At 35.8% G+C, this 71,392-nt stretch overlaps 6 protein-coding genes across 10 annotated transcripts in view; 4 read left to right on the top strand and 2 right to left on the bottom strand.

Moving 5' to 3' along the window:
• Positions 1–2,013, top strand: part of LOC110696127 (E3 ubiquitin-protein ligase SINAT3-like) — a 4,834-nt gene extending 2,821 nt beyond the window's left edge. Inside the window, exons 2-3 of the mRNA XM_021873415.1 lie at positions 626–1,012; positions 1,422–2,013. Of these exons, the coding sequence (XP_021729107.1) occupies positions 626–1,012; positions 1,422–1,784 (750 nt within the window). The 3' untranslated portion in view covers positions 1,785–2,013. The remainder of the gene's footprint in view (positions 1–625; positions 1,013–1,421) is intronic.
• A 9,164-nt stretch (positions 2,014–11,177) lies between these two features.
• On the top strand, positions 11,178–16,067 carry LOC110696126 (calcineurin B-like protein 4). Of its 2 annotated transcripts, none has more exons than XM_021873413.1 (9): positions 11,178–11,772; positions 14,081–14,241; positions 14,585–14,667; positions 14,786–14,845; positions 15,001–15,109; positions 15,202–15,254; positions 15,362–15,442; positions 15,523–15,635; positions 15,744–16,067. In XM_021873413.1, the coding sequence occupies exons 2-9, from the start codon at positions 14,163–14,165 to the stop codon at positions 15,808–15,810; spliced, it is 645 nt and encodes a 214-aa protein (XP_021729105.1). In that variant the 5' UTR covers positions 11,178–11,772; positions 14,081–14,162; the 3' UTR covers positions 15,811–16,067. The 2 variants fall into 2 exon arrangements, with proteins under 2 accessions (XP_021729105.1, XP_021729106.1); XM_021873414.1 differs by lacking the exon at positions 11,178–11,772 and adding an exon at positions 13,337–13,805.
• Positions 16,068–17,030: 963 nt separating this feature from the next.
• Positions 17,031–25,045, top strand: LOC110696125 (dipeptidyl aminopeptidase 4-like). 2 transcript variants are annotated; one of them, XM_021873412.1, is made up of 6 exons: positions 18,221–18,314; positions 20,528–20,580; positions 21,111–21,305; positions 21,496–21,525; positions 22,468–23,565; positions 24,131–25,045. In XM_021873412.1, exons 2-6 carry the CDS (start codon positions 20,542–20,544, stop codon positions 24,680–24,682), a joined length of 1,914 nt encoding a protein of 637 aa, XP_021729104.1. In that variant the 5' UTR covers positions 18,221–18,314; positions 20,528–20,541; the 3' UTR covers positions 24,683–25,045. The 2 variants fall into 2 exon arrangements, with proteins under 2 accessions (XP_021729103.1, XP_021729104.1); XM_021873411.1 differs by lacking the exon at positions 20,528–20,580 and having other exon boundaries at positions 17,031–18,314.
• A 3,659-nt stretch (positions 25,046–28,704) lies between these two features.
• LOC110696124 (phosphatidylinositol 4-kinase gamma 3-like) lies at positions 28,705–32,595 on the top strand. Its single transcript, XM_021873410.1, has 3 exons — positions 28,705–29,181; positions 29,915–31,337; positions 31,883–32,595. The coding sequence occupies exons 2-3, from the start codon at positions 29,955–29,957 to the stop codon at positions 32,258–32,260; spliced, it is 1,761 nt and encodes a 586-aa protein (XP_021729102.1). The 5' UTR covers positions 28,705–29,181; positions 29,915–29,954; the 3' UTR covers positions 32,261–32,595.
• Positions 32,596–32,777: 182 nt separating this feature from the next.
• Positions 32,778–36,090, bottom strand: LOC110696210 (MADS-box protein FBP24-like). Of its 3 annotated transcripts, none has more exons than XM_021873494.1 (8): positions 35,788–36,090; positions 35,140–35,344; positions 34,138–34,204; positions 33,844–34,008; positions 33,619–33,660; positions 33,434–33,475; positions 33,146–33,332; positions 32,778–33,024 (listed from the first exon to the last, which is right to left on the bottom strand). In XM_021873494.1, the coding sequence occupies exons 2-8, from the start codon at positions 35,325–35,327 to the stop codon at positions 33,020–33,022; spliced, it is 696 nt and encodes a 231-aa protein (XP_021729186.1). In that variant the 5' UTR covers positions 35,328–35,344; positions 35,788–36,090; the 3' UTR covers positions 32,778–33,019. The 3 variants fall into 3 exon arrangements, with proteins under 3 accessions (XP_021729186.1, XP_021729185.1, XP_021729187.1); XM_021873493.1 differs by having other exon boundaries at positions 35,140–35,347; positions 35,788–36,088; XM_021873495.1 differs by lacking the exon at positions 33,619–33,660 and having other exon boundaries at positions 35,140–35,347; positions 35,788–36,086.
• An 8,049-nt stretch (positions 36,091–44,139) lies between these two features.
• On the bottom strand, positions 44,140–50,919 carry LOC110696123 (probable pectinesterase/pectinesterase inhibitor 61). The gene is made up of 4 exons (XM_021873409.1): positions 50,282–50,919; positions 48,028–48,467; positions 46,261–46,400; positions 44,140–45,160 (listed from the first exon to the last, which is right to left on the bottom strand). Exons 1-4 carry the CDS (start codon positions 50,858–50,860, stop codon positions 44,463–44,465), a joined length of 1,857 nt encoding a protein of 618 aa, XP_021729101.1. The 5' UTR covers positions 50,861–50,919; the 3' UTR covers positions 44,140–44,462.
• Between the last annotated feature and the right edge of the window lie 20,473 nt (positions 50,920–71,392).

The following is a 71,392-nucleotide window of genomic DNA, read 5'->3' as shown; positions in this document are numbered from 1 at the left end:
AAATGCAAATTCCTTATTGTAGCGCTAGATAGTTAACCAAAATAACGAAAGATCCAAGTAATAAATAATCTATTAAATTCTAGAACATGCAACATTAATGACTCAAGAAGTGTAAATTTTCACATATCAACTTAATACCTTTCATGCCTTTATATGCAGATTATTATAATTGGCTAATGTGTACTGAGTTAATCAGTATAGAAGTGGGATCATATTACGACTTGCAGGCTGGTCTCGCATCTATTTATAAGTTCATCTTTTTGTTTTAATGTGATAGATAGGACAAGAGGGCGATTTTTTTGCAATGTGTGTGCCTCTCTATCCTCACCTTGTACTGTCTAATGCCTTTAATGTTTAGATAAATACATATGTGGCTTCTCTCCAATTGAGGTCCTGGCTATAGTTTTCATAGAACTATCCTTATTTTTTGAGAGGGCTCGTTACAAAGTGGTGCGGGGCTGGAATTCTGATTTGTTTTATGAATTTTGATTAGTAGAGCTCTTAAATACTTTGAATCACATCTGGGGTGATTATTGTTCGCAATTGAGTGAAACATGTCAAACCTTCCATTTTACGATTTTAAGCTTGCATAGTTGATTGATATGGGTTTTGGTTGTAAATGCAGTGCCATAATGGGCATACATTGTGCTCCACTTGTAAAGGAAGAGTGCACAACCGATGCCCAACTTGTAGACAGGAACTCGGTGATATTAGGTGCTTAGCTCTGGAGAAGGTGGCAGAGTCACTTGAACTTCCTTGTAGATATTACAGTTTGGGGTGTCCAGAAATATTTCCTTATTATAGCAAGCTCAAACATGAGACAGTGTGCAATTTTAGACCATACAACTGTCCTTATGCAGGATCCGAGTGCTCTATTGTTGGTGATATCCCCCGCTTGGTGACCCATCTTAGGGATGATCACAAGGTGGACATGCACTCTGGTAATACATTCAATCATCGCTATGTTAAATCCAATCCCCGGGAAGTGGAGAATGCTACGTGGATGTTGACGGTTAGTTAAAGTCTCTCTTGTATATTTTGAGTGTAGTCTAATATATATCTTGAATGATTATGTGATTTATCTATGACATATTCGATCATATTGTCCGTGTTAGTTCCAACCTCATGGCCTCTTAGCCTTCTTTTTTCTTGTTTGCTCGTGTTTTTCCTGCCTCCCTTTTATGATTATTATTTACGTGTATATTTTATTTCATTTGTTTGTGTTGAAAAGTACTTGGCATCAGAGAAACGTATAGCTTCATTTGATCATAGCACCAATTAGGGCGTACGTTGAATTTTGTATTCTTGTCTGTCATTTTGTCAGGTTTTCAATTACTTGGGTCAATACTATAGCTTCATTTGATCATAGCACCAATTAGGGCGTACGTTGAATTTTGTATTATTGTCTGTCATTTTGTCAGGTTTTCAATTATTTGGGGCAATACTTCTGCCTCCATTTTGAGGCTTTCCAACTACACAATGCTCCAGTGTACATGGCATTCCTACGTTTCATGGGCGATGAAACTGAGGCTCAAAACTACAGTTACAGCCTCGAGGTTGGGGGACATGGGAGGAAACTTACGTGGGAAGGAACCCCTCGTAGTATCCGAGACAGTCACCGTAAGGTTAGAGATAGCCATGATGGTCTTATCATCCAACGGAATATGGCACTTTTCTTTTCCGGTGGGGACAAAAAGGAGTTGAAGCTGAGGGTTACTGGGAGGATATGGAAGGAGCAGGAAAAATCTGATGCTGCTCCCTGCATACCAAATATGAGTAGCTAAACGATTCGATCTTGTGTTTATAGAGGGATGTTTTGGGGGGGATTACTTTGGTGGGTTTTCATTTTTATTTATTTATTTTTTTTTTTTTTTTTTTTGCACTTTCATGCTATCTCATTTTTCTCTGTGTTGGTGTAATTGGATGGAGACATTTTGGGATGGCTTTGAATTGAAGTTTTCTGCTTCTGTGCTATTTCTAACCTCAGTTTCATACTTACTTTTGCCTTGGAAATACCAGTTTATCTCCGTGATAAACAAAACTTGTTTATGGGGATTAAAGTGTAATTATTGCGGTGAAAATGGGTAAAACTGATACTTGAAGTAGCGGTTTTACTCCATGATAACTGAAATTTGTTTATCACAGAGATTAACTAGGATAGCCTTAAATGGTATTAGTTACGGAGTATATACTGATATTCCGACTAAATACTACTCCCGTACTCTGTAGTACTCCGTATATATTAGGTAACCCTCCTCTCGAGAGAATAAATTATTTTACAGCGAAGATATACGGACTGAGGTCTGAGGTATCTACTGTTGAGATTGCAAAATGATGCAAGGTTGTTGGAAAAGTGGCACATCCCCTTGATTCTCATGATTTGGTTTCTTTTTGAAAATTCAACAATAATTCACGGACCCTGTTTTGAATTTGGGCTTAATCTTGTTTGCTGACTTTACTAGAAGAAGACATCAAAAATAAATTGACTTTTGGAAACTCACTTAACTTGTTTAATTTATCAAAAATAAAAATTTTACAGAGTAAAAATTATACTTGTAGACTTGTAGTTCAATACTTCAATGTCACTTGGTGTTTTTGTACCAATGTAACAATAAATACTTAAACTCGCAATCTTAAGCATATTATTATTATCCATAAAATTATACAAATCCAAACATCAAAGTTAATGACTTAGCAAAAAATATAACACATCAAATACCAAACCTTATTATAATATTTGTTCCAAGATAATTATATTTGTATCCCCTCAAAAAAAGATAATTATGTTTGTGAATGAAGTCTATCAATTTTCTAATTTAATTCATTGTTTATTTTATTCAAATTTCAACAAGCTTTTGCATATTATATACTACAGGCATGTTCATATTTACTTATTTTCAGTTCAGTTCAGTTCAGCTCAGCTCCAATCAGTTCAGTTCAGTTCAGCTCTTAGGGCCTGTTCATATTTACTGAACTGAACTGATTGGAGCTGAACTGAACTGAACTGATTGGAGCTGAATTAAACTGAATTGAACTGAACTGAACTGAACTGATTGGAACTGAACTGAACTGAACTGAACTAAGCTGAAATGAATATTTTATGAGAGAGGGAAATTAAGAGCTAAACTGAACTGAACTGATTGGAACTGAACTGAGCTGAGCTGAACTGAACTGAAAATAAGTAAATATGAACATGCCCTTAATTTTCCCCTCTCATAAAATATTCATTTCAGCTTAGTTCAGTTCAGTTCAGTTCCAATCAGCTCAGTTCAGTTCAGCTCCAATCAGTTCAGTTCAGTTCAGTTCAGTTCAGCTCAGTTAAGTAAATATGATCAGGCCCGTTTGTATTGAATATGAGTGAAATAATATATCCAAATTACAAATAATAATGGAGGAATTTGATTTGGCAACCTATTGTATATAGACTCTTAAATTCTCATTTTTGAGTCTTGACCAATAAATCAATACTTTATTTTTTAGGCATAAAGATGTAGATGCACATAATCAAGATGTTGAAAAAAATGCTCTATACTCACTTTCCCTCGCCACATGATTTAAAACAAAATAAATTAATAAATAATATACTAATCCTTTTTTTAATCCACCTTTAATGAACAAAGCCGGACTAAATTTCTCTTTCTATAAACTTTTTTTTTTTGAAAGACTCTTTCAACTTTTGTCCAAATTAAGGGTCTGTTCTCATTGACTGAATTCAGCTGAACTGAACTGACCTGAAATGAAATAAATAATTTATAAGAGAAGGAAATTAGGAGCTGAACTGAACTGAATTTCAACGTATGAGAACAGGCCCTAAACTACTTGTATTGCTTTTCTATAGAAAAAATAATAAAGTAATATTTACTATATTAGGAGACAAGAAATTAACAAGTTTTGGGAAAAAAAAAAAAACATAAACAAAAAAAAAACATGTTTGTACCATGTACGTACCTAGTCATGACTCATGAACTCATGAATCATGATCGTATTTAAAAAAAAAAAAAAAATTTACATTTTTATTATGTCGAACTAAATCAACCTTACCTTGCAGACTTGAAACACCCATTGTTCTTACTTTTATATTTGATAATCAACACATTTAGATTATTAGTCCACTACGACACATAATTAAGCTATATAACTTTTTGTTTGATTCATTGTTTATAGAAATAATCTAGAATAATATTTTCAAAAAAAAAAAAAAATTCTAGAATAATACCGTATTGTTGTTTAAATAAATCACTCATAACGTCACTTTCTGCAATCCTTGATATGATTTGCAAAATTGCTTGGAAATAGAATTTATTAATTATTTAAACTATTTAAACAAATTGGGGCAATTAGATGTTTATATATTTGGTAACCAGTTACATCATGCACGCATAATTAATATGATAGTATGACATAGACTCTTGGGACAAGGGAGAATAACAAAGATGTATGTATATCTTACTTAAGATATCTCACAGTTATATGCAACTTTTAATATTGATTCAAAGTGTAAGATGAATTTGGGTTGACTTAAGCCGTGGTAACACAAAAAGAACAATACAACACAAGGTTATTAGAGAACGAACCATATATGCCTTCACTATTACAAAAATATAGCGATTGAAGAGCTACTCCTAAGCTACTTCAATTCGCATATAATGAAAGTCATTATTTATTGTTCGACGATAAGGCACATCCTTCTATATCGTGTCGTATTATGGGATGGGTTTGGATAAAAAGCGCGAGAAGACACAACACAAAACATACTACTTATGTCAAATTCGACTTACCTAAGCAAACAAACACGGCACAACATAATTACGAGTACATGACATAACACGGTTACATGTAGGATTGGACACAAAACATTATTATGTTTAAGTCACGTAAGTACGACTTGAAGCATAGTTTCCGGGAAATAGACACGATGCAATACTATCAGAATATTAGATCGGCCAAAAATCTTGGAATAATTTCTAGTTTATAGTGCCATTAACTTATTGAGAAGTGTGAAATTTTTGGTAGGAAGTAGTTGGATTCTTCAATGATTGTTGACCTTGGATCTAGGCCATTTTTATTCTGTCTTCTCAAAATGCAACATTGTAACAGTTACTAAACATTTCAATTTCAAAAGAGTAATAAATAAAAACTTTTGTATACATTCGGTTTACACTAATATTAGTGTACATCGAGCAGGGTAACTTTTAGCTAATTCTAGGGTAATTTTTTGTCTTTTTTTGGGTAACTTTAAATATAATACAATTTTTATATAAATCAACAACAAGAAAAGTTTTATAAAGGTAATTTAATTACATTCAATCACTAATAATTGATTTTTAGTCATTTAAAAGTGATTCTTTACTAATAAAGCGTAGATAATTTTTATTTGAATTGAGTTACTTTAACGCATATTGGGGTAACTTTTATTCATTTCAGGAGTAACTTTTGGTCACTTTAGGCTATCTTTATAATGGATGTACAATAATTATTGTACATCCATTATAAAGATAGTCTAAAGTGATTAAAAGTTACCCCTGAAATGAATAAAAGTTACCCCAATAGGCATAAAAGTAACCCAATACAAATAAAAACTATCTACGCTTTATTAGCGGTTGAATGACTAAAAATCAAATATTAGTGATTGAATGTAATTAAATTACCTTTATAAAACTTTTCTTGTTGTGTATTTATATAAAAAAGTGTATTAATGTTTAAAGTTACCTAAAAAAATTGCTCTAAATTTAGCTAAAAGTTACCCTTATACTGTTTGATGTACACTAATATTATTGTAAACCGGGTGTATACAAAAGTTGACAAAGCATAGTAAATTAGTAATCAATCAGATTGTTTTAGCAATAATTTCTTGATTTGCATGCATGGCCCAACTTGAATAAATGATTAAGAATAATAAACCAATTCCTTTACACCCATTTGAATAATTTAGTCTGTGTTTTGCGACAAAATTTTATTTTCATCGTGATGAGCTGGTTTTTGACAAAAAAAAAAAGGAAATTAGATTACTTAGGCCCTTTTTAATTAGGAGAAAATGAAAGGAAAAGAAAAGAAAGGAAAGGAAAGTTATAGGTTCTTTATGTTTGATTTTAAAAATTAAACGGAATTTGATAAGAAATGAAAAGAAAGCTCCTTTTACAAATTCTTTTCTTTCTTTTCCTCACAAAAAAATTAAATCTATCAAGCTTAAAATTAGTCTCCCTTCCATTTTACTTCCTATAACAAGTACTCATAATAGATTCTTCCTCTTGATCTCATTTCCCTTCATTTACTTATAATCTATATGATATACGGAGTACTACGTAGAGTAGTTTTTTTCATTTACTTTCTCTTCCTTTCTTTCCTTTTTCCCCCTTTCTTTCTTTTACTAAACAAACAAAGCCTTGATAAGATTGGGGTTATATTGTTACGTTGTAGCCGGTGATTCGGGCAAATGGTTTAGGTAATAACTTTAAATTTATTCAAATCTCGAGTTGATATTATATTATTGTTACACTCTGTCTTCAACTGTATATTGTTACAAACAATTCCCAAACACACAAATTTGATCATTAATGTTTATAGACTATCTATCAATAAAAATTACAATTGCAATACTTGGTATTTCTATGAATAACAGACAAAGTCAAAGCAATGTGTATATATATTTATTTTTGTAAGAAACAAATAGCTTACAAATATATATACGAGTAATGTACATGAAGTATAGTCAATTTCAATATTTCTTACCGTAATTGATATGAGCTAGCTTAGGTTAAGTTTCATATCAAATAGTTATAGTGAAGATATTACAATCATAATACGAAATATGATCAACTCAATTTGAATCGGATATAATTTTTCTTATCTTATAAAATTTCAGATCAAGTTTGAATCGGATCATACTTAAGATGACACATTACATACAAGTATGCACACCACAATGGTGGGACAATAAACATAGTAGTTTGACATTTGTACCAAGATGGTAAGGTCCATGAGCCGTGGCAAGTGTTGAGAGCTTGACCCTTACTCAAGCTCATAAGGTTCGTTGCCTCGTTGGTGTAGGATATCTTATACTCTTATAGTATTCATGTTACACTTATTTAATACAAGTAAATCACTTTCACCAAACTACAAGATTACGATAGCTGCTAAGTGCTAACTAAGAGGCTAAGCTAGAACCTAAAGAACGGCAATTTGTTAATATTTGAGGGTTGAATATTCCAAAATTTCTCAACTAACAATTAATGTTTGTGGAAATTTTGTATAATTAGTATGCTTTCTTTCTATTTTTGACATGTACATATACTCAATAATTCATCTACGAATATTGTGTATAAGTAGTAGCTTGTGAGTTTGTTTTGTATTTTTATTTGGTGTTAATGAGGTGATAGAATTTGAAACACAAAATAAATATGGCAAATGCTATATATAGCCCTTATAAGCATTAATTACATATTTGATTCTCTTATAGTTTCTAGAAAATACTTAATATAACTGATCAATTGATTTACCCAATTACATAATAAATGCTATTCACAACAATACTAATAATTACAATGAAAATACATGTTCCCAATAAAAAAAACTCAATCATCCTGCCTCAGTTTAGCTTCCCAGAACAGTTATATTATGTACAAAACAATACCGCATAATATTTTATCTATGGTGTTTCGACAACTGCTCGTGTTTCCCCTTCAATTCAAGGTATTACTTTTGCCAAAAGTCTAATTTTTTTTATTTTTTTTAATCTTCTTTTGCATAATTGTATAACTCAAGGTTATAGAATTTGTTTGAATTTGTTTCTCCATAATCCCAATTCAATGAAACCCATATGATGAGGTTTGGATGAGAGGTGATTGATTTGAGAGTTGAATTTTAATGAAAATACACATTGAATTAACTTCTGCCATATTGAATAATACCCATGTGATAACATGAAATTTGCCCTAATTTTTTTGACGAATTTTATAAGGTTTATCAATTTGGGTAGTACTGTAAAATTTTGGGTAGTAATATATACTTTCCTATATACTATGTATGCTATTGTGATGATTTTTAAGAAGATTCTATAGCTTTTGTTTGAGATTTTTCTAATTATTATGCAATAAGCTTTTTTTTAATAAAAGACAACTTATTTTCATGTTTACAGAATTTACAATGCTTGATGTTGATTTGAATGAACCTTTGATTGAAGAGGAAAATAATGATGATGAATCTTTTATTGGCCAAACCTTTGAGAGTCAAGAAGAGGCATACGTCTTTTATAACAAGTATGCTAAACAACATGGTTTTGTTGTTCGTAAAGATCGTTCGGACACTAGGCATGGTAGGACTATCAGACGTGATTTTTACTGTCATTGCGGAGGGAAAAAAACTTTGAAGATAGTTGATTTTTCTAAACCTCAAAGAAATAAGGAATCATCAAAATGTGATTGCAAAGCTCATATGCGAATTACATTGAAAAAATGCTTTGATATATTTCCAGAAGAATGGCATGTCACTAAGTATTCCAAGCAACACAATCATGTAATGTTGCCACCCTAAGCGATGCGTTTTCTCCCGTCAAACAGGAACATTAGTGGTGAAGATGAGAAGAAAATTTTGTTATTAAAAGAGGCAGGACTAACAGTTAGACAGATAATACGAGTCTTGGAGCTAGAAAAAAATGTTGGACATGGTGAACTACCATTTATTCAGAAAGATGTTCGCAATTTGTTTGGTCGAGTTAAGAGGTTGCTTCGAGCTAATGATTCCAAGAGTCTTTTAGAGTATATGAAATCTGCCAATGAGGAAAATAATAAGTTTCAATATGCTTATACAGTTGATGGAGAAAGGAGGTTAGAAAACATATTTTGGTGTTCGGCTGAAAGTTTTGATTGGTATCAAAAATATGGTGATGTAGTCGTGTTTGACACCACTTACAAAGTTAATGCATATGACATGCCTTGTGGAATTTTTGTTGGAGTGGACAATCATGGAAGGACTATTTTATTTGGGTGTGCACTCCTCCGCAATGAAACAACTTCTACTTTTTCATGGTTAATGAAGGTATAAACTTAATATATGTAGTTTTAATTAGCTTACAATCTTAATTATTATTGTTAAGCTGGTATAATAACTTGGATTTATCTGTATATATTATTTGCATGTATAATTGCTTAAAGATAATAATGTCTATCTATGTATTATTTTGCCAATGTCTATCTTATACTCTGTAGTTCATATTGACAAATAGTATTACTTATTTGACTTCAATTATATTTTTATCATGTGTAAAATAGACTTTTGTTCGTATAATGAAGAGTGCCCCAAAGACTATCATCACTGATCAAGATCCTTGGATGTCTAAAGCAATTGAAAATGAAATGCCAACCACAAAACATAGTTATTGTATATGACATATCACATCGAAATTCAGTTGTTGGTTTGCAACACTTTTACGAGAGAATTATCAAAAATGGTGTGCTGATTTTTACAATCTTTATAAGATGACTATCACAGAAGAATTTGAGCGTAGTTGGACTTTGATGATTGCGAAGTATAATTTGCAAGAGAATAAACATGTTCAAGGCTTGTATAATGTGAGATATTTTTGGGCCCCGGCTTATCTCAGAGATTATTTTTTTGGAGGCATGATAACCACCGGAAGATCAGAGAGCATAAACGCTTTTATTAAGAGATTTGTTTCCTCTCATGTATCTTTGACAGACTTTGTGAAACAGGTTCATATTCTTCTTCTTTAAATTATATTTCAATACTATTTTAACTATTTCTAATGTTCATGTTACAACTTGTCATTTTTAGGTAGCCCTTGTTGTTCAAGAAATTTGCCAAGGACAATCACATAGCAATATGGTTGCTACTCTCAGACCCATTAGCATGAAAACAAAGTCACCATTGGAAGGTCAGGCTTTTGAAGTCTTCACTTCATTTGCTTTCAAAAAGTTTCAAGATGAATTAATAAAAGCAAGTCAATATTCTATAATCCAAATAGAAGGTAATGTATGTACCGTAAGATATTATGAAGGGGAAAAGGGTATAAATCGTAGAGTTTTTTTGGATGGAATAACAATGTCATGCAGTTGCAAAAATTTCGAATTTTGGGGTATAATTTGTCGTCATATATTTCGAGTGTTGTTGCATAATGATTGTTTCAAGATCCCTTCCTCCTACCTACCTCTACGATGGCATTGTGATAGGTTGCAACCTACAGTTGAAAATCAAGAAATAATAAGTGAAGCCATGATATTGGAGGAAGAATCCGAAACTGTACACAATGACATTGGAGTCGGTGGAGATGATGTACTGTGTCCCCCTAAATCCAAAACAAAGGGACGTCCACCAAAGAAGCGTGAGAGGGGTGGAAAAGAGTCCGGAAAGAAGAAAACTAAATGTTGTTCTATATGCAAGCAACCCGGCCATACTAAACCAACCTGTCCTAATAAGGAAAATATATTTTCTTTGAATGATACGAATGAAGGTACTTCTTCTGCAACACAAAAAAAACAAAAGAAGATGGCAGCTGATTTAGGATTAAATCCTATTTTTACTTTGAAGTTTTAGGTATGCCATATTTCTTTACTTTTAAAAAATTTTCAAATTGTTTTTTACCTAATATTCTTCTTTTATAATGTAGAGATTTCTCTTTTGTACTTTGACAGGTGGTCTCATTGAAAAATTATGACAAAAGACGTCTACAAAAATTTTGGACATCAAGATGTGTCATGAAGACGAAACTTTGTTTTTTATATTTTTTTTGGACGGTTGTAACCGGTAGATTAAACCAGAAATGTTTTTTTTTTAAGAAAGTGGAAAACAAATTATGTGGAGTTTATAATCAGTTTTACAATATTATGTTAGTGGTTTTTTAATGTCTTCCAAAAATACTTAGTTTCAATGCATTATTAAATGTAGTGTCATGACAATTTATTCTATCAACAACACTACATTAAATGATTATTTTTTTTAATTCAATAATAATGTTAGATTCCATTGGAATAAGAAAACAAACATTAAATCTATGAAATTGCTGTTTTTTATGCATAGCCCTTAGGGCTATGTATAGCAAAACCCAATAAATATTACCGGAGAATAATACTAGTGTACCTCCGTTAAATGTTATGTGCAACTTTGGAATAATTTGTACATCACAAATATTACCTCAAATTGCACATAACAATTAACGGAGGTAGTATATAGCTAGCCTACATCACTAATTACATATTTACATGTCTATAAAAATAAAGATATACAACTTATGAGAATGAACATGTATTGTACATAAAAAAATAATTGTCGTCACTTTAAATAAGTTTTAGTTCTCATAAAAAAAATAAAAATAAACACCAAGCATGACTCGAACATTCTCTAGATAACTAATCTCGAGACTAACTACAAATACAAATCAGTAATTTTTTTTAGTTAAAGAGAAAATCTGACCATAAATCAACCTCACAATTTTTTGGATCCCCTACCGGACTACCGGACAAATACTTTGAAAGAGGGCAGCCCCTAAACTTAGGAGAGGAACCAAAAGCAAAGGTACGGAGTACTTTATACTCAAAGTCCATAGAATTTTGAATTTTCTATAAAAGGGGACGAGAACTTGTCACCAACAGCTAGATTAAAAAACCCATCACGCAATTTGCACAAAATTTTAAAATAAAAATAAAAATAACCCATTCTTTTTATCAGACTCACTTCTCCATTTCTGCTACAAATTACAACAACTACTACCCAAAAATACATAATTTTTTCCGCATTTTAATTTCTTTTCATTTTTCCCAGGTTAGTACTTTTAGATTATGTGATTATTATTATTTTTTTTAATTTCAATGTCTTAGAAAATTATAAAGCTTTAATCTTTGTTGTTGTTTGTTTTTTTTTGCCGATTTGATGAATCAATGTTGTTCAAGAAACTAATTTGTTTTGCATGGGTGAAAATAAAGTTGCATTATTTTCTTTCTAAAAATGTAGTTGCACTCTAATTATGAAAAGTATATAGTGTATAAATTATGAAATGTTGATCAATTCTTGTTTGTTATTAATCGTATGATTACTAATTTGATTAATAACAATGTTGGCAAAAGAAGTTATTGAAAACCTTAAATATTTGGGTTTAACTTGTTCAACTTTCTTTTATTGGAAATGAAATGCAAATGATATTTTTAATTAATTATTTTTTTTTCTTCTTCTGGGTTTTATTTGTCTATTTAATATCATGTTATAAACCCTTTTGTACAAATTCTTGATTCACATAGTCGACCCTGTATTTCCTTTAAAATTATTGACAATTTTGTTGATATTGCCTGAAATAAGTACTTTCAATTATCAAAATTGTAGGGTTATTCAAGAAATCTTCAAAGCCTTTGACTTTTTTTAATTAATTAAAACGTGCAACTTGTTTCCCTATTGAGATCATTGTTTTTGGCTACATCAATGTGTTTGGTGAATTGATTATGTAAGCTTTAATAAATTAAGTTTAAAGGGTTAACAATGGTATTGTTGCTTATGCTAGTTAACTGCCCTTTCACTATCAATTGTATATATTTCTATGATATGAAAGTAACTTGTTAAAATTTTAATGTAGTTCAATTTCGTCCATTGTTGCATTAAATCTCAACCACCATTACTTGGTTTTTCAACTTTTTCCCTGTATCTTTTGAGATCAGGGCAGTTGGGATAATGAGTAGAGTTAGCTATGTTACATCGATAATTAATATCGACTTTTTCTTTGAATTGTTGCATAAGTTGTCATTTTCTCGTTTTGTGAACTTTGTGTTGGTGTTTATATAGGTGGTTTGATTGTAATATGTAGACTTCAATCGGAGTCCTAACAAAGATTTAGTGAATGGCATAATAAGAAGGTATAAAATCTTGCTTGCTAAAGAATTAGCTTAGTTAGGCTGCCTTGATAATCTTGTGGCATAGAAGTATAAGATCCTTGACTTGTCACTTTTGTACTAGACTAGATATGAGAAATCGTTCTTTTTACAGTGCTCAAATGTTCACCTCTTAAAATTTGATGGTTTTATGATTCTTGGCCAAGTATATTCACTGATTTCAGATGTTTAGTTCAGGCATATTTCAGATCAAGTTGGTGTAACCGGCACAATCTTAAGGCTGTATAGAAAGTTAAATCAGTGGTCTGAATGTTGTTATTATAAGTCTTCTATTTGGGTGATAATTGTATGGAGTAGAGAGTATACACACAGTGAAGAGATTTTCTAAGGCTTTCTTTGTTTCACTGTAAATCTGTTTTAGGCAATACAAATTCATGTGAACAATATGGTCTAATACAGGATACAATAATAGCAACATTGTGGTGTAAATCTTCCTGTAGGCAGGTGCTTTGTGCATAGACGGATTTGGAAATGACCTCTTCTATTATGACCTTTAGATTTTTCTTTACTTTTCTGTAAGTCACAATTTATTACCCCACATAAAGACTTTGCTCTAATGCGAACAAGAAGTAAAAGTTGATAAATAATAGCTGGGCATCTGTTTTCATTTACTTAAGCAGACTCTCCTCCAACACAAGCATATTTTACTGTGTTTAGGCCCATCGAAGATAAATCAGAGATATTTGGAAGTTAATTGTGGCTACAAATTTGCTGAGCTGATAGATAATAATGTGTAGTTCTTAGAACACATGTTATTAATGATTCATCACCCTGAATCCCATACCCTTGGTTGTGGAAAGCCTTCACTCATCTGAAATCAGCTTTTATGTTGTGCGTGTATGTGTGTGCACTCCTATTTGTCTTGAAGCATGCACAAGTACTGTGAGATCATGATCGCTGCCTAGGCATCTGCTACACGTACTAAATATTCACTGATAGTTCTCATTTCCTGATAATATTTTCCATGCTGTGTTTTTGTAGATGCACAATTACATTTGTTTAGCTTGATGTTTGCATTGTCTGTCATGTTTCCTGACTTCCTGTAACCCTGTTAGTTATGGGTTGTCTTTAACGATAGCTAGTATTCCTATGTGCAGAAAGCTTTGATGTATTCTGTATGCACTAATTGCCTGTCAGCAGCTCCTTAATCCTTGTGAGACTTATGTTAAGAATCTTGTTAAATAATATTGCAGATTTTATTTGGATTATCCCAAGTGGTATAAGCCTGCTAAACTGAAAAAATAGCTAGTCGGTGAAGTATTCTTGCTACTATATATGGGCTGCTGCTATTCGAAGAAAGTTGGTCGTGTTCCTGGATACGAGGATCCTGCCGTCCTTGCCTCTGTAACACCCTGTGAGTGTTCATCATTTATCAAAGTACTGCATACCCTATAAATACTTGTTTTGCTTCTATATCAGTGATGGCATCGTTGTTTATAGCTTTATACTAACTAGTCTTATGACCCCATGTACATTTGTTCAATAAAAGGTTGAGAGAAAGATGTTTAATTCAGGAAGGGAAGGGGAGGGGAAGGTGATGAAATATGAGAGATAAAACCAAATGAACAAATATTTATAGTCTTTGTCCCTATGGGCTTGTGTTCTTAAAACTCCGTAATAGGTATAGATACTATAGAGTAATAACTAATACAGAGTACCTTGTACTTATACATTCCTTGATTATTTACCGTCTGCAGTCACTGAGAGTGAAGTAGAGGCCTTGTATGAGTTATTCAAGAAATTGAGCAGCTCCATAATTGATGACGGCCTAATTCATAAGGTAAGTAATTTATGGACCTTGACAGGAGTTTTTTTTTTTTTATGTCATATTATTTCTGTTTATTTCATAATCCATGTCAGCCGTATTCATTCATTTTTTCATGTATGTATATTGACAGGAAGAGTTCCAACTTGCGCTCTTTAGGAACAGTAAAAAGGAGAATCTTTTTGCAGATAGGGTGAGCAGGCAGATTCAGTTTTTCTTTCTGGGTCGTTCTTGTTGCCAAATTCTACTATATAACCTATAGCACTATCAAAACAAAATATACTCGGAAGGTTTTCTTGTGTAGCCTGAAGTCGGCCTGAACAATGTCTTACATTCGGTCTTTTGCAGATCTTTGACTTATTTGATTTGAAGCGCAATGGTGTCATTGACTTTGGAGAATTTGTTCGGTCACTGGCAGTATTTCACCCCAATTCACCAGTAAAGGATAAGATGGAATGTATGTACCTCTATGATTTGTAAGTAAGCGCGTTTAACAATCTTTATCTGAAAAAAATCTTTTGTATTAATGGAAATACTTTCTGCCTGCAGTTGCTTTCAAATTGTATGATCTGAGACAAACTGGGTTTATTGAGCGTGAAGAGGTGAGTACTTGTAGCTTTTTATTAGTGAGAACCTGAATAACCAATTGTTAGCCATTCCCTAGTTTTTTTCATATGCCATTAGCTCATTATCGTTTACTTGAACACAGTTGAAGGAAATGGTTCTGGCTTTGTTGCATGAATCGGAGTTGTTCCTCTCAGATGATGCTGTCGAGGCAATTGTGGATAAGGTATATAACAAAATTCCTTTTCATGCTTTTTTTCCCCTCGGTGGTTTATACACTGTCATATTGGTGTATTGTTTCCACAGACATTTACTGAAGCAGATTTAAAAGGTGATGGGAAGATAGATCGAGAAGAATGGTGTGAATTAGTAAAGACTTATCCTTCATTGCTTAAGAATATGACACTCCCATATTTGAAGTAAGTTTTTCTTACCTCAAAAACTTTGTTGTGAATTTTCTGAAGTACTTATCCCAAAGGGTCCATTAGTCTTTGCAGAAAAATTTATCGTTACAATGTTTTTTTCAGGGATATCACATTAGCATTTCCAAGCTTCATTTTAACCTCAGAAGTTGAAGACATAGAAGTGCCTTAGAAAGAAAAAAGAGTAAGGGTGAGCTGATATGAAGAACCCGAATAGATGAGATGGTTTTCAGGGTTCAGATCACACAGTGAAGCAACACCAATGCTTCACCAATTCACTCCTTGTGTAGTGGGTAAAAAAAAAAGTGCAAGCAGAACATATATCAATATGTAACATCTTGTATTTGTTCTTGTATGTGTAGTATCATACGACATTTACAATAGTGAACATCTTTTTGAAATGCTCATATGTTTACATTCATGGGTAAATACTAGTTGCAAAGACTAAAATCAACCGCCTTTCTAAAACTGTAACCTACTGAATTAATTGTCAATAAAGCTCAAAGTTTTATTCTCAATTACAATTTATTGGACAAACAACATATTCAAATATGACATTAAATTATACGTTTGGGTAAGGTTAGGAACTTAGGGTGCAAAGAGAAACTCTTATGAGTTAATAAAAAAATCAAGTACATATCAAATTAGTTATTTTCATAGATTTATGAGTGTTAAAACACCTAATTGTCCACGTGACTAGTCTTTCATCAAAGAAAGATGAAAAAAATATCTTACAAAGTCAGAGGAGTTACTCCTACCATAAATTTACAATGAAATCTCATTCAAAGCTTGCAAGCAAAATTGACTCTCCTTTTTATTTAGGCACCATATTCATCTCTACTAAAAATTTTACAATGAGACTCTAGTCTACTAAAATCATGATATGAATCAAGCTAGTGGTTGGTTTGGGCCATGTCTGTATCATGTGTTTTGGGGTTAGCTAGGCTAAGCTCATGATCTGATCCACAAGCTATGTGTCATGCTAAAATTTGCAAAAGGTGGCCCACATGACCAAATGTGACACTGTGTTGGGCATAAGCTAAATTTAACTGATTTTAGCGTGTTTTGTTGTGTTGTATTGTATTTCTACCAAGTAAAGACAGTCCATGCTTAGCCCATGGATTGACATACATGGTAATGTGTCATGTTTGTGCCTACATTATGATTGTGCCATACTTTTTTATTTATTTATTTAATTTAAATTTTTTTTTTATGTTGGGTTGTTTAGTGTTTTGAGCCACTCAAAAGTCAAACCTAATGCCATCTATAGAGGTAACACTTTAGTTTGAAGATGAAAAGAACCAAGCAAGTGGTTGAAACAAACCAATTAAACATCACTAGATTCACTAATCACTATCCCTCCACAAGAAGCAAGTTGAAGAGTGAAGTATTAGGGTGAGTGGGTGACCTCTAGAAACTAGATCATCTTGTTCATTGAGGACCTTGACCTTTCTTTCTCCAACAAGAAGTTGACAACTCTTTCATGAACCCTTTTTCTATTATCACATACCCTTTTCACTTTTTTCCTTTTCACTTCTCAATTCTTAGATAATCGCATATTTCTTCTATTGTCCATATCAACTCCACATATCTATTCCTCAACCTAGGAAATTGGATTTTTTTTTTTTTTTTTTTTTTTTTAAGAAAAAACATCAAAATCATAAATTACAAACAAATGTCCTACCTTGTTGAAATCCTTTATGTTTCTCTCTCCAAATTTTAGCCCCAATTAATCAATTATCCATTTTAATTTTAATATGTTTATATTTTTTTAATTTGATTTTTAATACTGTACTGAAAAGTGAAAAAGCAAACAATAAATCTTCAATCTTTCTTGCACAACACATACTCTCTCTCTTCTCTTTGAACTGATTCCTGAATCTGAGTTTTTTTACAGAAGCTATTACAACACTTTTGAAATCGTTCCCAAAATTCGATTCTTTCACCCGGATTTCTTCAAATTCATATCAATTCGATTCCATCTTCCAATCAAATCCAAAAAAATCCAATAAAAATCCAATCTTTTTGCATTCGATTCTTTTTTGCATTGTTTTTGGATTTCAATCGATACCCATCACAAATTAACCCCAAATTCTTTCAATTTCTATCGATTCTGTAAAAACCCATTTGCTTAATCACTCAAACAATTCATCTTTTTTTTTTGGAGGGGTTAATTTTTGTTCAAATGTGTCTGTAATGCACCCAGTTGGAACTAATACTGGGACAAAGAATACCCTAAAACGTTCTAGATCATTCTCATTGGATATGCCTGCAACTGTTACTGATAATTCCATGGTTTCCCAGAAATTTTCTGTTGATGATGATGGTGGTGGTGATTACCCTTTATTCTCTGTTGATGAAATTGTGCAATACCCTTTGCCTGGTTATGTTGCACCCACTTCACTTAGTTTTAGTCCAGATGATAATTTGATTACTTATTTATATAGCCCTGATCATAGTTTGAGCAGGAAGGTTTTCAGCTTTAATCTGGAAAATGGTAAGCATGAATTGGTGTTTAGCCCTGTTGATGGTGGGCTTGATGAGAGTAATATCTCTGAAGAGGAGAAGTTGAGGAGAGAGAGAGCTAGAGAGAGGGGATTGGGTGTGACGCGGTACGAATGGGTTAAGATGTTATCATCAAAGAAGAAGATGATCATGGTGCCTTTGCCTGATGGGGTTTGTTTTCTGATTGCTTTCTGTCAAGTATTACTTGTTTGTGTGTTTTTTTCTTTGTATGTTTTGATGAACTTGTATGTGGTAATACGGTGTTGTCTCTTGAATACTGTGTTAATTGGGTTGTTGTTTGTTTGATTTTTATGGCATATTGTAATTTTGGTGTAAGGACTGTGATGTAGACGAGGTTTGATCCCCATGCCAAGATTCAGCTAAACATGCTAGCATCCACATTTTGATGCATGCATATTGTGAATTTATCAGCAATGAGTTTCTATGTGTCCTAACATAAAAAATTATTGCATTAAACTTGATTAGCGTGGCTTCTTTTGGAGTGTCTATATTGAATGCTAAACTTTTCTGTAACTCCTGAAGGTTGGCGTTTAGTATCTTTTGAAATCCAGCATTTTATGTAGGTAACTTGTCACAATCAGGCAATTTACAAAAAGTGTCAAAGCAGTTAATAGGGCTCCTACTTTCAAGTGGACTAATGCTTTTTAGTCTTCTTTTATAATGATAATATGCTTTGCCATATCAATGACACTCTTTATGACCCTTGGATGATGCCTTTTCTAGGGTCGAGGTTATTGCTAGAATCTAGAGGAGACTTTGTCTTAAAATAGGATTTCCCCCTTTCTTATATTGAATCCATGTTGGTTATGAGAATTCTGTTCTTACTTTGTAAGTCTTTCACACTTTCAGTTTAAAGATGAGTGCTATGTTCATGCATGGCGCCTAGTTGTCTGTAAAATAAAGAAATCAATGGCTGGAATTCTTCTATTGGTTTCATCTTTAAAAGAAGGGCAGGGGAAATTGAGTAAGGATGGGTCTAATAGAACAATTTGTGACAAGTCTGCATCCTGTATTCGAAGGGTTTCTTTTTATTTTTTCAAAGTGTCATAGGAATTATTGTCTTTAGAATTTTTGCATCATGCGATATTACCTCATGGATGGAATACTTTTGTTAGTTTCATCGTTAAAGGAAAGGGCAGGGGAAATTGAGGAAGGATTGATCAAATAGAACAATGTGTGACATGTCTGCATCACTGTATTTGAAGGGTTTCTCTTTATTTTTTCAAAGTGTATTGGAATTACTGTCTTTAGAAATTTTGCATCATGTGATACTACCTTAGGCTTTGGTGGGGTTTGGCGTGGTCGTTTATGATGATGGTAGGGTGGTTCAAGATCACAATTGCAGATTGTTTGAATTATTTGTGAGTTGTGAGTTTATGATGATGGTAGCGTGGTTCAAGTTACAACTGATGACTGCAATATACTCTTCCATGGTTTCTTGCTAGAACAAGAAAAGTAGCTAGTAGTTGTTTACCTCTTTGGCTATTGCCTTTCAGGCTCTTATGTTAAGCTGGTGGAAAACTCAATTGCTTAGAATCTCCCCTTCTTTTTCTTGTTTTGTGGAATGGAGCTTATTGATAGATGGTTGTCATTGGGTGTCTTAGACCTTGACCCTCTTATTTTTCCCTTTATTAGATACTGATTTTTCTCTCTTACTACTTTACTGTCTATATAAGTATATAGTGTCATAGGAGTATAGGACATAATATTTTTCAAATTGAAATTTGTTTAAAACGTGGACTTTAAGGATTAAGTTTCCAGGACACACCATACTAACTCAAGCTCTAGGCTCTTGTTTTTCTTCTGTAATTACTTATTCAGAAATTACGTTCCTTGTTCTGAACCGTAAATCAAGCTGCTGTTCAGCAGTGGCATATGTATTCATGACATGAATAAGGTCTGTATTTCCTGTTGTAAGCTATGTCATAGTTTAGCATACCATTCAATTTACATTGTTGCACATTTCACTTGTCCACGCGTAGTTGAGCTCATCTCTATTTGCTTCTTACTACTGTTTAGTTGTGCATGATCTATGCCCTATGATGGATTTTTGGTGGGAAAAAAAACAGTAGAGCTTAAAATTGGTCTGTAATGGGTATGTTCACTGGGGATTGGGATTCCCCTACTGTAACATAAATTCTTTATTAATAGAATATTAAGAATTTTATGGTCGCATTGGCTATCGTAAAGGTCAAAATGCTTGTTTGTAAAACGGATGTAGTATGGAATAGAGAACCCTTGTAGACCTTTTCAAATGTATTAGATATTGTTGATATAGTTTAAATAGCCGTTCTGTTAGATTCGTTATGCTTATGGAAAGCCTTTCATATGTTTTAATCCGGTCCCTTATTGGATCCCTACAGGGAGCTGCTCTTTTATGGAAATGGAAAGAGGATCCTGCCTTCCCTTAAGAAAGGTACAAATTGTAGGAAGGAGATAGTTTTGGTTTCAGGAGACTGATTTGAGGTTAAACATTAGCAATAGGTACTCTTGCATTAGTCTAGGACATCTGCTACTTTTTCTGAGGCATGTGGAACCATACTTATGTTGCTGTTTCTGGGTTATATATTTGGATGCTATGATTTCTCTTTACACTGAGTTTAGTGTCTCAGCCTGCTTTTCATCAGGTCTGTCCCAGTCTTTCAGGAGTCACAATGCCACATCGTTTGTTATGACTTATGAGTTAATGTTGAATGGACTCTTGGGCATATCTGATGTTTTTGTTGTTTGTGCTGGTTTAGGAAATTTTATTTTATGTTTTCGTGAGCCAGTTACCACTTTTGAACTTTCATCTGTTTAAGACTGTTTGTATGAATTGTATCCGGCGTCCTTGTTCCGCTGTAGGCCTGTTATATTAGAAGCCCTTTTACCTTGTAATATCATTATTGATCCCTGTCGATAAGGTACTTTTGATTGCCCCTCACATTCCTCCTTTGACATGCACAGGTCTATTTGTATGATCTTTCTTCCTCCAAAGTTGATCTCAAGCTTCAAAGCACACCCAACTCGCCAATTATTGATCCACACCTTTCTCCAGATGGTAATATGATTGCTTTTGTAAGAGGCTATGAGCTGCATGTTTTCGATATCCTGTACAACAAAGAGAAGCAATTAACATCTGGTGCAAAAGGAAGTACTTTAGTAAGTTGCTAACTTATCCTGTTTCCGTTGATGGACAACATAACAATATTTTATATTCTCAATTACTTTTTTTTTTTCCTTTTTTTTAATTTTTAATTTTTAATTTTTATTTTATTTTTTTTATTTTTATTTTTTTTTTTTGGTTTCATGGACATGACATTTTTGTTCTTTTTTTTTTTCTTTTTTTCAGACTCATGGTCTTGCTGAATACATTGCTCAGGTAATATTTCTATGCTGCCCTCTAATGACTCTTGCTTTTACCCTAGTTCTTCAACCGTGCAACATGTTGTGATTAACAGTCTGGTGACATTGACATACTCCCAAATCTCAACAACCCGATTTTATAGGGTTTATGATCAATCTCACTTTGTATTTTGAATGCTTGTTCCCTAAATTCGCTATAACAAATAACCAGGTCACCTTAATGTTCTGAAGTATGTTGACTTTTATCATATTAGTCATGCATCTTGAGTCCTCTTGACAAAGTGATTCCATGAGATGAAAGTTGAACAAATAAATTCAGTCAAATGTTTGCCAACCACCATTTTATTATCATTGGGAATCCCTTTCAGCTTCCTCTGAGGGACTAGTTGTGAACTTGTGAAGGCTTTGGCAGCATGAATGCCATGCCAATTGGAATGGCAAACATGATTTTTCTCAGTCAATACCATGTGCAGTTCACTCCTTTTTCTCTTGTGCATTGTAGAAGAGTAGTAATGGAGATGTTTATGGACATCCTTCTTTTATTCATTTTTGATGTGCTTATGCCCTTTTTACACTATTCTAGGCAGTGCCCTTTATAATTATTGCCGTAAGTAATTATAAAGGGCACTCTCTCTCTCTCTCTCTCTCTCTCTCTCTCTCTCTCTCTCTCTCTCTCTCTCTCTCTCTCTCTCTTGTTTGTGTGTGTGTGTGCCTATTTCGTGTGTGTGTGTGTGTGTGTGTGTGTGTGTGCGCGTGCCTATTTTGCGTTGATGTTAGAATAGCAGGTTTAATTAATAATTACATTTTGTGCTTTAGGGAGCCTTAATACAATTTTCTGAAAACTCTAAGCACTTAGCTTTTATATGCTGAAATATATAGTCAAAATTCTAGTACTTTATAATCCTGGTAGTATTATTTCTTAAACCATCCCTGTATGCTTTCAATAATGTATTTGTAGGAGGAAATGGATCGCAAGAATGGTTACTGGTGGTCACTGGACAGCAAATTTATTGCATTTACAGAAGTTGATTCTTCTGATATTCCGCCATTTAGAATTATGCATCAGGGTAAAAGTTCAGTTGGTCCTGATGCACAAGAAGATCATGCTTATCCCTTTGCAGGAGCTTTAAATGTCAAAGTCAGACTTGGTGTGGTATCTATTGCTGGAGGTCCTATTACATGGATGGCTCTTCATTGTGGAGGAAATAGGGATGAGGAATATTTGGCTAGAGTTAACTGGTTGCCCGGAAACATTCTCATCGCTCAGGTTTTAAACAGAGCTCAAACAAGGTTAATGATTCTTAAATTTGATATTAAGACTGGTCATAGGAAAGTTTTGCTGGTGGAGGAGCATGATAAGTGGGTGAATTTGCACGACTGCTTTACACCACTTGACAAAACAATAAGTGGTGGTTCGGGGGGGTTTCTTTGGGCTAGTGAAAAAACAGGATTCCGCCATCTTTACTTGCATGACGTTGATGGGCATTGTTTAGGGCCTGTAACAGAAGGTGATTGGATGGTTGAACAAATTGCCGGAGTAAATGAGGCAACAGGTATTTTGTATTTTACCGGAACCGTAGATGGACCGTTGGAGTCTAATCTTTACTCTGTTAAATTGATTCCCAGTAGGTCCAACCCACTGCAGGCCCCTGTTAGATTGACACAGGGCAATGGAAAACACATTGTTGTACTTGACCATCAGATGCAAAGATTTATTGATATTCACGATTCTTTAACTTCGCCGCCAAAAATTGTCTTGTGCTCTTTACGCGATGGAAGTTTGATTACCACACTATATGACCAACCATCTGGAGTTCCAAGATTCAAGAGGCTCAAACTTGAGCCCCCAGAAATCGTCCAGATTAAAGCAAATGATGGTACTGTATTGTATGCTTCAATGTATAAACCTGATGAAGCAAGATTTGGTCCACCACCATATAAAACTATGATAAGTGTTTATGGTGGTCCAAGTGTGCAGCTTGTGTCTGACTCCTGGATTAATGCCGTTGACATGAGAGCTCAGTACCTGAGAAGTAAGGGTATTTTGGTTTGGAAGGTCAGTAATTTTTATCAACTCTTATCCTGAGCCTTTCTTAGATTTACCTTTTTTTTTCATAGATGTTTAAGCTTCTAATATAGCATTTTGCTGCAACCTAATTTGTTTTTTCTTTTGGATGCCTCATTTTGCCGCAACCTCATTTGTCCCTTCTGCATGATTAATGAACGAAATATTTGCATCTTTTATGAACTATGTTTTTACACTGCTATTATTAAAAACTTAATGTATCAGAATACTGTCATCGAATATAAGATCCATTGAGGAGTTCTATATCTGTGTATAAGACTTATAAGTGATATTTTCTGTTAAATATTTGGTTTTGGGGTCGGCTAACATGTATTGTCATAAGGAATCATCTGATATAGAAAAAGGGACATGACAAGATAATTTTGTACAATATTTAAATTATTTAAAGGAAAATCATTTCATATCTCCTCACTTCAGATCGTCTCTGTGTATTATGGTTTGTATATTGATATACCAATATTGTCTCCTAAATATTTTCTGTACTAATTTTGATACTAATTCTGCCGCCCTTCTGTTTCTGTTTCCACAATCACAGCTGGATAACCGAGGATCAGCTCGACGTGGGCTAAACTTTGAAGGAGCAGTGAAACACAAATTTGGTCGCATTGATGCTGAGGACCAGCTGGCAGGAGCTGAATGGTTAATTAGTAAGGGATTAGCAAAAGAGGGTAGGATCGGGCTTTATGGGTGGAGTTATGGTGGGTATCTTTCGGCCATGACATTGGCAAGATTCTCTGATGTGTTCAGCTGTGCTGTTGCTGGGGCCCCAGTTACTTCTTGGGATGGTTACGACACTTTCTACACTGAGAAGTACATGGGATTGCCCACGGAAAATGTTGCTGGCTATGAGTTTGGCTCAGTGATGCACCATGTTCGAAATGTCAAAGGGAAACTGCTATTAGTACATGGAATGATTGATGAAAATGTGCACTTCAGGCATACTGCTAGGCTTGTGAATGCATTTGTAGCTGCTGGTAAACCTTACGAGCTTCTTATTTTTCCTGATGAGAGGCACATGCCTCGGCGCCTAAGGGATCGGATTTATATGGAGGAGAGGATCTGGGAATTCATAGAGAGGAACCTTTGAAAACCTCGGTTTCATTTATTTGAAATCCCGCCATTTATTTGAATGATAACCCCCCCCCCCCCCAAAACACATACTTCCTTGTCATTCAGTCTTTTCTTTTCTGGTGTTAGATACCCTCTTTTTTTTTTGTTTTTTTTGTTTTTTTTTTTTGTTTTTTTTTGGGTGGAAAAGGGTGTAGAGGAAGAATTTTAGAGGGTAAACAGCAAAGTTCATGCTGTCTAATAAACCTTATTTCCCCATCAATTTCTCTTCTTTGTAGATTAGTTGGATAAACTAGAGGTTACTTATTCCCTGTAATATTAGATGTTGTAATAATATTGCCTTTCAAGTTTATGGCCTTGTTTTCCTGGTTTTGTATCTTAATCCTTTTGTTCCTTTCTCCTATTCAGGTTTCACCTTTAGCCATTCCCCACCTCCCTTACATATATCCGATATGACTCATATGAGGGCTCATCGTTGAACATAGCCTAATCTTCTGTCGAACATGTATTTTCATGATCCGTCTCTTAAACATGTATTTTCACAATCACCGGTAGTAAGTGTTGCAAATGATTAGTAATATGTTTAGAAAGTATCATGTTAATGTCTATCCATCACACAAGAATCTCTTTATGAAGAAAAGCAGTTGTTTGAATTAAATCGTATATCCTGAATATATTTTGTAGCGTATTTGAATGGCAAGGGCCGATGGGTTCCATCGTTGGACTGCCTGTTGAACCACAATCTTCTACTAACAACCATAATTCGAAGCATTACATCTATCCAGTACTTTAATAGTGTTGCCGAAGTTGAAAGAGAACATCTGCAACTACAATCGATGTATGGATGAAGAGAAACAAAAAGATAACCAAAACGAAAACCCTATTTAGAAACATCTAATTTGACCTATAATTTTATCAATAGTCAAATTCAAAGATGACACATGAAAATTTTAAACAATCCCTTTGAAAAGTGTTCCAATATATATGGGATTATGAGCTAAGTTTGATGAACATTCTCTAAACTCAATGATAAAATACAACTGGAATGAATCATTGAAATTATGATTTTAAGTACCCTGTATCCTGAACCCCATGAAGCTACTGTTTATATACTTGTAAAGTTACAAGTAATTTCAAAGATAATATTGTTATGGGTGCTTTTATGTTACCCTTTTGTCTATTTCAATCAGTGTCTCTTTTTGTTCAATTTGAAATAATTCAATGTTTATCATCAAACTGGCTGTATGTTTGATGCTTTTGATGAGAGCATGGTGAGGTTTCAGATGTGGGTACACCCTTGCTTATGACTGACGAGCACCCATCTGGTTGAAGTTCTTTCGTTCAAAATTACTCCACCTGTCTCTAAATATATAGTGAATCGTGTTATGACTGTTTCAGTGTGTCTTTAGATGATAGATCGTGTCTCGAGTTTAGTTTAGTTCAATTAAGGATATAGACTAATTGTAAGAGGATAAAGACAAAAAATTTTAAGATAAAAATGAATGGATGATTAGATGCTTCAATCTAATCCAATGTAACTTGCTACTTGTAGTATTAAATTAAGATAGATGATTAGAGGGTGACTAATTGCAACTAATTTATATTACTATCTAATTCAATGATGAAAAGGAAATAGCTTTGAGTGTGCACATAAATTATTAAAGGATAAAGTAAGAACATGATAGCTTGGTTAGAATTATTGAGGATTCAATAATGTAGCACTAAAAGCTACTCCGTATTTTAATTTAATTTGTTTAGTTAAATTATTTTTGTGATTCCTATCATATACTAAGTATAGTACTAGGTAGTAAGTACTCTAATTAAATTTGAAGTATATATGTCACTGCAAACGTTGGATTAAGGCGATGAAAGTGCCATCTTTAAAGTCTAGATGTAAAGACTATGATCCATCCATGAACTCACTTGAACTTTGCATCTCAAGTTCTTAACACGAGGCAAGGCAACCATGTCGTTCATGACCAACTCGTTACCACAAACTAGAACTAATTAGAACGGGTGTGCCTTACAGGTTTACAAATGAAGTGAATTAATAATACGATCTTGCTAACGAGCGCTCCGGGGCGTTAGATAAGGATAAATTATATTGGTTGAAATGATATTAAGTTAGGAATTCATGACAAAATCACGCGTCGTTCGGTGTAATTAATGCTAATTTTACTCTAATATTTGCACTTTAATTGTCTTATCTAACGCCCCGAGGGCGTTCATTAGCTTTTGCCTTAATAATACACCGTATTGTAATTGCATTCTAAATTTTCTATAAGATATTTTATAAACGTTAGCCGGTTAAGTTTCTTGAACAAGACATTAGAAATTGGAATATTCACCTCAAATTTGAGATGCCTAGATTATGTATTTGCCACAAGTAAGGTGTCTATACAATTCTTACACCCAAAGTTTAAAATCCTTAGAATTACTTTCGGCATCAATTTTCCAAAAAGGAAGATATTTACCTTACAATACAATTAGATATGTACAAATTACCTCATGTCTCAAATCGATGCTTTTACAAGTACAATCTAAATTAAAGAAATTATCTTTTATATAATTGTAGAGTTCTCACCACAACACTCTAATTCTTGAATAGAGCAATTCTATGCATTCTATTTTTATTTTTTTTTAATAACTTCCACTACTTTAACGATGTCACTTTCACTTCTCTGAATTTTTTTTTTTAAATAAAAAAAATCTATAATAGTATAACTTTCACATAATTCCTTTTCTTTTACATATACATATGAGTATACGATTGCCATGCGTATATTCCGTGCATAACGCACGGATACACTCTAGTAATTATAATTAATTAGTATATGTACTTATATGGTTATATGCATCTAATTATAAAGATAACGTACTTGCTATTAATTAGCACATGCTCCTTTCATATTTTTATTACAAGTTGCAAAATAGAGGTGATGCTTAATTTGGTTAATGTATAAAAAAAATATATTAAAAACACTACCGAGTATTAATTAGTCCGTAAAATACTATAGATTTGAATTTAAGACGATAAGATAGTCAGAGCTTGTTCACATTTATTGAAATGAGCTAAGCTGAACTGAACTGAAGCGAGCTGAAATGAATATTTTATGAGGGAGCGAAATTATGAGCTAAATTGAACTGAAATTAAGCTGAAGTGAACATCTCTCAATATACAATTTGGTATACTTTGAGATAGGTGTTGATCAATTCCTTGAAAATCGTTCTAATCAAATTAGATATTCTTTTATCCTTCATTTGAGGATTGGTTCAAAATAATTGCTAAAAAATCAAGGGTATTGTTATATGCTAAGCATTTACGGAGTAAAATACTTCTTTTTTTAGTACTATTAGGTTGAAAATTTATTGATAATTTACAAGTAAATTGGTGTAATAAATGTTTATTTATTGTCTTTTCTTTCCATTTTTAATTTTTTTTTATATCCCTTAAGGCTACATATATTTTTTTTTCCAAAAATCAATACTCATACATTAGTGATGTACACAACTATACCAACCTTTTTTTAACAACACAACTATACCAATTTGGTTGTTTGGCATCATTTTTGTTTTCAGTTTCCTGTTTTTTTAAAAGCTAAAAACCAAAAACAAGAAACAAGAAAAATGTGTTTCCACTTTTTTGTTGTCAGGTTTCAAAATTATTATAATTTTAACAAGTTTAAATAATTTTTGATTTATTATGTGACATATATCATACACTTTTATACAACAAAAAACCAAAAAACAGAAACCACAACAATGTCAAACGAACCTTAACTCTTTTTTTGTTTTTTTTTTTTTGAATAGGTTGTACATAATAACTTATACGATACAAATGGTTATCAATAAATTCATATAAAAAAATATATAAAAAAAAAAAAACATGCTCATTTTATCATTTGTAAAAAAATGTTAGTCTAATGTAAATTATAAGGTACAACCAATCGAATAAAAAAATTGCAAATGGCCATAGATTAGTGTAAGATTTTTTTAAAAAAAAATTGACAGGAAGCTTTTTTTTTTTTTCGAGACAAGAAGATTATTACTAATGGCAATCAAAATTCAAACAGAAACAGTTAAAGCGCTAAAGACTAATGAGAATTCTAGAACAGTGATTCAAAAAAAAAAAGGCCGTTAATATAGGAAGTAACGCCGTTTAAATTAAAAAAACTTCGTGAAAAATTCCGTCAAAAGCTGAGTGGGTCCAACCCTATAAATACCCCCCACATCATCATCACCATTTCCTCTCTTTCTTCAGAGCTTTCATTAAAATCATAAATTCTTCGCTCTCAATTTATTTTCTCTCTCCATTTTTTTCTCTCTCTATAATTTTCTTGCAAAAAAAAATCAATTAGGTTTTCAAAGAGAGAAAAATAGTCTCAATTGAAAGGAAAATGATGAAGAGGAAATGCTGAGAATTGATTTTCTGGAATTGATGATCGAGTTTTTGAGTTAGTTTCATCTGGATTCTCGAAGTTTCGGCTTTGAGCTTCATCTTGCTGTCTTTTTCTTTTTGTAAGTACTTCATTCTTCTCCTTTTTGTTTTAATTGCTTTTATTTTATGCTTTTGATTGTGATTTTTTGAATTTCTTTTGTTATTTTGTTAGATTTTTAATTTGAACTGTTGTGTGATGAACTGATAATCGGACTTGAGAACTAGCTGATGTTTGCGAGATTTTGTTGAAATGAATTTTTGATTTATTTTTCTGCATTTTCGTTGCATTTGATTATAATATTATTATTTTTTATTTTATTTTTTTGTTGGTAATATTGAAGTGAAATGATAAATTAGCAGAGAAGCAAAATGATTTTGATTCAGGTAGAATTAATTTATTTATTCATTTTTTTTAGAATGCTTGATTATATGTTGATTCTGGTGAACAGTACAAGTTTGATGTGCAAAGTTAAATAATTCAAGTAGAGAACAAACATGTGCTTTGATGTTTCTAGGATGTTCTAAACAAGATAAGGTTAGATTAAGGTCAATTTTGGAATAAAATGTGCTAATTATGTGTTTAAGCTTAGGTAAGAATTTAGAAGTTAGAAATTGAACTTTGAGGTTTTAGGATGTTGTTGTGAAGAAGGTGGATTTGATGAGCAGTTCATTTGTGGCCAGATTAAGTAAGATATTGAATTGATTGAATAATGTATATAGTTTGTTAAGTGTTAAGACTTAGGATTAAGATGTTTGATTAGTTTTCGACATATGCTGGAAGCTGAATGTGTGTGTTTCTTGTGTGGGATGTAGGGTCGAAGGCTTTTGAATCTTTGATCGGCTAACTTTAGAGATGTCAATGGCAAGCGTTGCTCTTAGTCCAGTTCAAAAGGATTCGTTGACCATCCCGAGCTTTCTGTCGGGCCAGCATGGCTATTTGACTGATGAATCAATCTTGATATACTTGACTGTGGGTGGATCAGTGGTTCCAATCCGTGTGTTGGAGTCGGATTCAGTTGCTTCTGTTAAGCTTAGAATTCAAAATCACAAAGGCTTCTTTGTGAAGAATCAGAAGCTGGTTTTTGATGGAAGAGAGCTGGCCCGAAATGATTCCAGTGTTAAGGACTATGGGGTGGCTAATGAGACTGTCCTGCACTTGGTCCTCCGTCTTTCAAATATTCAAGCCATTACTGTTATGACAGTGTGTGGGAAGGAGTTTGAGTTCCATGTTGAGAGGAGTAGAAATGTGGGATACTTGAAGCAGCAGATTGCTAAGAAGGGAGATGGACTTTTTGATCTGAAAGATCAAGAATTGATTTTTGATGGCAAGGAGCTTGAGGACCAGTGTCAAATTCAGGAGTGTTGTAAGAACAATGATGCTGTTATTCACTTGCATGTTCAAAAATCTGCCAAAGTGAGAGCTAAACCAGTTGAGAAAGACTTTGAAGTTTTGATTGTGGCTTCTGATTTAAATGAGAAAGGAGCTGATGAAATAGTCACTGATGAGTGCAAACGGGGAACTCAACCTGTTCATCCTCTGGTTGCACTCAAAAAACAGTTTTGTAGAGATATAATTTTGGAGCATCTGATCGTGAATCCTAAGATTGAGCTTCCTTTAGTGATTAGGAAACTGATTAATTCTACATTTAGTGGGTTAGATAAAGGAAAACTACCAGTTAGGTCTTCTGAGGGCTGTGGAGGAGCATATTTCATGCTTGATCCCGCTGGTCAGGAATATATCTCCGTTTTTAAACCTATTGATGAGGAGCCCATGGCTGTTAACAACCCTAATGGATTACCTGAGTCTAAGGACGGTGAAGGACTGAAAAAGGGTACTCAAGTTGGTGCAGGGGCTGTTCGTGAAGTGGCAGCATATATTTTGGATCATCCTAGGACTGGTCCTCGTTCTCATTACCATGCAGAGGTTGGATTTGCTGGTGTTCCACCTACTGCTTTGGTGAAGTGTTTGCATAAGGGGTTTCATCATCCTAATGGATATGAGGGCTCTTCTAAAAACTTGAAGATTGGTTCTCTGCAGATGTATATGAAAAATTCCGGGAGTTGTGAGGACATGGGTCCCAGTGCCTTTCCTGTTGAAGAGGTTCACAAGATCTCAGTTCTGGATATTAGGTTGGCCAATGCAGACAGGCATGCTGGAAACATTCTGGTCTCCCGAGATCATGAAGGTCAAAATGTCCTCATTCCGATTGATCATGGGTACTGTTTGCCAAGCAAGGTAAAGTTCTGTCCAAATTTTTACCTTACATGGCTTACTTTTTCGCTAACTAAGACACATTGAAGGACATATCATCTAAGATTTTATGATGCAAACCCAATGCTCTTTAAGAATTTGCAATCTATGAAGTACTCTGATCCATTGAAAGCTAAAAACATTTTATCCCACACATTTCATGTACGGCCTTATTGTTTGAATGTGGAAAAGAACTTGTGTTGCCAGCTTGCTACATGCCACTTAGTCCTGATTCTGTTGGAAATTTACTAAAAAAATATCCATAACATAGTGAATATGACTCACTAGTGAGTTTCTTGTAGTTCACGTAATTACTAGCTGCATCACTTACTATTTCTGCTCCAAACCCCTTAACTCTGGTGTAAGTCCTATAAATGCTCTGAAATATGTATCCAGCTCAGATAAACTAGCCTAATCGGGTGATAGTGTATCTGGAACTTGGGTCCTCTCTTGAGCAGTTCTAGGCATCTAGTGTTGTTACTAGACAAAACTCCAGCTCTTCTAACTTTGTGCTTTTATTTACTATGCAGTTTGAGGACTGTACTTTCGACTGGCTTTATTGGCCTCAAGCACGTCAGCCATACTCTCCTAATACCATTAAGTACATAAAATCCCTTGATGCTGAAGAAGATATTAGACTGCTGAAACTTCATGGATGGAACATGCCACCTGAGTGTGCTCGTATATTACGAGTCTCCACCATGCTTTTAAAGAAAGGTGTTGCTAGAGGGCTGACTCCCTTTGTCATTGGGAGCATCATGTGCCGCGAAACCTTGAAGAAGGAATCCGTGATTGAGCTGATCCTCAAAGAAGCAGAGGAAGCGTTGCTACCAGAATCAAGTGAAATTGCATTTCTCGAGACAATCTCCTCAATCATGGATCGCTGGCTTGATGAGCTCTCTTCATGAATCCCGTGACAGTAGATATGTGAGTACGTGACTGTAGTTTTTAGATAACCTTGGATGTGTAATAGTGTGACAGTTGAAAATACCACTTGGCTCTCTATCCTGTATTTTGATGGCTGCAGAGTTATGTAACTGTTTGTGTAGGATTGCTGGAACTTGCAAATCTATTGTCTGGTTGTTCCGCTTGTTTGTACTGTTATGATCTCAATTTCTTGAAGAATTCCGTCCTATTTATGGATTGATATTCTTCAAGTTTGAGGACGGTGTGAAATGTTGTGAAACGCAAATATCAGTAAAATCAATAAGATTGTGGAGACTGTAATCCCCTCTGTTATTTCGTTGCTTTTGCTTCTTTGCGAGTTATCTGAATTCTGTTCTCTTGGTCTTTGTTGTCTGCAAGCCAGTGCTGGCTTACACTTTTTAACTCAGGTCCTGTTTTGCACTGTTATAAATCTAACTTCATATTCTAATTAATGTGATTTATTCTTTAACAGACTATCGTCTTTTTGTAAACAGATGAATTATTTACTTTAAAAGGTCATGAAAGAGGGGGCAAGTATATCAAGGGAGAAGACACCACTGTATAAATCAAATGATAAAAAGTTTTAACACGAGTACACAACATTCAGAAAATTCATACATCAGACTATCAGAGATAAGTTTCTGAAATTAAATGAAATTTTAGATTTTATTTGTAAACTAACAAGATCTATGTTTAGTAGCACGCATTTGTTGAATTAATAGCCTTGCTTCGGAAACAACTCACTCTGCAAAATAAACATGAACAATCAGTAAGAATATATACACTCTGTGTATCTTTAACTGTTGAATTTATCAAAGAATATATGGATACTGATATAATGAAGATTATAAATATGAAAGATTTACCATAGTCTTGAAGGTTAGGATGAGTGGGTTGAAGGCGGTAGGGACAATACTGATGAGACGATGAAGATGAAGTAGCAAGCTGAAGAACAGTGCTGCTACTTGGCTGGTCTTCTCCTCCATATATAAATGGTATCGGCCCCATTAGTTGCTGCTGCTGCTGCTCATGAAGTTGCCCACCTCCCATCAACTATAGATATATAAAATGATAATCAATGATCCTCCGTGAAAATTAATTTCTATACTTAAGATAAACGCGATCTAGTATAGGTTTTACTGTGATTTGCTTACCCAATGATACATGTTTCCATTTTCAGTCTGCAACAGTTGTTCCTGCAGTGCAATAGATTAAATCCAGAATGTGTATAACATAAAGAATGAAACCAGTACTTAGAATTTTTTGTTAAGAAACTTAATTCTAGCAGAAATAAGTGAAAAATTCAGTACAAACATAATTGTTTATTAGTTTGGATAACCTTTCTGCGAAGATTTTCCATTTGCTGTTGCATGAGCTGGTTCTGGAAGACCAGAAATTAAACAGTATTATTTCTGATAAATTTTTCATAAATAATAAAAACATTTTCCTTTTTAAAACAAAAATTTCAAAAAAATTATTTAACAGCAGTGAATTTTCTTAAGGTTCATCCAAAACTCCAAATAATAATCAACTCAAACTAAAATGATAGAGATTAATTAATTACCTTTCTTACTCGAATTATGTTCAAGGAGGATTCAAGCTGGTGTTCATGTTTTTGCAACACCTCAAGGGGGAGAGGACCCAAATCCTCAACCAAGTAGTTCCTTATGTTTTGCTCAGCGTTGTGAATCGCTTCCCTTAGCGCCTGCAGCTCCGAATATAGCTCTTCCTGCACAAGGTATGTAATTGCCAACATTTATTCTTCATTATTAGACTTATTAGCTATGCAATTCATGATCAATTTTGATAAATAAAAGAAAAGATATTAACTATTGAGCTTGTAATTTAAATTAATTACCCGGTTATCATGTACTGGGAGCTGAATGCCTTGAACATTCAGATACCTCTGTATAGTTTGCTCTAGACTGTTGTCATTCACACACATACGTAACACCTTTATTAGCTCACACAGTCAATATTTAGAACATCTTCTTAGCTCACACAGTACAAATTAAAAAACACTCGGACCGTGATACTAATGCCATGTAGTCCATATCAAGTTTACAAATATACACAACTGAATGAACTGATTTATAATAACCATTTCATGAATTTCATGAACATTAATGCAACTTTGTTATTAATATAAATACACATGAATTTTTCTATGAATTAAAAGTAGCTGACAAACTGAATTTTGTGAAATGCATACATGCTTTTGAACTTGACATGCCTTGCAAAACATAACAAATTAAAATTCATCTTGCTTAGCAGAAGGACTATCTATCTCTTTATTCGTCATCCTTGTAACATGACTAATAAATTCGATCTAGAAACTCGTTGTAGGATGTACGAATCAAGTTACTGAGAGCTGATAATGGATATACAATGAGGTCAAGAAGACATTTAGGAAAATGAGTCATTTACAAATTGATTGCATTTATGTAAGTTCCACTATAAAATCAAATTAAACTCATAGCAATAAAATCAACATCAAATTGAATTTAGGAAAATGAGTCATTTACAAATTAGAATAATTTGATTAATGCATGTTAGACAACGTATAGTACAAATTGCATCTAGCTAAAAAATTAAATTCATTAAAAAAAGATAACATAAAATTGGTCAAAGATAGAGGTCAATAGATCTGCAGTTAATTTTTTTTTTTTTTTTAAAAAAAAAAAAAAAGTGTGGAAAGTAATCATTTCAAAACCACATGAAAAACATCAGAAAATTGATGAGAGGAAAACCCTAGCTAGCTACATACTGATAAAAATGAATTATCTCACTTTTTATCATAAAAATGAATTTAAATTTCTACTAAATAACACTAGTACAAGAATCCACATATTTAATTAACCTGTTGGAAGATTCTGGAAAAGTATGAAGTTTTCCAGTTCCAGAAAAGATGATGAGGCCAATTTGAGCATCACAAAGAATGGCAAGTTCTTTGGTCTTCTTCATTAGCCCTTGTCGCCGCTTCGAATAAGTCACTTGCCTATTAGTCCTGTTCTCTATTCTCTTCATCTCTATCTTTCCCCTTCCCATGATAATGATGAATTGGTCTTCTTCAAAACAAAGGGAAACATACAAGTTAGAAACATGATCATATCGTATATATGTAAAAAAATTCAAGAAAATTAATATATGACGGGTTTAATATATAATGAAGAAAGTTTATGAGATGTTAAGTAAAAATATGTCAAAAAATAACCACAAAAAATAACTCACAAATTCCAAGGTTTAAGGCAAAATCCATGTTAAGTAAATATGTCAAAAATAACCAAAAAATTTCCAAGCAGACTGATGCAAAACAACCACATTTAATAGCATACTATATAGTATATACATGATCATATATAATAACGAATAGAAACAAATGTGTTGCTAATTAGCTAGGTCGCGTCTTTTACTAATGGTGTAGGGTATCATATGAACATTACAATAATTAACAAGCCATTTGAAGAGATCAGATGATCAATATAGCAGAAAAGTTTTAAAAGCTTACTCTTTTTTGTTTTCTGAATTTACACAAATCAACCCTAATTTGGAAGTTTAATTTCTAATTTTTGATTTCTCTACCTTACTTCTTTAACTCACTTCTACTTCTCAAGAAACCATAAAAAAGGGGAAATAAAGTTTTTGTAAGAATAAATGTTTTCTGCTTGTGAATATGTATGTTTTAAGAGGGGGGTTGAAGCTATTATGTAATAAGAAGAAAAAAAAAAAAAGGGTTTTTTTTTTAAAAAAAAAGGGTAATTTAACAATAATTTAATAGTGTTATATATAGTTCATGTTGTCTATTTAAAGTTATTCACCTATTAATTTTCTGCATTATAGTCTTTCTATTATAGGAAAAAGTAGGGTTGAGTAAAATAAACCTAAGTTAAATTACCTAACCTCTTTCTTTACACCTTTGGTTTGTTTTCACATTATGTGAGAATCAACATCTATCCAACCGACCCTCTCTTCCTTGACTAATTATGTTTAATTTGTTTGATGAAGACATAAAAGTGGAATCATAATCAGACGAGATTGTTTATATACGTTAATTATCCTCCATATAAATAACGCGTTTTCCTGGGTTTAGATTTTAGAACTTTTTCTTTGTGTAACTAATAGTCTTGTGTGTTATGGCCTATGTTGTAACGTGGCATACAAATTACACTATCTCTATTTATGCAACGAGTCACACTTAGAAGAACGAAAGTACCTTGTATAGTGTTTCATTAACCTTCAAAATTAAAAAAAAAAAAAAAAAATTGAAAAATAATAATGCATAGTTTTGGGTTCAAATTTATGGTACAATCAATTTTAATTCACAAGTATAATTTGTGTCTACATAATTCTATTTATGCTCTAAAATCATACTCCACATATAGCAAGCTAGTTACAAGTAATTTCTTGGTAACAATAATTAGCATATAGAAATGACATGCAAGTAAGAGAATTAAAACCAATTAAAACATGAGGGAGACTTGGTATACATTCTAATTATGATTATATATTAATCTTCAAATAACATTCTACTTGGTTTATGTTTATCCATTATCTTTGTCACATTTTGCTATTAAAAACAATTAACTTTTGACTGCTTTGCCACAAAGGTTAGCAAGCCTAAATAAATTACTAATTTAGAAGTCATTTATCACTATAATGGTGGAGAACAAAAGGCTAAGACGGAAAAATTTTTCACATTACCCCAATCCTGCCTTCATTATTATAGACATAACATGATTTATATATTTACTATCTTTTCTAATGGTTGCTTATGTCTCCTTTCTCTAGTCCGAAACCTCAAAAGTTTCTCAAAAAGCGTTGATATTAGCTTATAATTTTGGAATTTTTTGAATTTTTTTTAATCTGAAAATAAAAATTGCCGAAATGTTTACCATAGTCCCTAATACCCTCCGAGAGTCCAATTGGTTGGGTAGAATCTGTAGAACCATACAATTTGTCTTTAATCGACCAATTTACTGGTTTACAACTTGCACCGATTTCATTAACTCAAGCTTACCACAAACATTTATGACAACATATAATTATCATATATGGATCCAAACGGCATTATATGACCTCGAGATGTAACCCCTAAAATATCAATGTTTTTTGACACCGGGCCCCGAAACATTCGAAATTTCTCAAAAAGTGTGGATATTATCCTTCAATTTTGTTATTTTTTAACTATTTTTCGCCCGGATATAAAAATTGTCGAAACGTTTACCATGGTCCCAAATACCCTTCGAGAGTCCAATTGGATGGGTGGAACCATCCAATTTGCCTTTAAACGACCAATTTACTGGTTTACAACTTACACCGATTTCATTAATTCAATCCTACCAAGAACATTCATGACAACAAATAATGAATATATATGGTTCCAAACGACATTATATGACGCCGAATTGTATTCCCTAAAATTTCAAGACTTTTCGACACCGGGCCACAAAGACTCCAAAAATTCTCAAAAAGCGTGCATATTAGCCTTCAATTTTGGAATTTTTTTACTGTTTTTGCACGGAAATAAAAAGTGCCGAAATGTTTACTATGGTCCCTTATACCTCCCGTGAGTCCAATTGGGTGGGTAAAACCATCCAATTTACCTTTAAACGACCAATTTACCGGTTAACAACGTGCATGGAGTTCATTAACTCAAGCTTGCTGCCACGAACATTTATGACAACAGATAATGATCATATATGGTTCCAAACGACATTATATGACCTCGAGATGTATCTCATAAAATCTCAAGCCTTTACGACACCGGGCCTTGAAACCTCCAAAATTTCTCAAAAAGCGTGGATATTAGCCTTCACTTTTGGAATTTTTTGACTAATTTTCGCCCAGAAATAAAAATTTCCGAAATGTTTACCATGGTCCCTAATACACTCCAGGAGTCCAATTGGGTGGGTGGAACCATCCAATTTGCCTTTAAACGATCAATTTATCGATTTATAACTTGCACCGATTTCATTAATTCAAGCCTACCACGAACATTCATGACAACATATAATGATCATATATATGCTTTCAAATGGCATTATATGACTTTGAGATGTATCCCCTAAAATCTCAAGCCTTTTCGACACCAGGCCTCGAAACCTCCAAAATTTCTAAAAAAACATGGATACTAGCCTTTAATTTTGGAATTTTTTGACCTTTTTATACCCGAAAATGTCACCTAATACTCTCTGGGAGTCCAATTGGGTGGGTTAAACCATCCAATTTGCCTTTAAACGGCCAATTTACCGATTGTTTGCACCGATTTCATTAACTCAAGCCTTATATAATGATCATATATGGTTCCAAACGACATTATATGAGCCCAAGATATATCTCCTAAAATCTGAAGCTTTTTCAACACCGGACCCCGAAACGTCCAAAATTTCTTAAAAAGCGTGGATATTGCCTTCAATTTTAGAATTTTTTTTACTTTTTTCACCCAAAAATAAAAATTGCCGAAATGTTTTCCATGGTCCCTAATACCCTCCGAGATTCTAATTGGGTTGGTGGAACCATCCAATTTGTCTTTAAACGGCCAATTTACCAGTTTACAATTTGCACCGATTTCATTAACTCAAGCCTACCAGGAACATTTATGACAATGTATAACGATCATTTAGGTTCCAAACGGCATTATATGACCCCTATGACAATGTATAACGATCATTTAGGTTCCAAACGGCATTATATGACCCCGAGATGTATCCACTAAAATCTCATTTCTTTTCGACACCGGGCCCCAAAACTTTAAAATTTCTAAAAAAGCATGGATATTAGACTTTAATTTAAGAAATTTTTTTTTTACTTTATTCGCACGAAAATAAAAATTGCCGAAATGTTTACCATGGTCCCTAATACCCCCCAGGAATCCAATTGGGTGGGTGAAACCATCTAATTTGTCTTTAAACGACATTTTTACCGATTTACAACGTGCACCGATTTCATTAATTTAACTTAAGCCCACCACGAACATTTATTACAAAAAACAATGATCATAAATGGTTCATAAAGACATTATATGACCTTGAAATGTATTCCCTAAAATTTCAAAAAATTTCTACATCGGGCCCCGAAACATCGAACATTTCTCAAAAAGCGTGGATATTAGCCTTTAATTTTAAAATTTTTGACCTTTTTTCGCCTGGAAATAAAAATTTCCGAAATATTTACCATAATCCCTAATACCGTTCGAGAGTCCCATTGGGTGGGTGGAACTATCCAATTTGCATTTAAACGACAAATTTACCGGTTTACAACTTGCACCGATTTCATTAACTCAATCCTATCACGAACATTTATGACAACAAATAATGATTATATATGGTTCCAAATGGCATTATATGACCTAGAGATGTATCCCCTAAAATTTTAAGACTTTTCTACCTCGGGCCCTGAAACCTCCAAAATTTCTAAAAAAGCGTGGATATTAGTCTTTAATTTTGGAAATTTTTGTCTTTTTTCGCCAGAAAATAAAAATTGTCGAAATGTTTACCATGGTCCCTAATACCCTCTGGGAGTTTAATTGGGTTGGTGGAACCATCCAATTTTCCTTTAAACGGTCAATTTCATTACCGATTACAACTTGCACGGATTTCATTAACTCAAGCCCACTACGAACATTTCTGACAACATGTAATGATCATATATGGTTCCAAACAGTATTATATGACCCCGAGATGTATCTCTAAAAATCTCAAGCTTTTTCAACACAGGGCCCTAAAACCTCCAAAATTTCTCAAAAAGCGTGGATAATTAGCCTTCAATTTTGGAATTTTTTGACTTTTTTGGCCTAGAAATAAAAATTTCCGACATGTTTACCATAGTCCCTAATACCCTCCGAGAGTCCAATTGGGTGGGTGGAACCACCCAATTTGCCTTTAAACGACCAATTTACCGGTTTACAATTTGCACCGATTTCATTAACTCAAGCCTACCAAGAACTTTTATGACAACGTATAATGATCAATTATGGTTCCAAATGGCATTATATGACCCATAGATGTATCCCCTAAAATTTCAAGACTTTTCAACCTCGGGCCTTGAAACCTTCAAATTTTCTAAAAATGCGTGGATATTAGTCTTTAATTTTGGAATTTTTTGACTTTTTTTTCGCCTGAAAATAAAAATTGTCGAAATGTTTACCATGGTCCCTAAAACCCTCTTGGAGTTTAATTGGGTTGGTGGAACCATCCAATTTTCCTTTAAACGGCGAATTTAATTACCGATTACAACTTGCACGAATTTCATTAACTCATCCCTACTACGAACATTTCTGACAACATGTAATGATCATATATGGTTCCAAATTGCATTATATGACCCCGAGATGTATCTCCAAAAATCTCAAGCAATTTCGACACCGGGCCCCGAAACCTCCAAAATTTCTCAAAAAGTGTGGATATTAGCCTTCAATTTTTGAATTTTTTGATTTTTTTTCGGCCGGAAATAAAAATTGGTGAAATTTTTACCATGGTTCCTAATACCCTCTAGGAGTTTAATTGGGTTGGTGGAACCATCTAATTTTCCTTTAAACGGCCAATTTAATTATGGATTACAACTTGCACGGATTTCATTAACTCAAGCCTACTACGAACATTTATGACAACATATAATGATCATATATAGTTCCAAACGATATTATATGACCCCGTGATATATCCCCTATAATATTAATACTTTTCTACACCGGTCCTCGAGACCTCCAAAATTTTCTCAAAAAGCGTGGATATTAGCCTTCAATTTTGAGATTTTTTGATTTTTTTTCGCTCGGAAAAAAAAATTGCCGAAATTCCCTAATACCCTCCGGGAGTCCAGTTGGGTGTGTGGAACCATTCAATTTGCTTTTAAACTGCCAATTTACCGTTGTACAAGTTGCACCGATTTACCAGTTTATAACGGCCAATTTAATTAACTTGCAGCGAACCCAACTTGAACCAAAATTGAACCAAACCCGTTTTAACCTGTAAAAACCCGAATTTAACCCGACTTATTACTAACCTGGCCTGAATTCGACCCGACCCGTTCCTAACCCAACCTGAATTTAACCCAACATGTTACAAACCCGACCCAAAATCAACCCGACTTGTTATTGATCTGACCCTAATTCAACCCGACTTGTTATTGACCCGAACCCGAATGTTACCATACCTATTACTTACCCAACCCAATAATTCAACCTGATTTGTTACTAACCCGACTCAAATTCAACCCAAATTGTTCCTGACCCGATCTAAATTCAACCCAAATTGTTCCTGACCCGATTTCAAATCACCTTAAATTCAATTTAGACCACCTTATTATTGTTGATCAAAGCATTTTGTCTTGGGAGACCAAGTCATCGGTCCAGGCCAGTAAAAGAAAGGAGCATCATCCTCAAATTTAAGAGTTAAATATAGTATATATTTGTTGTACGGTCAAAGGAGATAATTATCTTCCTAAATTATAGACTATAATTCCCTAGTATATTTCCATATACTCAGCTCCCTCCATTTTTAAATACTTGTTCCACTTTCCTTTCCTGACCATTTTTAATACTTGCTTCATTTCCTTTTTTGGAAAGTTTTTACAATATTTAATTCATTTCTCACACTTAGTGGACCCAACATAATACTCTTTTACCTCCTATTCTTCCACTACTTTTGCTTTTTATAATTTTTTATTTTCTCAAGTACCCTACTACTTCTATATTTTATTATTTTCTCCAATTTCTCCTAAAACTCCGCTCATGGAGAAATGGAGCAAGTATTTAAAAACAAAGGGAGTATATTATAGTCAAAGGAAATAATTAGCTTGATAAAAATGATAACTATTTATACTTGGTTGAACCCGAATATGACCTGACTTGAAAATGAACCAACCTGATTGTAACCTGCAAATTATTGACTTGAACATAACCCGACTTAAATCCGAGAATGACCCGACTTGGAAATGACCCAACCTGATTATAACCCGAAAATTATTGACTTGAACCCGAGAATGATCCGACTTGAAAATGACCCAACCTGATTATAATCCGCAAATTATTGACTTGAACCGAACCTGACTCAAACCCGAGAATGACCCGACCTGATTCTAACCCGCAAATTATTGACTTGAACCGAACCCGACTCGAACCCGAGAATTACCCTAACCCGTTTTAACCCATGAAATTAAAACCCAAATTAAACCCGACCTATTGTTCACCCGACCCAAATGTAACTCGACCTGTTATTAATCTGACCTAAACCCGATCCAAACCCGATAAGAAATGACCCAACGTGACCCGACTCAAGCATGACCCAACCCAAATCCGACTCGCATAGGTTATGGAATTAATCTGAATTGACCCGACCCACTCTTACCCGACCCAAACCCGACCCGTTTACCCGAGTTGACAGCTCTATTCTCTACCGATAATTAATTTTAATTAAAAAAATAAAAAATTATTTTTCCATCTTTTAAATTTTAATTTCACTTATGTTATAAAATAAAATATTTCAAATGATCAATGACAATTTTTTTTTTTTTTAGACATTATAAAATAGTGTATATGACTGTACAGTGAGATCGAGTTGAGGCAATTAAATTACATTTTTACTATGTCAAAGCAAACATAATTGAACAGATTAGTTTTACCGTTGGCCATTTCTTTTGAATAGCTATAAGTATGTAATTTGATAATGTAAGTGTAATAAATTCATGATCAAGGATTCATGGTAGTCAATTTTAATTATTCATTGTTGAAATTTGTTACAGATGAAAACCCTAATTAATATTTTGCATGTTAAAGAGAACCAAAAATAGAAAAATAGGAAACGTATTAGACAAATGGTCCCCTTGTGGGCTTACATATCCTTCTCAGCATCAATATGCAATTTCACACCTACTACTATATACTAATTGCTTGCTTCACTATCCAATTATATTTCTACTCATCACAAACTCACCCTTTATCCAATTCCTTCTCTATCTCTATCTTAGCATTGAATTGGGAATGTGGCCACATTATATGCACATACTTAAGTGCCACTTTTTTTAAATTTTGACATATTTGAGTAATGTACTCTCGATCATTCCGTTTATAAATGTTGTTCATATCTGATTGACAGTTTCTGTCTTACAAAATAATTAACATACATGAACAACATTAAATTAAATAACTGATAAGAGAATGAACCATTGATTATCAAACCAATAACATATGTTTCAAATTTACACATAAAAGGGCAATTGATTATCGAACCACACAAGAGAGATTATTAATTACTACTTCGTAGGTATATCCTTGAGAGGGTGGAAAATTATGTTTACATAATACAATAGCTAACTAGCTGGTCATTATCCTCATAAACATAAAAAAGCTAGTGGTAACATACCAAAATGCATGGTAAATAATGATTGGAAAATTCAGAAGAGTTAGTGGAGAATAAAGAGGTGAAAAACATGGGACATTCCTAATTTGGAAATTACAAAAATAAAGGGTGGTTCTTCCAACTAGGGGAAGCTGGCATACATAATTAGATATAATTGCATTCTATTTTAGTACGTTTGTTTATCTCTTCTGTCCCTCCGGAACAGTTGTTCAGTTTTCACATGCACCCTTCATTTTTAGGGTTACACCTTTCAAACCCTTTTATGGCATGTATGCTCATATATTAATAGTATGACTAAGGGCCTGTTCTCATACGTTTATTTTCACTTCAGTTCAGTTCAATTCGGTTCAGTTCAGCTCCTAATTTCCTTCTCTTATAAAATATTCAGCTTAGTTTAGCTCAGTTCAGCTCAGTTCAGCTGAGTTCAGTCTATGAGAACATGCCCTAATAAGCCATTTTTTTAGACACATGCAAGTTGTTATATATCTTTAGGTGCATGCAAGATATAATAGTTAAAACAATAGGAGCTTATTATTGATTACAATTTGCTAAAGAATCTTATGTATACTAATTACAATGAGAGGCTAAGGATAAATAAATGATATAAAACCACTCCAAATGTACCATTTCTTGTTTGGAGTTAATTAAAGGCCTATCATATATGCATTTTTTTTTTATCTATAAGCATATAGATTAGCACACTATATAACACATTTTTTTCACACAATTACACACAAAAATTCTAACATGCAATGCTTATACTTTTGTAGTCGATTGTAGCCGACAACTATGGTTTGCACAATTACATATTGTTAAACTAATTCCATTATTAAGATGATAATCCTGATTGATATGAAACACCTGTTGAAGTTATCCAATCTTGGCCAAATATAAATTGAGACACTGTAAATTTCTCTGCCTCTCCTCTAGCCATATTCACATGCAAACCGGGCCATTTGACCCGTTGTGACGTGTCGGCCCGTGGCCCGACATTGCCATACTCACCATAGTATAACTTGTCTAATGGAGATGTTGCATTCCACTCTAACCATCCTCTAGGATCAATATGATCACCCAAGTAAGATTCCATGTACACAACTCTAGCAAATATTTTCCATGGACGGCCTAAATATGTTGGGTAGCTAGACTTGGCTGCCTCGAGGTCCGTGGTTGCTCGGGCTTGGCAAGCTTGGATCGACATGCCCGTATTCTGATTTGGGTCCTTTCGGTTTTGGGCTGTAATTGTGACCTTTTGTTGGGGCATGGGCTTACGAGCCCACATGGTGCAATTTTGGAACACAACAGCCGCGTTACCAAAAATAAAATCTACGGTCCCATATATGTCACACTCTCTATAGAATTGTCTTTGTGAGTGTACGTACAGTGTGTCTTGGTATCCTTTTATCTCACAACGGTAGACCACAGCATGGTCTGCACCTACACGAAGGGCTACGGCTTGGTGGTTACCAGGGCCAGCCTCGTTTACAAATGTAATATCCCGAACTACAAAGCCAGTGCCGGTTGCAGCTACAAAAGAAAATTCACAATAAGAGAACATTAATTGACTATTGAGTGTGAAAGAGGTAAAGGGTTAAAACCAAAATAATTCATCTACTACGTATATTATTATTGTAGATGTCGTGTAACTGTATAATTACCTATTATTGATATTATTCTTGTAAAATAAAAATAAAATTACTCCGTCCATTTTTTTTATTTATTTATATTTGAAAAGTTTACTCCGTACTATGGAGTGGTAAGGTCGGAGAGATGTCATTTTTAGCTTTTGAAGTGAGTGGGCCAATTAGAAATTGGTGGAGGAATTTTTGTCCTTTGTAAATTTTGTATTGTTGGATAAATTTTAGTGGGTTACTTTCTCCAAAAAAAAAAAAAAACAAAAAAAAAACAAAAAACAAAAAAAGGGTTAACAAGGCCCACAAGATTAAAGTACGTAAGACAGAAATCGAATTTTGAAGCCCAATAAGGCATGAGTGCATTACCCGGTCTTTTTTTTTTGGGGTACTACAATTTGTTGGTCTTAGCGTAAAGGCTGAAATTGAATTGTTCAAATATTGTTTGTTAGTTACACGATTATAATGTGAACCAGTTCATTTTCCCAAAAAAAAAGATTTTATCTTTGTTTCAAATAATTTTTATAGTTGCAATATTTTTAGTTCAAGCTAGTTTTTGCATAATTTCAATATTTATCTTTGTTTCTTAATAATAAAAGTTATGAAAATTTTGATACTTCAAAATGTATATAAAGAATTAAAGACTAGTTCATTCCTGACAAAAAAAAAAAAAAAAAAAAAAAGGCTTAACGAGGATGACATTAGGTATCCCAAAGCACATTTCATATATTAAATATCTATAATTGTATAAAAATAAAAATTATATAAAGTTGATATTGGGAAAATATTCTAAGAGACGAATCTAACAATATCACAAATGATCATATTTTACTTAACGTATAAATCATATTATATGGTTAAACAAAAGTGATGAATAGTGCAAAAGTCCAATTGTTGCGATATTATTAAATCGAAGGAAGTAAAATCTCACTATAATACCTTATTTTTCCCTGAAAACAAACCACTATATAGTAAATTATTAGAAAAGTAACTTACCAAATGCAGCAGTGTGAAAAGTGGTAATCTGGTCACGACCCACACTCCTTTGGCCAGAAATCACAGTCCGACCCTTGCCTTCACCTAAAAACCACAAGTTTGTTTTCTTTCTTCCCACTTTCAAGTTTTCCTCTGCATATCTAAAGCAATATAAACTTGATTTAATCTATGTAGGAAATACATATATATACTTGTATTTCATACCTAAATGTCCTATACTTTTTATTCACAAGGTGTGTACAAATTCTTAAATGGACCTGGTTCACACTAATTTATTGTGGACCACTAATATTAGAGAAAGTATGGTTGTTTTATTAACAAAAAAGGGTCACCAAAATATAAAAAAAGTCACTATGTTGAAATAAAAATCATTTTGGTAATATATAAGCCTAAGTGGTTATTTTTGTAATGAAATATTTTATATACTGATCAATATGAATAATAAAGGCTACTATGCTAAAATTAGGGTAATAGCGTCGTATTTCAAGTTCACAATATTATTAAACGTTGTAGTAGTTTTAATAAAGGTTACTATGTTAAAAATAAGGTTACTATGTTAAAAATAATGGTCACTATGTTCAATATAATGTCAGTTGCGTGTGTATAGACTTTTGGTCCGCAATAATATTATTGTGGACCAGGTCAACGCAAGTCTTTTTGTTTTTCTTGTTAAATCAAGCCTATAACATCATAATTAGTACAAGTAGATACTTTGTATGAAACAAAAGCTGGCACTACTTATAGAAAGTAAGAAACAGTAGAAAAGCAAAACTGCCGACACTAAGCATTTGTCATTTTCCTATTTTTTTTTTTTTTTTTATTATTTATATGCCGTTTTCCTAATTTATTTATTATTACATCCTTTTTAAAGCCAATTTCTTATTCTTGCAAAAATTAAGGAGGTATTAACCTAGTGTTAGACTGAGAACATATATATAATAAATCACGGGTTCAAATATCTCACTCCCATATACTCGTATATATAAATTATAAAGCTTATGACTATTTAATTCGCATTTATTTTTTTAAATTTTTTTTTTAAAAAATCATATATAAATATGTTGATTGGAATAATTTATTTTAAATATACATTCAAAAGGTATATATACTACTATCATTTTTGGAATGTGACTTTTTTTCTTCTACATTAATTAGCAAGTTAGCAACTACTCATAGAATGATTTTTTTTTTTTTTTTGGGTTAAAACTACTCATAGAATGATAAGTATGCGATCATTTGACTAATCGACTTCAGTATGAAAATTGACATCAATTGTCAAATCTAATTATATTAGCTACTTTTTACTTCTATCATGTGAAGGTTGTATATATTTTGTGAGGACATTTCTCAATCACATTTTTATAAATTTATTGATAAAGAAGCTTATTTGTGCAAACTAATTGGACAATCACTAAAGATCTTGTTTCTCAATCTTGTCAATAGAACATCAATACAATCATTCACTAATTATATTATTGTTCCTTAATCTTACCAATACAATAATCATTTTGTGATTAAATATAACTATCTTGTTTCATAATCTCTAAATTAATTAGTAACTAGAAAAGCGACAGATAAGACAAATTATATTATTGATCTTTATTAGTGGAAATACTTAACAATAATAACAATACGCACTATTAATTCTTGTCAATTGATGTATATATAGAGTTTAAATATGTGCAACCTTATCAAGCAATAATTTATACAAGTATATGGAGTATATAAAGAAAGTTATTATGTCCAATATAGAACAAGAAAACTTACGTTCCAGCTTTAACAAGGATAACAATGCGACGTGCACTATTTTCGGGTGCTTTTTTGATAGCCTCAGTAATAGTCTTTACGGTTCCTGACCCATCTTGAGCCACAACTATATCCGCTTGTACACTTTGGGTCGGGGTGCCCAAAAGCTCTCGTTCAGACCTTGTCATCCACTTAGGAAATCCGGAATCATTATCTATGTAGGTTTTGGGTTCGAATCCTAACAACCTCCGATTTTGTATAGGAGTGCCTGAAAAGTCATCCATATTATGACTGGCTGCATATATAGCTAGACTACTGCTGACTAGCTCGGATAAATCTTGGAGCCTTTGGACCATTTGATTCTTGATGGTCCCACCCACGTTGTTAAATCCTTCCGTACACGTGTCGTGATTCGTCATGGCCCCACTTAACCATGTCACCACATCTTGCTGGGACCCTCCCTGTTATTCAAAATATTGAATAATGCTTAGTGAATTACTATTTGCCAAAAAAAAAAAAAAAAAAAATAAATAAAAAAAAAACTAGTTGCAACAAATAATGTTCGTTGGTATTATATTGTGGTTAAATGGTGATGGTATTCACTAGTTTTATTAGTATCAATTGAGTTCTTTGATGGTAATATGAATGATACCATCTATCACAATGTAATACCAATAGGCATTACTAGAGTTACCCCCTAAATCCCATAATGCATAACATAGTCAACATTGTATAGATGTCGATTCACTTGTTTAACTTTAATTTATATATAATTAAATATTAATAAAAATTATTTTAAAAATTACATTATGAAAGTTTATATATATTAATTAATTAATAGCTATCTAACAATATTTTTTATGATAAAATATGTTTTTATTATGAAAAAATTATGATTGAAGCTAAAACATAAATAGTGAAAAAAGTCCAACGTCTCATGTATTCTGGGATGGAGGGAGAATTAATGACTCAAAACTTTTATAAGTATGGAATTAAGAATGCTACTGTATTGGCAAAGGGAAATTAAAAAGTTAATAGTAACTAAAAAGAAACAAAGAAAGTACAATTATACAATTAGAATGTAGCTTTTTGTTGAAAATCATAGCAACATGAGATCGAAAACAATGAGAAAAGCATCTTGTAATTAACAAAGAGTTTTATCTAACTTAGTCTTATTAAAACTATAGCAATAAGTGATTTAAATGTTCCTCACAATGTCTATTATGACAAAAATTAATCAATTCAAGTTGTAGACAAAGTGTTAAAAATTTAAAAGGATGACACTCCCTCAAATTATTATTTATTAATTTATTATTATTTTTTCATGTTTATTTTAAATTTACTCATCAATAGAAATGGGATCCACCACTTTTATAGTTTTATTCACACTCTTATTTTTAAATTGTCACTTTTACATTTTTATTTCCCCTTTAAATTATAGTGCATTCTTGGTTTCATGAAAAGAGAGGTGTGAATTGAAGTACTTTTTGTGCATTTTTGTTACTTATCATCTATATTTAATCAATTCAACAAAGTATTATTTTTTGTATCTTACCATAAGACTGTCATATAAAAAAGTATTGGATTTTGTATTCCAACAATTTATAAGTGCAATAATTTTGGAATTATTTGTCTCTATATATATGTATTGTATTTTACTTGGGGTCAGTTTTTATAAGAAGGTACATAATAAAGAGATGGTGAAAACAAGTGAGATAATTCCAAACGAATTATGGCATCATTTTATCTCCATCAACTAACTGTAGCTGCTACTCATAACCTCCACTAAATTTCTTCTTTTCACCAATATAATGTTAGACAAAAAAGAGAATCCTTTCAATGAATTACTCCATATTATTTTTATTAACAAATTACTGAATGACATTTTCGCTTTTAAATATACTGTTTACAGATTATCACTTTATTTTGTTTGTAATAATTTTAAGTAGATTATCGAAACGTGTACTTCTATTAATACGCGAGTACTAGTTATACCATTACATTATAATTTTAAGTTTTAACATATAGTATTTCGTATCTATTTTGAAAGTATAATGAATTTTGACATGCAAATTAAATAATAATTACACGATGATCAATGTTTATTCACCGTTACACGTGTATTTCAACAACATTAATATGTAGTAGTAATAATAATCTTGATTCATGAACATTGGACCCATCATTAATGTGAATAATATAATGTCGTTAGTAATACTGTTTGTTAGTAATATAATCTTATTACTATAATTAGTAACACTGTACTAAAACTCACCTGAACTTTAGCACCATTACTATCACTACCACTCTCCACTTCCACCGACGACGACGTCGTTTGAGAGACATAGACCAACGACCGTCCGAGGAGGTCAACGGAATCATCCAACAGCTCTAAACAATCCTCGTACGCCGACCTCGTCAACGTGTCCATCTCCCAGTTCCTTATCTCCGTTGACTCCCCTAGTGCCACCCCAAATTTTTGTAAAGTCATGTTTACGGAAATGTGGGCCACCTGGAGCGGGTCCTTAGCGAACACGGCTCCAGGGAACTTTGTCAGTGTTGACTGGCAAAGTTCTGGGAACCGGGTCATCCCACAGGCTTGCCGGATTACCCTAGTGGTATCGGGGCCTGGGAATGACCTTGCAGGGGCCCTCCTTATGGACTTCATCGCCACTGGGATTCCACAAGCAGTGGCGATGATGAGGAGGGCCCCTGCAAGTAGGAGTAGGATTTTACATGTTCGAGTTTTGGATGGGGGTTTTGGGGTGGGGGTGGGGGTGGTGGTGATGGTGGGATCGAGTTCGGTTATTCGGGCGGATGGGGTGGGGATTAGACGGCCGTAGTTTTGGCTCATTTTGAGGTGGTGTAGGATAATGAGTTTTGAGTTTAAAGAGAGATAAAAGGGGGGGGGGGGGGGGGGATAAATAGGGGGGTTTTGGGAGGTGGGTGCAAAGTCTTGTCTAAGGGAGAGTGTTAACTAACTAGCTGTTTTCTACTAGGATTACAAATGGAAAGTTTGAGGATGGCTTTTTAGCGGTGTTTATTAGGTGTATTTGAAATTATGTATTCTCATCAACTATTGGAATATAATTTTGGAATGAATATTTATGATTGTGCCTTTTTAGTTTTTAGTAGTTGATTTGGCTTTGTATGAGGACTTGAGGTAGATACGTGAAAATGTGCAATGAAGTGCTTTAGAATTCTGTTTTATTTTATACGCCGACGTATAAGGTGCATATTGGGGTTGTTTGGTAATTGGCTTTTTGCCTAACTTTTGGCTTTTGGCTTTTAAGTTTGGTCAAACAGCCAAAAAATATGTTTGATAGTTGGCTTTTTTGTTGGCTTTTAAGCTAGCTTTTCCGCCAAAAGCTAATAAGAGTAGCTTTTTTTTATTGGCTTTTGGCTTGTTGGCCCACTTTATCACTAATAAACAGCTAACAATCATTAATAATTTTATCAAACACTTTTGAAAACAACCAGCTTAACACAATAACTTAAAAAGTCAACACATACAGCTAATACTTCCAGCTAGTCAAACAAGCCAAGCAAACAACCAACAGTCAACCGCCGATTGCCAAACAACCCCATTGTATAAATATTATATTAACAAGCTGAAATTTAAGATCTGTTCTGATTTACTGAACTGAGCTGAAACAACTGATTGAAGCTGAATTGAATATTTTATGAGAAAATAAAATTAGAAACAGAACAGATTGAAGCTGAATTGAATTGGATTGAAATTAAGTTAAAGAAAACATACCTTAAATCACTACTTTAAAGTATATTTAAAATGGTGTGTTGGTATACAATTGAATTATATATTAATGGAAACCGAAGTACTCGTGCAAGTAATAGAAGTATACATTATGGATAAGGTAAAGAATGATTAAATTTTGGAAAGATAGATGATGTAAATCATGACAAAGGCCGGAATATGTAGTCATGGAGGTTTCCTTACTTTCCTAGTTAGTTAGGTAAGATTAGTAATTTAATATCACACTATCACCTCATTCTAATGCAACAATTAGGTAAATACTATTTTATTTTATATCTTCCCCACTTTTGCCAAAAATAGGGTGTTTGTGTCGCTTACATATGGGCATGTTCACGTTTATTGAACTGAGCTCAATTGAACTGAACTGAATTGAATAGAGTTGAAATAAATATTTTGTGAAAGAAGGAAATTAAGAGCTGAACTGAACTGAACTGATTGGAGTTGAGCTGAATTGAACTGAAATTAAATTGAAGTGAACAAGCCTAAGTGTTATATTTTTTATTTTATATTTTTACATAATCATTAATTAAGATTCAAGAAGATAAATTATTATTGCTCTTTAACACATACTTATAATTTATAACATTACTAGATAGAGTAGTTTTTCACTTACCATAATTATGATTACATATTAAATTCCATACTATATATCGATCTATAATACGTACTCCAATATATTAAAGACACATTTAATCAAGTACTCCCTTCGTTTTTAAATACTTGTTTCACTTTCCATTTGCGGTCGTTTTCAAATACTTACTCCATTTCCTTATTGAGAAAGTTTTTACAATATTTAATCAATTTCTCTCACCTAGTGGTCCCAACATATATTCTCTCTCCTCCAATTCTCTTTACTACTTCTGCTTTTTATAATTTTTTTTCTTCCACCAACCCCACTACCTCCATATTTTATTTCTTTAATTTCTCCTAAAAATCCGCGCATGAAGAAATGGGGCAAGTATTTAAAAACGGGGGGAGTAATAATTTGTGTGCAACAATGTATACTTTCATACGACCTCTCAAAATAAAGTAAAATGTGTATACTTTCATACCAAGCTTATTTGTACCTAGTAACTTTGAGGTTACTAGGCCGAAATTGTTTTAATTTTTTTTTACACCAAATTGTTTTAAACTTTGCAGTTCAATTTTTTGCTCTTTTTGAAGTTAAAAAAAAAAAATAATGCTCCCTGCCTTTTAAAGGTATGTCAAATTTAGTTCCTTTAATAACAAATAATGGCTTAATAATGGGAAGAAATTACTTCGTATACAATAATTTTGTTTAAAAATACTTGGTAGAAGAGATGAAAGGGGGCAAGAAAAGACGAATAAAATCGTAGTCATTTTTGTCGGCGTGGTCGAAATTGAAACGCACGAAAAACAATATAGAGGACAAATTAACTTTAGTGTCAATTATTATAGCTCAATTCTACACACAATTATCAATAGATTCCAGAACATTGATATGAATCAATCCATTGTTTTCATTTAAGCCTAAAACAGAAAAAAGGCATTTTTTAAGTTGTTGGAAAAGTTCAATTCAACTTCTTTATTCTACGTAGCTAAGAAACCTTGTGCCTAAGGAGTCAAAAGGATAAGAAAACACTTGGAAAAAGAAATTAAAATCCCATTCAATTTCAATCCTTTTTTAACTTTTAAATAAAAATGATAATTTTACAGACTGTGTTAATTTGGATTTAATTTTGTGCATTTGGATAAGCAATAAGACCAGATTGATAACTATAAGATATAAAATTTTATCTAATTAAATTAGGTTTAAGTTGACTCGTATATATTTGTGTTGTGTCATAAGTTGCCACTTATAATTATATTACTCTTGATTGGTGATTATAGAGATTGATTTATATGATGGTCGAGTTTGTATCATGTTGTTTTGAGGCATAATTTAAATTAACAAATGTGAAATAAGTTTAATTATTGCACTATAGACAAGTGTTTATATTTTTAAAACGTGAAACAAGTTTATTTAACTGGACTTGCACAAACATATAACAAGATGTCATGGTCCCAAATTATGTCATTTACTTTTAGATAATCCATAATTAGTACAAAACATGGATTAGTAAAACGAAGAATTAGTAGCTTCTTAAACTTGGTCAATTGTCATGAAGTGAGCGAAGTCGTCTCAACTATGGGCTTTCAATTTACTCGTATTAGACTGTGAAATCCATCGAATTGACACCTCATAAGATTTGTCAGTAGTGTCAAATAAACTAGCCTTCTGGCCCGTTCCATGTACGGGTTATTACTTAGAATATTTTCCTTGTAATGTGTTGCTTATTTGTGTTATATGAGTCAGCATTGTTTTATTGTATTTTATATGTTTATATAATGTGGACTAATTAGCTCAACTTTTTTTTTTTTTTACTATTACTGTATTTTAAGTTTAGGAGATAAAAGACTACGACTTTATTTTGGTGTAGTTGAAACACTTCATTTCCTTACTTAAATTTGCAAGTTACAGAATGCATAAAGACATGAACTTTATTTTTTTGATAAAAAAGGTGACATGTGGCATGTGAGTGATTTGTGGTGACATGTGGCATATGAGTAATGTGTGGTTTGTATTTTTAAATACTAAGTATAGATATAGATTTGCCGTCAAGCTTATATCAATTTAAACCATCATCAATATCTTACCAATTGCTTACCCAATTAAGTGTAATATAAAAAAGTAAAAAAAAAACTAATTCATGCAAACTAGGGTCCCTAGTAGTAATAAATTGGAGATCGAATAATATAATTTATTTATTTATTTATTTACTCATGTGTGTCCATCTAATTATATTTACTATATCTGTTACATATTAGTTGTAAATTTGTGATATTATTTTTCAGACATAAAATTTGTGAAATTATTTTTCAGTTGCAAAAAAAATTTACAACTAATATATAACGGAGATAGTAATTATTTTTTGTATGTAATGTCGCTAATACCTACCCTATTTTGTCCTTTGATTGCTTCATGAATCCTGAATATTGATGTAATTTCCTTTTTCGCTTTAGTTTTCATTTTATTGTAGGGATATATTTTTAGGTTATCTCTTACAGAGATCATACCTTTTATTGCATATTCCTTTTTATTCCCGAAAAAAAAAACATAGTACAAGTATTACATAATTGTATAACATTTAACAAGTGTAAAGAAGAAATAAATATATAAGGATCTTAGTCATCCAACATGCATGAGATTATGTTGGCTTGTATAAAGACCCTATACCTTATTAATCAACTTTAATTTGTGAAAATGTGGAAATTTCTATTAAGCTAGGTTGTAGCTTTCAACGGTGCTAATTAAAGAACTTAGTTCCCAGCTGTATGACAAAGGAGGTTACATCAACATGACTAATGTAATTATATTTGACAAATAAATTAAACATTATTATCATATATACCAAGAAAAACAGCAATAAAGGTGCATAACATGGTATTTTGCTTGCTATTAATTAAACACTTAAAAGACAATATCCTAAGAGCTATTATTTGTGGACCAAGAAACATATATGCCCGCATCACCCTTAAAAAAGTTAACAAACATACGAAGTGCGATTCATGAAGGAAAATTAACATACTTGTATTATTTAGATTGAATAAAGAGTTCATTATTCTTACAAGATTGATGTATACTTGTAAAAGGTCTCAACATATACATATCCTTTATGGTTTAATACTAAAAATTACGAAATCTAGAATAAAGAGTTCACTATTCTTACAAGATTGAAGGTTTAACATATATATGCGGTGTTGCCTTTTCAGCTTGTTATATGTTTGTCATAATCTGTTTGCTCATCGACCTGACAACCTCCAATGCATTTTCCAAGTTCACAAGAAAGTGGAATACATAAATTAAATAGAACTAACATTAAAAATCAACTATTGTAGCATCAGAATTAAACTATTAAGTACAAATATGAGTAAAAACCTTATTAGGCGATTAAACTAATTAGTTTGATTTATCTTCTTTTAAGGAATTGAATTTTGACTCAAATGTAATTAATTAATAACTAATAGTAACACCTTTTACGTAAGATCTTTAACTTTCGCAGCTAAATAGTAAAAGGGATGGCATATTTGCATTATATTAGTGGGGTTTGAAAAAAGAGAGAATATATTATCTCGTAATCTTTGGGTGTCAATCATCTTATTAATGCATGTATATATTAAAAATCTTAGCATAAAATCATACATTTTTTTCACTTAAAGTCAATTTTTTTTTTCCATAACATTCTCATGAATTGGAGGAGAAAATACCTTTATGCATTGCTATAATTCAACGTCTGAATTTCCTCTTTCTAGCTATCTACATCATCGATCTATAATACTACATATTGATTTATTTATTTTGTTGAAATTTGCTCCAAAATTAAATGTGCAATGCCGTCTTTTTCCCATGATATATAATTACTTCATATTTTCATCCAAAATATGTATGATGAGAGGCAAAAAGTACGTAATAAATTAGACCGTTATAACTCGTATACAGATCGACTTAGTGACGATACTATAATTTTGAATTTTAAAATCAAAACCAATGGACGATAAAGTACCATTAATATCAACCCATTGAATAATGTGATACATAGATAATGCACAAATTATGAGACGAAAGAGGATAGAGTTTCAATTATTTATATGTATTCAATGTTGCGAGACTTGTGACCATCAAAATAACAGCATATGATTAATTAGTATCTAATTTATAGAGTACTATATATATTTGCCACATTATTGAGGATATATTATTACATTTCATGATGTTATTGTAAGTTGATGATGGAAAGCTAGAAGAGACAAGAAATTATTTTTAGATGCTAATTAATTAAAGGCATGCATTAGTTGGTTGAAGCATATAATAAAGCCTTTTTTTTTTTTTGAAAGGAAAGCATATAATAAAGCTATGATTGGTTTTCTTGTGATTTGATTAGAAAAAAAGTAGACTTCTCACCCACCAAAACCAACCAATGACGATTAACTAATTAAGGGCGCTGAAGTTAGAGTTGATCTCTACTATGATGACGATTAATTCCTTAACCACTATAAATTATTCCTTACTTTGTAATTTCTTCATCAAACAACGAACTTATATGGAGTAATACTTGTTTGGGTCCAATTTAGTCCAATTGGGCCTGGTCACTGAATGATCCAATTAAAAGCCCAAGGCAAAGGTTCAACTCTCCAAACATGCTAAAGTCAAAAATCAACATCCTCAAAGCCATGTCAAGGTCAGTCAACGGCCCAATCAGCTTGGCCCAGCCCAACTGATTTCCGGGCCCAATCCGCCTCCTTCATTAACCAAGGTATAAAAGCCAACAATTTGGTCAATTCTTGGTAAGACAAAGACAAAGACAAAGACAAAGACAAAGACAAAGACAAAGACAAAGACAAAGACAAAGACAATAAAGCCTCAAGCAACTAAACTCTTGCACAGCTTTCTCTCTCTAATATACTGACTTAAGCATCGGAGGGGCCTTCCTCGGCGTCCCCCCCGAGGCTAGTTTACGTGTATTTGTTGTGCAGGAAACCCTCGGCTCCTGCGTCGTTCGGACCGAGACCAAGTTCCCTCAAGATAAAAGGATCTTCCGAGATTCGATTGTTTTCATCCGAAACAATTTGGCGCCGTCTGTGGGGAACGCTACTAAATTTCGCGTCAGTCATCAAACACTCCGGCAGTCGCCATGACTAAGAGTGGAAAGAGTTCCAAGAAGGCTAAGAAGGGAGGAGGCCGGATTACGGTGAGGGAACGCCAGCCGGTTTATCCCTCCCCGGAGCAAGCCTCTTCCGAATCGGAGGCCCCCATTTCTCCGGAAAGGGGAGCCTCAAGAGGTCCTAGCCTCCAGGAGGAGAACACCTCGCACCACACTCGGCAGCCGGGGCCATCCCCGAGACCGAGTGGCTCAGGTGCGAGGAACTCCCCGCCGCGCCATAGCGTGCAATCCAGGTCACATCCGCAGGAGACTCCTCCCTCCGGACCCTCCACCGAGGAAGTGGCCAGAGCAGTGGCCATCTGCATGGAGTTCCTTAAAGCTCAAGGGGCTCCAATCCGGATGCCTGATGATCACCAGCCGAGAAACCTGAAAAGGAGGATCGGTCAGGATGATGGTGGACAAGTTCCACCACATAGACAGCTCGGCCAGAGGTGGCGAGGGGACACCCGAAACTCCAGTAAGGAGAGGAGGAGGAACCCTCAACCCTCTGACCACTCTGAAGCTCAGAATTCCATGGGGCCCTCCAAGGACCCGGAATTCGCCCGCCAAAGCGTTCACGAACGCTTGGGTTCGAGGGAGGTGAGTGTGCATAGCCGCCTCACCTTCCCAGAGGATACCGGACCCCACCCAACCTTGTCTCAGCCGGGGACGAAAACCACTTCCACCTCCGAGAGAGGAGGGAGCGAGGTCCCTGAGGCCGGGTACAAGGGGAAGGCGGTCATGGTTCCATCGAACTCGCCCTTCCGGAAGTGGATTCTGGAAGAGCATGTGCCAACGGTCAAAATCCCGGCACATATTACTTACGATGGTACCTCAGATCCTAAGGATCACATTGCCTCTTACGAGGGGCACATGTATCTGAACCCGAGGTCTGAGGCTACCTGGTGTAAATACTTTCCTACGACCCTCAAAGGTGTTGCCCAATCCTGGATCACCAAAGGGCTCAAGGAAGGCTCCGTAACCGGTTGGAACGACCTCTCCAACAAGTTCAAGAGCAAATTCTCTACGGCCAACCGCCGAGAGAAGACCACTGCAGAGCTAATGAGTCTGCAGCAGGCGGAGGACGAGAGCCTCCGCGACTATCTGACTCGCTTCAGCAACGAGTCATCCGGAATCACAAGCCTGGATCAAGGCCTGGCCGTGTTCGCGCTACGGAACGGCCTCCAAGCTGGAAAGTTCCTGGACTTCATGGTCATGCATCCCCCGCAGACCCTGGAGGAAGCCTTGGAAGCATCGGATAGGTTCATCCGAGCCGAGGAGTGGAACAGATCCAGGTCTCAGTCTCGTCCGAGAATTGAGAAGCCGAAAGGGCAGCAGCCAGAAGTCTCGGCGCAGAGGAAAGGGAAGGCTAAGGCCTCAGAACCGTCCTCTGCTGCCGAGCCGAAGAAGGAAAGACACTTTCCCTACACGGGAAGGTACGATTCATACACTCCACTCTCCCTTCCCCGTGCTAAGATTTTCAGCACGACGAAGGACGAGGGGAGATTCAAAAAACCTCGTCCGTTGCCTCCCTGGCATCAGACGAGGGGAAAGGACCAGTGGTGCGAGTTCCATGACTCACCCGGACATCGCACCGAGGACTGCGTCCAGCTGAAGGACCAGATTGAGGATCTGGTCCGCAAGGGGTACCTGAGCCAATACCTCGCGGACAGGCGCGAGGAGAAAAAAGCTGAAAAAGATTCTCGGCAGGACCTCAACTTCGCTCGGAAGAAGGATAAGGGACCTCAGGGCAAGGAGTCCCTCGACATCCTAGTTATTTCCGGGGGAATCTCGCGAGGCACAGCCAAACGCCAACTGAGGGGTCTAACCCATCAGATTCATCAGGCTGAGCTTCGGCGGTCCCAGTCACCGGCGCCGAACATCCTGTTCACAGCCGAAGACTGTGAGGGGGTGGTATACCCCCACGATGACCCACTAGTAATCATTCTGGGCATCGCCAACCGCAACGTCTGGCGGACCCTCGTCGACGGCGGTAGCGGGGCGAACATCCTCTTCCGAGGAGCGTTCGACCAGCTGAGGATGGGAGCCGAGCACCTGGACCCCGCACCCTACCCGGTGTCTGGGTTCAACGGCTCTTCATCGTATCCCGACGGGAAGATTACACTTCCTGTCACCATCGGCGAAGGCCGAGCAGCTAGGAATATCATGGCCGAATTTTTGGTCGTAGATGCTCCATCTGCATACAACGTGATCATGGGGAGACCCCTCATTCACGGCATTCAAGGAGTCGTCTCCACGTATCATCAAATCATGATATACGTTTCAGACGAGGGACGCTCCGAGAAAATAAAGGGCAGTCAAAAAGAAGCCCGCCGATGCAATCACCTCAAGCCATCCACGTCTCGCCGAGGCGACCGTGGCGATGGGGAGGAAAAGCACCGGGACCGAAACGCCAAAAAGCCGAGAGGCTCAGACGTTTCGGCTAATGAAGCCCCAGACAACGAGAAATCTGATGGGGGCCAAAAGGCTGACTCCGCCTCAGAGCCGAACGACTCTGATGGCCAGCCGCGGTCAGGAAAGTCTGCTAATATTGATAGCAGGCCGGAATTCGAGGAATCCAACTCTAAGAGCATGGAAACGGATGACCTGACCGAGTCAATAGAACTGACCGTAGGAGATCCGAACAGATGTGTTAGCATCGGGTCGTCACTGGAGCCAAACACCCGTGCGGCACTCGTCCAACTCCTACGGGCCAGTGGAGACGTGTTCGCCTTCTCAGCCGCAGAAATGCCCGGGATTGATCCGGACTTCGTCTCCCATAGGCTTAATGTCGACCCCTCCAGTCGACCCATTAAGCAGAAAAAGCGGAACTACTCCGCCGAAAAGAACCAGAACATCGCAGCTGAGGTCGATAAGCTCCTAGATGCTGGGTTCATTGAACCCTGTCAGTATCCGGAGTGGCTGGCCAATGTTGTAATGGTTCAGAAGGCAAATGGTAACTGGAGGATGTGCGTTGACTTCACGGACCTGAATAGGGCATGTCCCAAGGACTCCTATCCGCTGCCGAGGATCGACCAACTGGTCGACTCGACAAGCGGGCATGCTCTGCTCAGTTTCATGGACGCATTCTCGGGATACCATCAGATCTTCATGCACCCCGAGGACCGAGCTAAAACAGCGTTCATAACAAGTTCCGGGTTGTACAATTACAGAATGATGCCCTTCGGATTGAAAAATGCGGGGGCAACATATCAGAGGTTGGTTGATCAGGTTTTCGCCGAGCAAAAAGGCCGAAACATGGAGGTTTATGTTGACGACTCAATCGTCAAAAGCATAAAAGAAAAAGATCATGTCACGGACCTAGCCGAAACCTTCGCCACCCTCAGAAAATACAAAATGAAGCTGAATCCGAAGAAATGTGTCTTCGGCGTGAAGTCAGGCAAGTTCCTCGGCTTCATGGTCAGCAAGAGGGGGATTGATGCAAACCCCGCCAAAGTACAAGCTGCTTTAGACCTCCCCGAGCCGAAGACAAAAAGGGATATTCAGCGTCTAGCCGGGAGAATGGCTGCCTTGTCCAGGTTCATCTCACGAGCCTCAGACAAAGGGCTCCCTTTCTTCAAGGCGCTGAAGCTCCAAAATTCAAAAGGCATTGAATGGGGAGACGAACAAAAGTCAGCCTTTCAGCAGCTCCGTGAACACCTGGCTCAACTCCCAACACTGGCAAGGCCAGTCGTAGGAGACATCCTATACTTATACGTGGCGGTCAGTCCAGCCACGGTAAGCGCGGTGCTGCTAAGGGAAGAAGAAAAAGTTCAACAGCCGATCTATTTCGTCAGCCACACCCTGACGGATGCCGAGACGCGCTACCCATTGTTAGAAAAAGTGGCTTATGCAGTGGTGGTGGCTGCTCGGAAGTTGCGACCCTATTTTGATTCTCATCAAATAGCGGTTCTAACTGATCAGCCGTTAGAGAAAGTCCTCGGCAAGGTTGAAAAATCCGGTAGACTAGCAAAGTGGGCTTTCGAGCTCACCGAGTTCAGTATCGGTTATCAGCCGAGAACAGCCATCAAGGCGCAAGCCTTGGCAGACTTCTTGGCCGAGTGCTCCTATCAGGAGACTCTGGATGCAAGGAGGAAAATCTGGACCGTCTACACGGATGGGTCCTCCACCGTGAACGGTTCGGGGGCAGGGGTCGTCATTACCTCTCCCGAAGGCAAAACCTTCGAGTATGCACTAAAATTTTCATTCAAAGCCTCTAACAACGAGGCCGAATATGAAGCAGCCATTGCTGGCTTAGACCTGTGCATATCGTTGGAAGCCGAGCATGTCTACCTCAAGACAGATTCTCAGCTGGTCGCCAATCAGATCCGGGGGGAGTATGAGGCTAAAGAGCCTTCAATGGCAGCTTACCTCACAAGGATCAAATCGACAATTGCGAAGCTGAGATCTTTCGAAGTAGAGCTGATCCCAAGGGGTCAAAATGCTCAAGCAGACGCACTCTCCAAACTTGCAAGCTCAACTCTGACTGAGTTAAGCCGTTCTGTCTATGTGGAGGTGCGCCGAGAAAAGAGTGTAGCCGAAGCAATATCAATCTGCTGCGCTGCACTCGAGCCGAGCTGGATGGATGACATCCTGGCTTATAAACTCAGGGACGAGCTCCCCGAGGATAGGAATTCGGCCTCCAAGATAAAGCGGATCAGTTCACGATTCCTCGTCTTCGGCGGCCAACTCCTCAGAAAATCCTTCTCCGCTCCATTATTGAAATGCGTGGGTCCAACGGATGCCGACTATATTCTCCGAGAGATTCACCTCGGCATCTGCGGAAACCACATAGGAGGGAGAACCTTAGCCCACAAAGCTCTCAGGGCAGGGTATTTTTGGCCTACAATGATCTCGGATGCAAAGAACATGGTCAGAAAATGCGAGAAATGCCAAAAATTTGCACCGGTAATCCATCGGCCATGCCTAGATCTCCAGCCAATTCTTAATCCTCTTCCATTTGCGCAATGGGGGTTGGATATTCTGGGACCCTTTCCCGAGGCCCCATACAAAAGAAAGTGGCTGATAGTCGGAATCGACTATTTCAGCAAATGGATTGAAGCGGAAGCTGCTTCAAGCATATCTGAGCAAACTGTCAGACAGTTCATCTGGCAGAACATAATAACTCGGTTCGGCATCCCAAAAGTTTTTGTGTTCGACCACGGCAGACAGTTTGACAACCTGCCCTTGCGCCGATACACTGATCAATTCGGGATAAAATTGGCTTACTCCGCGGTTTGCCACCCTCAGAGTAATGGCCAAGCCGAAGCCGCAAATAAACAGATCCTTAACGCTCTCAGAAAAAGAGTAGAGGATCAAAAGTCCAAGTGGGTAGAGGAACTTCCGGGAACCCTCTGGTCACTCCGGACAACCGAGAAGGAGGCAACGGGGCATTCACCTTTTCAGCTGGTGTATGGATCCGAAGCAGTGCTTCCAGTGGAAGTGGGCTCAGAAAGCCTACGAGTGAATCTCTTCTCAGCCGAGGAAAATGAGCAGCTCATGAAAGAGTCCCTCGACTTCCTTGACGAGATTAGAGATCTAGCCCGAGAAAGGATGGCTGCACACAAGCTCAGAATGAGTAAGTCCTACAACCGAAGAGTCTATCAACGACCTCTCAGAGTTGGGGATTTAGTTCTGAGGAATGCTGCAGCTGTTCAAAAAAGTCGCATTCATGGCAAACTCTCAGCATCTTGGGAGGGACCTTATGAAATTTATCAAGAGCTTCAGCCCGGTACCTTCAGACTCAAACAAATGGATGGCACCGAGCTGAAAAACCATTGGAATGCCGATGTGCTCAAAAAATACTATGTGTAAATCCTTCGGATAGTACAATCCATGTAAGTACACTGATTTTGTTTGTAAAAAGGCCATCGAGCCAGTATTCATTCAGATTGCGTGTATTCTTTAAGTCTTTATGCTTTCTACGGTTTTTCAAAAATTCAAGGTTTCATTCGGCGCTGTCCGGGGTATTGCATAATGATGCCTTGTACCTCGGCAAGCCGTAAAACCTGCCAAAAAAGGATACAAGCCCGAAGTATTGCATAGTGATGCCTTGTACTTCGGAGAATCTGTTCCTTTGGGCAAAAAGGCCATAGACTTATCCGAAACATAGCCTAAAAAATAGGAACTGATAAAGCCCCGAAGTATTGCATAGTGATGCCTTGTACTTCGGATGAATCAGTTCCGGGTGGTAGTTGCAACTCTGAAGTATTGCATGATGATGCCTCGTACTTCAGATAAACTGCTGCCCCGGCATGGTGTTTCGGATAGTTGTTCCCTTGGATGAATTGAAGAAAGTGTCACAAGAGTACCATCTCTAGAGTGAAAACTCTCAGGTGGGAAATCAGTACTTTAAAAACAGATGTAGAAAATAAAGCAAAGTGTTCAAAGATCCTCGGCTTAGCCGAGAAAAATTATCAGCCATTCCAGAATTCAGAAGACCTCATCTTCAGATTTCTGGGGGGGCAGAGGGAAATAGAGAAATGGCACAACTGATCTAATACCCTTCAGCTCAGCCGAAGTTTGATACTTATGTCAGTTTTTTCACAAGTTGAAAACATCCGAGTACAAACGGCAAAAAGAAGTCTCAGCAGAAATGATTCTCGCTAGCCGAAGTTCTGCACTTAGCAAATATTTGAAAGATCATTCAAAGAAAGCAATAAAGTGCGAAGACTGGTAAAGCGAAGAAAAAAAATACACAAGAAAGCTGAGAAAGTGAACTTCTTTGAAATAAAATGTTGAATTACAAAAATAGTCGGCAGCCGCCCACAAGCGGAAAGTAACAGCTGCCGAAATACGTACAGGCAAAATAAAAATATAATAAGCTGTTGTACGATAAGGCAAGCTGAAGCAAAAAAAAACAAAAGGCAAAAATTCAGAAAGCGGCAAGTCTAAAGTTGAGCGCATGATGAACCGCAAGATTCTGAAGACGACTGCCCGAGTTCCTATGCTTCAGCCTGAGGATCAGACTGATCAGCTTCATTGGGCCCAATGGTGGTCTCAGCTCCAGCAGCAGAAGAAGCAGGCTTTGCACTCTGCCGAGCCTCCCTTTCCCTCTGCTCAGCCTCCAACTCCATCCTCTCAGCTTCTTCCTCGGCTTCCTCAGCCTTAAGGATTTCAGCTTCGATTGGAGTGGCATACTTCATGTGAGGGTCTTCGGGATCTTGGACCCATTCAGCACATTTGGACCAGTCCAGCTTCGGCTCAGCATGAAGGCAGACCCTTCGGCACACTCTGAACCCGTTTCTAAAACCCATTTCATACTCTTCTTGGGTATAGATACGGACTTTGAGTAGAGCCTCAGCATCGGCCAACTTCTTCTTCGTCTCCTCCAAGTCTTCCTCGGATCTCTTCAGCTCATCGACGAGCTTGGAGGAGGAGCCTTTCAGCTCGGTAAACTCTTGCTGAACCTGGGAAGCCTCGGCCTGAACTTGGACCATTTCTTCCTTCTTGGCAGTGAGCTGATCCTCAGCCTCTTGTAGCTTAGCTCTTTGAGCTTCAGCAGCAGCAGCAGCCCTTGAGAGTTGGACATCCCTAGCTTGGAGCATCTCTTCAGCAGCCATTCTGCTGGCTTCAAGAGATTCTAGCTGATGCTGCACCTCAGCCTGTGCAGCAGCTCCTTGGATTCGGCTCTCGATAGCAGCCTTGAACTTGGAGATGTCCACCCCCAGGTGCTCTTGGAGGAATTTTTCCCCTTCCATCAGTGGGGGAAAAACCTCCATCTCCATAGCATCACAGAAGGTTTTCAGAGCTTCGGCAGCTTTTTTACCGTACTCCTCAACCTCCTGCTGCTTCTCTTCAGCTGCTGCCTGCTTCAGCTTAGCAAGCTTTAGCTCTTCCTCGGCTACCCTTTGATCGTGCTCGGCAGCGTCCACCCTATCTTGTAGGGAATCTATCAGCTCTACAGTGAGAGTCTGATTGTGCACAAACTGAAAACAGGGGCACAAGTTAAAAAAGTAAAAAATAATAGCTGAAAGGTTGAGTTCAGAAAGAAATCAAGGCAAGGAAAATTACCTGCATCATCAGCAGTTGGTTAGACCTGGCTGGGTCAGGAACTGATCTACTGGATTCGCCCATCCCAGCAGTGGCCTTCAGCGACCAGATCCTTGCCCTGTCTACTTCGGACATGCCAGCAAAATTGCCGAAGTAGGCTGCAGCTCCTTCTCGGTTTTGACCCCATATGAGGTCCCAGATGTGATCTGGGATTGGAATTCGGGGGGCCGAGAAACCCATTTCTCCAGAATGCAGAGTCTGGAAAGAAGGGAAGGACGACGATGGAGCTTGATTAGCTTTGGTTGTCTCAGCATCGTCCTTCTCAGAGGAGTCAAGTACTATGACCTCCTCTTCTTCAGGGGTGAGGACGAAAGCCTCAACCTCTCTTGCGATATCTGCCGTGAAGCCTTCAGCACTTGACATCACGGCATCTTTATTTCCGTGCTCAGCAGCACTCTCCTTGATTTCTTCTTGGACCCCTCCCTTAGGTCCGGGAGTTCTCTGATCCACCTCCATCTCAGGAGGTGGTGGAGGGGTCTTTTGAGGAGATTGGGGTGTTGGCTGGGGAACCCTCGGCGATCCATTGCCTTCCTCAGGTTCCCTTATTGCGACGCCGATGGTCATCGGCCTCTGCTGAAAATCATGAGGGCCGATGATGGCCATCCTTCGGCGCCTTTTCAGAAGGGGCTGCTCGTCCATATCTGAATCTGAAGACTCTTGTATTTGATCTTCGGGACGAACAGGAGCTTTGCCTTCTCTGTGTCTGTTACTCTCTTCAGACTGTAACAGACAGGGGGGAAGAAGAGTGTGAGTAAAAAAAAAAAAAAAAAGAAGAAAGAAAAAAGTTGTCTAAAAACTCACCGAGGTCTTCAGCAAAGCCTCGTCTTCTTCAGCTGCTCTAGCTGCAGCTTCGGCTTCAGCAGCTCTGGAGGACCCTTCTCCTCCTTCACAAGCTTCAATAACCCGTGCAACCTCTTCGGCTGTACGGGCAGCTTCAGCTTCTTCTTCCAGCAGCTGAAACAAGGGATCCCTCTTCTTCCACCAAGGCTTCTGCCTCTGATACAGAGCAACAGCCTCAATTTGGAAGTGGGAAGAGTCTAGGTGAACCTCTCGGCGCCTTGGTTCAGTGATAGGGGGAGCCCGATCAGTTACGACTCGTTCTCGGTTGACGCCAAGGCGAGCGTAATCAATGCCGATGTTGGTCTCGTCCCGTTCTGAAAAAGAAAAGGGGAGAAGTCAATTCAGTTAGTTCGGCACATCACAAGAAAGCAAAATGAAAGAAGAAAAGAGATAATTAAAAGGCCTCGGCCCCAGCCGAAGAAGATTACCATCCCTAAACTTTCGGCTGAGGCCGACAGCTGCCAGCATATTCTCTTGGAAAACATAGTGCGTATCGGGGAGCCAAGTCTCCGGGATATGCTGCATTCGGCCGCTGCCTCCCCGGTTCGGCAGCTTGCCGAAGATGTTCTGCTGATTAAGGTTCGGGTCTGGCCCGCTATCTTCGGGAGGACCTAAACTTCCCATATCAGGATCCGGCTCGGCAAGATACCGGGGAGCGCTGAAAACATAAGGATGGCTCGGCTCCGTGGGCGCCCTAACCCAAATCCATTGACCTCTCCAGTCCTTGTCTGAAGAGTCGTTCGGCCACATGGTTAGGAACGGGGGCCGAGACTCAATCCGATACCACCCAGAACCATGGCTTCCGTGCCCACTCTGAATATTTGGCACTAGCCGATGGAGCTTTCTGAAGCAGTGCAGGTTCGGCACGTATCTGAAGAATTTGCAGACCCATAAGTACGTCATTACCCTTCGGATGCTGGTGGGGGTCAGCTGGCACAGGGAAATGTTGTAATGGATCAGCAAGTCTCGGACGAATACGTCCAAAGGGAACCTCAGCCCATACTGAAGCTGTCTCGTGTACACCCCCACATACCCCGGGGGTGGACGATGGATTCTATCGGATGCTGAGGGCATTCGGCACCAATATCCATCAGCTTCAAAAATGCCGTAGTGCAACTCAATTTGCTCAGCAAATCGATATTGATCGGCGTTCTCTACCCACCATGAGTAGGGACGGTTCTTTATCATGGCCGAAGCTACTTCGGCATCCTCCCACTCTGAAAACCCTGGGAGGATATCCCAAAGGACAGCGGGAACTTCATCATCCCGTCCTGAAGCTCTCACCCCCTCAGCCCTCTGAGGAGGAGCCGAAGAAATGGGAGTCGCCCTAACCCCTTCAGCAGGGTCAGACTCTGTCCTTCGTCCATTCCAGGTCCCAATCCTGTCCCTGGGATCGGGGATTAGCCTTGCTCTTCTTGGAGCACGGGCTCCACCTCTAACTCCCCTCACCATCGACGAATTTCGAAGGAAAAAGTCGAAAAAGGGGAAAGAGTGCAAAGTCGAAGAAAGATGAAATAAAATCAAAGGAATTTACCTTGATCTGAAGCAAAAGCCGCCGATTTACGAATTGGTAGTGACAAGTCTCAGCTTCTAAGCTCAATGCTCGGGGAATTTGCGAAGTTTTGATGCGGGCTCTTGAGCGTTCTTGAGAATTCTGGGTTTGTGTTGATGAGTGAGTGGGGAGAGAAGACGCGCCTCTATTTATATCTCCAGAAATGGGAATTCAAGGAGTCTGCGTTTCAATTTCTCTCAAGCACCCCACTAAGTAACCGTTAAACACACAACCTTGCAGTTAAATCGCCCACTACCCGTCCAACTTCCGCAATCACCCACATTAACTGTTGTTATCTCATTAATCATGGGTTAATTACGGTTTAAATTCACATTTTTGGATCAGCAAATCATTCACTTCCCTCCTTTTCTGGTTAAATCAAACCCGACCCGTCATCCTTCCAAATCGGGTCTGGGGGGCAAGTTGTTTGGGTCCAATTTAGTCCAATTGGGCCTGGTCACTGAATGATCCAATTAAAAGCCCAAGGCAAAGGTTCAACTCTCCAAACATGCTAAAGTCAAAAATCAACATCCTCAAAGCCATGTCAAGGTCAGTCAACGGCCCAATCAGCTTGGCCCAGCCCAACTGATTTCCGGGCCCAATCCGCCTCCTTCATTAACCAAGGTATAAAAGCCAACAATTTGGTCAATTCTTGGTAAGACAAAGACAAAGACAAAGACAAAGACAAAGACAAAGACAAAGACAAAGACAAAGACAATAAAGCCTCAAGCAACTAAACTCTTGCACAGCTTTCTCTCTCTAATATACTGACTTAAGCATCGGAGGGGCCTTCCTCGGCGTCCCCCCCGAGGCTAGTTTACGTGTATTTGTTGTGCAGGAAACCCTCGGCTCCTGCGTCGTTCGGACCGAGACCAAGTTCCCTCAAGATAAAAGGATCTTCCGAGATTCGATTGTTTTCATCCGAAACAATACTTATAGCTAGTCTTTTCAATTTTATAAAAATATTTCTATTTATATTTCAAAGTAAATTTATGGGAGCATTATTATATTATTACCGGATGTCAAACAAACATTTCTTCTTTTATCTATAATTTTCTTTTTTGCTAATATTATTTAAAATAGTTAATATTTAACAAATATTATCATTTTTTTTTTTGTGTGTGAAGGAAAGTAGAGCATATATTCATTAGAAATATCTAATTAATGTCATTAGATTAATGTTTCATATAAATATTTTCAAAATATTAATTTTAGTGATATTTATAGATACACATATATAGAAATCAGTGGTCAAAATTATGTGATAGATAGCGTATTCACGTTTGGCATTTGACATGTTAAAACATATGATACATGAATTTTTTTTAAAACAAATATAGTGCAGAGTATTATTATTCCATATTAAGCGTGGTGATGAAGGAGAAGAATATGAACGACCTAATAAAAATGTAAGAAATAATGTTTCCATTGATTGATCAATGAAATAATGTACTGTACGTAAATATGGTGATGCTAAGCCAGCAATATAATGATAGTAAAAGCTATAAAAAGTATGAGATTATTACTACTTTGATGTGCTTTTAAGCTACAATAAAACTTAACAATCAAGTTATATAAACCAACTTTTATTCATACTACTCTTTGCAAAAAGATTTGTGAATTTGTTGAGATGAATCATTACTACATAATTAATTAACAAACTAAGATTTACTCGAAATAATTGTCGGTGGAATATTTGAGCCATCCTGTTTGTTTCTTGCAGTTTTAGCAAACTAGTATCCATTAAATACATTAACATTATACTTCGTACATAATACATATATACATATGATGCATTAATTAGACCTGTCAATTCGGATAAACGGGTCAGACTTGGATCAGGTAAGAGCGGGTCGGGTCAATTCGGATTAATTCCATAGCCTATGCGTGTCGGGTTTAGGTTGGGTCATGCTTGAGTCGGATCACGCACGTCGGGTGATACTTCTTATCGAGTTTGAGTCGGGTTTAGGTCGGGTAAATAACAGGTCGGGTGAACATTAGGTCGGGTTTAATTCGTATTAAAACGGGTTAGGGGGTTTAATTCGTATTAAAACGGGTTAGGGTAATTCTCGGGTTCGAGTCCAGTTCGTTTCAAGTCAATAATTTGCGAGTTAGAATCAGGTCGGGTCATTCTCGGGTTTGAATCGGGTTCGGTTCAAGTCAATAATTTGCGGATTATAATCAGGTTAGGTAATATTCAAGTCGGGTCATTCCTCGGGTTCAAGACGGGTTCGGTTCAAGACAATAATTTGCGGGTTATAATCAGGTTGGGTCATTTTCAAGTCAGGTCATTCTCGAATTCAAGTCGGGTTATGTTCAAGCCAATAATTTTCAGGGTACAATCAGGTCGGGTCATTTCCAAGTCAGGTCATATTCGGGTTCAACTAGCTATAAATAGATAATTATCATTTTTATCAAGCTAATTATTTCCTTTTACTATAATATATATGACAATATACTAGGGAACTATAATCTATAATTTAGGAAGATAATTATCTCCTTTAACCATACAACAAATACATACTATATTTAACACTTAAATTTGTGGATGATGCTCCTTTGTTTTGCTGGCCTAGACCGACTTGGTCTCCTTAGACAAAATTCTTTGATCAACAATAATAAGGTGGTCTAAATTGCATTTAATAGGTGATTTGATATCAGGTCAGGAAATATTTGGGTTGAATTTAGGTCGGGTCAATAAGAAGTCGTGTTAATTTCGAGTCGGGTTAATAACAAATCGGGTTGAATTTTTTGGTCGGGTAAGTGATAGGTCTGGTAAAATTCGGGTTAGGTCAATAACAAGTCCTATTGAATTTGGCTCAGGTTAATAACAAGTCGGGTTGATTTCAGATCGGGTTTGTAACAGGTTGGGTTGAATTCGGGTCATGTTGTGAACGGGTCGGGCTGAATTCAGGTCAGGTTATTAACAAGTCGAGTTAAATTTGGGTTTTGACGGGTTAAAACGGGTTAGGGTCAATTTTGGTTCAAGTTGGATTCGTTGCAAGTTAATTAAATTGGCTGTTGTAAACCGGTGAATCGGTGCAAGTTGTAAACCGGTAAATTGGCCGTTTAACAGCAAATTGGATGGTTCCACATACCCAAATGGATTCCCGTAGGCCGTAGGGTTTAATGACCATGGTAAATATTTAGGCAATTTTTATTTCGAGAAAAAAAAAAGTCAAAAAAACTCCAAAATTAAAGGCTAATATCCACATTTTTTGAGAAATTTTGGAGGTTTTGGGGCCCGGTGTCGAAAAGTTTTGAAATTCTAGGTGATTTATCTAGGGGTCATATAACGTCGTTTGGAACCACATATGATCATTATTTGTTGTTATAAATGTTCGTGGTAGGCTTGAGTTAATGAAATCGGTGCAAGTTGTAAATCGGTAAATTGGTCGTTTAAAGGCAAATTGGATGGTTCCACCCACCCAATTGGACTCCTGGAGTGTATTAGGGACCATGGTA

This window comes from Chenopodium quinoa, unplaced genomic scaffold, assembly GCF_001683475.1.
Source record: "Chenopodium quinoa cultivar QQ74 unplaced genomic scaffold, ASM168347v1, whole genome shotgun sequence".
NCBI classification, from domain to species: Eukaryota; Viridiplantae; Streptophyta; class Magnoliopsida; order Caryophyllales; family Amaranthaceae; genus Chenopodium; species Chenopodium quinoa.
The sequence above is the reverse complement of the archived record's forward strand: the minus strand, read 5'-3'. Positions and strand labels throughout refer to the sequence as shown.

Bases quoted from the DNA above. Each gene is read 5' to 3' on its own strand.
- LOC110696126 (XM_021873413.1), top strand. From the start codon at position 14,163: ATGGGCTGCTGCTATTCGAAGAAAGTTGGTCGTGTTCCTGGATACGAG. The intron at 14,668-14,785 runs GTAAGTAATTTA...GTATATTGACAG, and splicing joins ATGACGGCCTAATTCATAAG to GAAGAGTTCCAACTTGCGCT. The intron at 15,443-15,522 runs GTATATAACAAA...TTGTTTCCACAG, and splicing joins TCGAGGCAATTGTGGATAAG to ACATTTACTGAAGCAGATTT.
- LOC110696125 (XM_021873411.1), top strand. From the start codon at position 17,835: ATGCACCCAGTTGGAACTAATACTGGGACAAAGAATACCCTAAAACGT. The intron at 21,306-21,495 runs GTAAGTTGCTAA...TCTTTTTTTCAG, and splicing joins GTGCAAAAGGAAGTACTTTA to ACTCATGGTCTTGCTGAATA. The intron at 23,566-24,130 runs GTCAGTAATTTT...CCACAATCACAG, and splicing joins AGGGTATTTTGGTTTGGAAG to CTGGATAACCGAGGATCAGC.
- LOC110696124 (XM_021873410.1), top strand. From the start codon at position 29,955: ATGTCAATGGCAAGCGTTGCTCTTAGTCCAGTTCAAAAGGATTCGTTG. The intron at 31,338-31,882 runs GTAAAGTTCTGT...TTTACTATGCAG, and splicing joins GGTACTGTTTGCCAAGCAAG to TTTGAGGACTGTACTTTCGA.
- LOC110696210 (XM_021873494.1), bottom strand. From the start codon at position 35,327: ATGGGAAGGGGAAAGATAGAGATGAAGAGAATAGAGAACAGGACTAAT. The intron at 34,205-35,139 runs GTTAATTAAATA...GAATGACAACAG, and splicing joins TTTCCAGAATCTTCCAACAG to TCTAGAGCAAACTATACAGA. The intron at 33,476-33,618 runs GTTATCCAAACT...ATTGCACTGCAG, and splicing joins TGGAAAATCTTCGCAGAAAG to GAACAACTGTTGCAGACTGA.
- LOC110696123 (XM_021873409.1), bottom strand. From the start codon at position 50,860: ATGAGCCAAAACTACGGCCGTCTAATCCCCACCCCATCCGCCCGAATA. The intron at 48,468-50,281 runs GTGAGTTTTAGT...TTTGAATAACAG, and splicing joins GTAATGGTGCTAAAGTTCAG to GGAGGGTCCCAGCAAGATGT. The intron at 45,161-46,260 runs GTAAGTTACTTT...TTTCTTTTGTAG, and splicing joins TTTTCACACTGCTGCATTTG to CTGCAACCGGCACTGGCTTT.